The sequence below is a fragment of the Sinohyriopsis cumingii genome, chromosome 1 (genome assembly GCF_028554795.1).
Source record: "Sinohyriopsis cumingii isolate HCF-2022 chromosome 1, ASM2855479v2, whole genome shotgun sequence".
Lineage (NCBI taxonomy): Eukaryota > Metazoa > Mollusca > Bivalvia > Unionida > Unionidae > Sinohyriopsis > Sinohyriopsis cumingii.
The window spans coordinates 2,476,721-2,548,809 of NC_142961.1; the positions used below are offsets into that span (position 1 = coordinate 2,476,721).

A 72,089-nucleotide genomic window follows, 5' to 3' on the forward strand; every position below is an offset into this window, starting at 1 on the left:
TATTTACCAAGTTTCATGGCAATCCATCAAACACTGCTGGACTAGTTGCACAAACAAGACTGTCTCACAAACTGCATTAAGCTACTAGAAAAAGGGCAATAACTCTATTTTAATAGAGGCAGAGATATACAACAGTCCATTAACACTATACGTACATAAATATCCATTTTCATAAATGAACTGATTCTCAGGTATGCAGAAATGCAGATCTAAAAGAAAAAATATCAACAGACAGGTACATATGAATCCAAATGTGAATCAATTTATATATATCTCACCTTACAAAAGCATTATATCACATTAAAATGCAAAGAGCATGTAATTTTACCTGGAACTAAATATAATTTTGACAATGAACATCCTTCTATAATTTATTTCAGACAATAATTTTTTCATTAATAAACAATCACTTATACTAATTATATAAATGAAAGGGACATTTAATAAGATTAATATTTGTGTTGTTTAAAAAAAAAGCTTTAAACTTCTTCATCATTTAGATAAATAATTATCCAACAAAATTATATATCCAATATTTAACATCAAAAAGACCCCATGACCCAAAATATTCATGGCAAATGATCCGATACCCTTTATAACAACAGCATTATTACACAACCAATGCAATACCCTGGCTAAAGCAGGAATATTCTTTTCTAAGACCTTAACAATTATTTATTAACATATAAAAGAATAAAACATTATTATTGTCACTACTATATTAATTTTGGTATTAGTGAATAATATGTTAATGGGCCGTGCCAGATGCAGTATGAGGATTGTTGTCTGTTATTGACTCGATGCAGTATTTATTGACCTAGCAAGGGAAACTGAACTAAAAATATGACCTAGCAGGGGAAACAACTGAACATAAAATGATACCATATTTGGTATCAGCAAGTAACAATATATTGCACAGAATCAAGAATAAGTATTAACTGGCTATTACTGTATATACTTGCTTAAAAGTCCAGTCAAACTGCATAAAACAAAGATACTGATCTGCCATATCGTAATGATCCTGAAGATCACGATCTATATTGGTTGTTCTACTCATCACTCTCAGCACACTGCACAGACCCAGATCTGCTGGTGCATTATGTGATGGCAAATCTGGGTCAATGCAGTTTTTTCAGTTGGACTTGACTTATAAGTGAGTACATATAGTAACTAGATTTTTTGTGGCAACTTTTTCAGACCCTTATTACATCATCAACAGAGTCAAACATATAAAGCATTCATTTTCCCCCAAAACAAATATAATAATAAGGCGTACATCAGTGTTTCCCAGTTTTATCATAAAAATCTTCAATAAACAAATTAATTCTTTTCCCTTTAACCTAGTGATGCTCAATGAGATTCCCTTAATATGCATGTACATTTCTGAACAAAATATCCAGAACTGAAGTGAGTGGTGGGAGAAGAAAAATTTCATGTAAAAAGAAAATCTTTTAGATTCTCCAGCTTATATTATCTATTATTTCATACAAGAGAAAGGGGAAAATGAAGTGATATTCTGATGCAAGAGAAATAGAAAGTGAAGTGATATTGTAATGTAAGAGAAATAGAAAGTGAAGTGACACTGTAATGCAAGAGAAATAGAAAGTGAAGTGACACTGTAATGCAAGAGAAATAGAAAGTGAAGTGACACTGTAATGTAAGAGAACTAAAAAAAAAAAAAACGACATTCAGAATGGCAGTTATACAGAAATACAAGGGATGCCAAGCTACACACAGGAAAACATTTTTAACATGTTAAAAATTAGTTCACATATACATGTTTGATCTTATGTACATAATTAATCTAACAATTTCATCAGCTTACACAAGAAGTACAAACTACAATCATACATGCATCCACATATATTTTATAATAAACTAATTATCTATATTAGGCCAAGTAATTGTAGCAGTGTAATAAATCTATATCACAAAATGCCTTTTCTTTGCTTTCTCTTTGTCTACACCATTCATGATGGTGCATTACAAAAGACCCCACTTACTACAATTTGTTCCATATGACCTTAAACCGAGGCACATGTCTTGGGAAACCAAAGTTAGGAGAGAACTGGCATTCAGAGGATTTGACTCAACTAGAGGATGATGTGGAATGCTCTAAATCCATCTCCTTCAAGTACTCACCAACATAAGCAACAGCCTACATACGGACATGAAGCTAATCAGCAAGAGCAATAATTCTGTCCAAAACGGAATAGATATCAATAGCATGAAGGACACACCAAGGTCTATGAAACAATACAAACTGCATTATATTATGTTCCATGGTTCTTGTGTTGTGCTTACTACAAGTAACATACAATGTTATATTTAAAAAAATGCAGATTGACAGGGACAACAACTCTGAACAAAATGATGTAGACATGACAAATACAGTTGTAAAGACCATGTTCTTACCAAATTCATCATAACATGTGAATGGTTCCTGAGCTGGGCTGACTGCAAGCAACATTCCAAACTTCCGTGTCAAGAAAAGAATTGTTAGACAAGGGCAAAACTCTATCCGAAATGGAGGAGACAAAACAAAATCCAAAGTCTACATGACAATATTGGTTTATAGAAAATTTCATCAAATTATACTGAATGCTTTTTGCAGTATGCTAGTTACAAGCAACATCCCATGTAAAGATTACAATTTCATTATCAAGGGCCATAACTCTATCTAAAATATAGTACAACAAGAAGAAAGGACATAATAAATACATCTCAGTCAATGAGACAATATTTATACCAAATAGTATTTGAATATGTTGAACAGTTTTTGTGCTATGTCATTTATAATCAACAACCCATTTGAAGTTGTGGGCAGTAGATATATCCAAACTGGAGTTGAGACAAAACCATGAATGATACATCTATGGCTATGAGATAAAGTGTTGAGACAAAACCATAAAAGATACATCTATGGCTGTGAGATAAAGTAATTACAAAACTGGATCAGAATATGTTAAATGGTTCTTGCAGGATACAAGGATCTAGTGTAATGAAAATTTAGAAGTGATGGAAAATGGGCAATAACCCTTGTCAAAATCCATAACAGATAAAACCTTTAAAAGTCAAATCTATGTGTAGCAGGCAATTCACAAAATGCATTACATTTTGTGTAGGGGTTGCAGACATTTGGTGTTTACAAGAAGTGTAAATAGATGGGCAGACTGACAAACAGATGCACAGTTGGAACAAGTGATTATTTTATGTCGCCCTCATCTCAATACCGAACTCTTAACAAAAACCATAACATATTTATTACAACTGTAATTCCAGTTTCATTTCCATGAACCTGTAAAATATTTATACAAAAACTGATAAATCTGCTCTCAAAACACAAAGTACAAATATTTCTTTTTATAAAAAGGCATGGGATTGGCTAAAATATTTGAGTTGTTAAATAAAAAAATAAGCAGTTGTCAAGATTTTATCAAACACAGATTAAATTTTTTTTTTAAAATAACTGCAATCTATATGACCAACACAAACACTTATTTGCTTAAGAGATCAGTATCTGAACTGAAAAGATTTGAAAGTCTGGACTAAAATCTTCCTTTACACATTCAATGTAATGTCATATCTTCATTTCTGCCATTCCAATGATTAAAAACAACTTAATTTATTACAATAAACAGAATATTCCAAATGTGAAACAAATTATGATTTTCATAGCTGAATTAAGGACATTGAACATGTATGCAAGAAAACATTCAATTTGCCTTTTTAGTATAAATAAATTTATTTTCTACACCGGAATGGTAAAAAGCCAAATCACTAAGCACCATATACAACATTCCTAAATGCATTATATGCCTGCCAAATTCACAATAGTAATTTGACAAAAATTAATATGAATCTGTTGAATAATTTTGGTGAAATTTTTTATATATAAATTGTCACTGTATATTTCAACAAAATGTTATGCCTGTAAAATTATACATAGAAAACCTCTATAACACTCTTCATTATAGCTTAAATTTGGATATAACATGGTCACATTACGACTCACAATCTTAAGTTGTACACTCACTTGTGTTTCAGAAACTCCCACCTTATGAATCATGTTTAATATTCTTACACAGCTTTGATTAATTTTCACTCAGCATGGGGCTTACCTAATCCCCACTATCAGATAAATTGGCAGGTAGTAAAATCATTACTATGTGTTTGACTGGTGTTTGTTCATAACCAACACCCAATGCAAACATACTTAAAAATTCATTCATCAAAATTTTTATTATAGTGTGGTTCTATATTACACATGCATAAAATGCATCAATCATTTTCACTATAATGTAGTTCTGTACATAACACATTATTCAATCATTCTTGCTGTAACACAGTTCTGTATATAATACAGTCATCAAATTATTAATCATTCTCACTATACTGCAGTTCTGTACATAACACATTATTCAATCATTATTGCTATAACACAGTTCTGTATATAACACATTCATCAAATTATTAACCATTCTCACTATAATGCAGTTTTGTACATAACACATTCATCAAATTATCATTCTTGCTGTAACGCACATAACACATTTCGTCAAATTATCAATCATTCTCACTATAATACTTGATCAATTTACAAATCAAGCAAATGCCAATTTGCTGATTATATATATATATATATATATATATATATATATATATATATATGTTGTTTCCTTTCCATAAGAGGGAAAAATATAATAATGTAAAAAATATGGTTAATTTAACTACTGTTATCTTTTGTTCTATTAGTTATTCCAATGATGGTTTTACATTTAAAGTAGAGTAATATATATTACTACCTATATCCTTTTTTCTTCATCTCTTTTACAAACACATATACATAAAGATGCATTTGCAGACTAAGTTAGACTACGATTCAATTCAGAAAGAGAAGATGACAATAGCTTATCTAAATTAGCTAAAAATACTCAGTTTGCAAAAGTGTTACTGAAGCAAATGTGCCGGTCAGCTTAAACTAATCTAAAAGAAAACATTTTTAAAACAATCAATATAAAAATCTCTCCATCAACACTTATACTACATACGATTTAGTAGAAGAAATGTTTTAGATTGACATGCATCATATTTACCCTAAAATGCAACTTTGAAGACAATATATCTACATTATGGCAAGAATAAATAACTTGTACAAATCACAAACTACTATAAAATGTAGGCCTCAGTGACTTTCATATTAACGTCTTATGTATGCCTAAAATATAAAACATGATCCATCATGATGTCTTAACAAGTTTTAGAAAATTAAATTAGTACCATTTTGAAAATAATACATATTTTGCTTATTTTATCTTTAAGTGTTTATAAAATGAAAACATTGTGTGAGAGAGAAGGCCATGAATATGTCACACATATCCATTTAAAAAGTGCTTATAAAAGTGGAGATACATTTTAAATAGATATAAATCAAGAGGTCAGAATTAGAATTAAATATCACAGAGCCATCTTTCAGATCACATAGATGTAATAGATTGCATTAAATTCAATGAACGGTCAAAATAACATATGATAATTGGGTTTTGTCATTTTCTGTAACTAAATGCCATTCTAAACATGGGGAAGTTTTCACTGTGTGCAAATATTTGCTTGGTAAAAAAGCAATTTAAAAAAAAAAACAAATAAAATTTCAAAACAAGCATTTCAGCAATCGCAACAAAATGTAACCATTATACATTGCAATTATATAACACTATTCTCAACTAAAAATTTAACATGGCAATGTTTAAAAATATTAATGTGCCAGTTACCTCCCTTTGCCAGTTACAACTTTTGTTTCCCTTGATTTTTCATCCAGAGTTTTCCACAAGCCATTCCAGGCAAGCTGAGTGCAAGAGATGCCATATAAATCACACATCTGGAATACTTTTGATTGTGAACTTATGAGCCACTAAAGGCTATAACATTAGGCTGAAAGAAGCCTGGGTTATGTGGCTGTACCGTTAGTAGTAAAGTTACCACCACTGGAGGCAGAATAACCCTCAATGAACTTGGCAATGTAGTCATACCCGGCCTCTCTGGCAAGTTCTGCTGCTGTCTGGCCTTCCTGCAGGTAAAATACAATTAATCAGTCAATAACAGATGTATAACACAAATTCAAATATAACACAATTGTGGTGTGGCTCCCAAAATTTTATATACATGTAATTTTCTTGAACACCTCCCCCCCAAAAATTCTTTCTTCAAATTACAAAAATATCATTTAAAAGTTTATTATCATTTTGATGTAGAGATTGCATATGAATTCTAATATAAGATGATTGTGGTGTGGCGCCTGAAATTTCAAATAATGTGTAAGAAGTTTATTCCTGGATCTGGTTGTTCCTCGCTAATGTTTTAAACTAACTTTTTTCCTTATCTGCGACAAAATATACAATCTGGTTGGGGGTCCTCCAGAGCTGTCCTTTAGCAGTGACTTCAATAAAGTATGCATCATTCATCAAAGAAAGCTGACTACAATCATCAAAAAAAACAAAGAACCCTTCATCAAAGAAAGTCAACAACAAACTAAATTAAAAGCAATGAATCTGATGGATTGTTGCATTTTCCAAAGTGACTGGAACATATTTACTGTGCTGTGAATGGTTCCTTTTTGCAGGAGAAACGTTTATGCTTATGATTACTACCAATGGTGGCATAAAATGCAAATTAAATTTCCGATCTTTTGAAACCATAGATATCTGGCTGTCAAGCAAACTGAAGATGGGATATCAGGCAAAGATGTTTAACTTTTTAATTTGTTGCTGTGTTTTCATTTTCTTATGATTGGCCTCATCCCCTGAGTAGCCTTCGCAAGATGATAGCTGCCTCCAGCTGACCAAAATTTGCTTATTGTAAGCAGACTTTTCTTTGTTCAAAGAAATCTGTCATGTAAGTAAGACTTTAGAAATTCCATGTTCTATGCTGCATATATGGCATAATAACTTGTAAGAAAATTGGCCATATTATCTGATCTTTTAACTCTGAGTGTTTGAGAAAAATAATATTTATATATCTGCTTCTGAAGCAGACCTATGACAATAAGCTATAAAGTCCATTAGACATTACATGTATTCTGGTGTCTTGAACAGTTAATGCATCTGTTCTTAACTGAGGAATCAGATCAGACTTCTGACTGTGAATTAGATGAGTCACTTTTTCCTAAAAGAGAGACTGATTCCTCAGTAGGGTGTATCTGAGGACATTGTGTATCAACCAGTCATTCAAGTACTGGAGGATGGGAACCCCTAAGGACCTACAATAAGCCATACCCATCACTCTAGTGAAGACTCTGGGACCAGAACTGAAAATGGGAAGTGCTTGAAAGTTTGAAAGATCTCCTGTCCCACACAACATTATAAATTTCCTGTGGTCTCGGCATGCAAAGCTAAGCATCAAGACAATCTCTGCAGAGTTGTGTGGCCATTTGGCATTCCTGACTGAGGTAGATGTCTCCATCTTGAACAGTTCTTTAAATACTTTGTTCAATGACCATTGTAGACTGTCACCTGAATCAAACTTTTGTGATGAATTCCTGTCCACTCTGAACACTTCATCTCAGGGTCATGTACAGGACCCAGTCTGAGTTCTGAATTGGTACTTTATGACCAAGCCGTTGCAATGAGAGAGATCATGCCTTTTCTTACCCCTCACAGAGGGAAAGGGGATGACACATCAGCACAGACATAATTGTCCTGGGTAAAGTAAGTTATTTGTTCTGCATATTGGAAAATAATCCCACAACAAATGAATTTGCTTTACATCTGAGCTTATGAAGTTATAGCAGTTTCCAAATACATTTCACTTGGGCAAAACTTGTTATTATACATGCCATGGGATGGAGATCGAAGTCCACTTCTGCAACTTTTTTCTCATAGATCTTTCATCCTAAAAGGCTCAACTTGATCTGGTGGGACCTGTCGCATAGCAGGTTATCATCCTAGGTGAAAGACACTTCAACAATTGTCAATGTCAATAAATTGTCAAAATGTAATTTGCTGAATTGTCCAGCATATTAAATAACATGTAGCTTCTTGTCACTCATCCCATAATTTTTCTGTCTTCTTGAAATGTTCTGAACCCACCATTTTTCAAAATGGCTCAATCACTAAGGCATTTCTTTCCTATGCTATTTAACCGCAAACATCAAGTTGATCAGCTTATGGCTGTAAAATACACTGTATCCCCATAAAACACATGATGTGAATTTTTAAACGGGGATGGGAGGGTTGAGTAGCCTAATACTGAAAGATGTCCTTACACTCAGGAGGTTGTATGTGTGCTATGACAATGTTTGTATACGTGTCACATGGCTTGCCCAAGAGAAAAACCCAAAACTAGCTATCTAGATTAAGTTTTAGAATATTAATAACCACTGGTGATCATGCAGCATAGTGGCTGTTTTTTGGCTAAAAACCTGGAATACATTAGTGATATGTGAGCCAGAAGGAATCTGTACAAATAGAAAAGTAATTTCATTTTTTTTAAATTGATGAAGAAAGATATATGACTCCTTTGTAAATTCACCCCACCCCCCAGATAAAGTGAACTTGCATATAACGCAGCAAGGTCTTGGCTCCTATTTTATTTCTAAAAAGTGGCTACAAAAATAAAGAAGTGAACAATGAAGTAAAACCATTTAGTAACATCCGATGATACTAACATCCAACAGTCACACTTTTAAATGTTAAAATGTCCCATTATCTTTTGATATTAAAGAAAAGTAAAAGTGAAATAAAAGAAAATGTCAGCAAATAAAAATGTATGCTGACAAAACTGCATAATCTCAATCCAATGATAAGGATGTCAAGATTGCTGTGTGATCAGAGAAATAAAAAAAAAGCAGTTGTAATAACTACACTTAGCAAGGTAAGCTGGCTTTATTTTGACATCTGTTGATGAGTGAATAAATTGTTCTTTTATACAGTATAAACAGCTAATCAACCAATAAATGCATCTCCAACTATTTACATTATAGGAAAGAAGCTTATAACAGAGTAACATCAGTGTAAATTCTTATTTAAATAACATATTATACACAAGCCTTTGCTTATATGTTTTCTTTAAAAAATGCCATTGGTATATAGGATCTTACTCGAGTGCTTATTTTCAGCACAAGATAGGCTATACCTGGCGGCCAGTATAACTGGTGGAGGAAGAACCCTGGAAAACCAAGGGAAGAACCACCGACCCACGAGAAGCTACTGGCAGGCTTTCCCACGTATCCACACTAGCCGAGCCTTGGACTTGAACCCATGCAGACAGAGGTGAGATGGCAGTGATCCGGAACGGTGAGCGCTTTAGACCACTCAGCCACTCGGGGCCCCAAGTACTTATTTGAAGTGGCAATAATGGTAATAATATATACAGCGGATCTTGTACAAGTTAACGGCAGTGATATATAGAGGATCTTACATGAGTGTTCATGTCAAATGGCAATAATATATACAGAGGATCTTGTACAAGTTAACAGAAGTGATATATAGAGGATCTTACACGAGTGTTCATGTCAAATGGCAATAATATATACAGAGGATCTTGTACAAGTTAATGGCAGTGATATATAGAGGATCTTACATGAGTGTTCATGTCAAATGGCAATAATATATAAAGAGGATCTTGTACAAGTTAACGGAAGTGATATATAGAGGATCTTACATGAGTGTTCATGTTGAATGGCAATGATATACAGATATGCAGTGTGACAGTTTATAGTGATGTCTAGCACTGGGGCATCATGCCACAGACATGTAGCATGATGTCCCACCCAGTCACATTATCCTGACACCAGGCCAACCAGTCCTAACACTAACCTCTTAATGCTGACTGCCAAGCGAGACAGCTGCTAGTACCATTGTAATAATTCTTTGTTATGACTCAGATGGGGTTCGAACCCACGACCTTCCGTATCCAAGGCAGACACTCTTACCACAAGGCCACCAGAGCGGTCAAAGAACATTGACTGTAACCAAAGAGAATAACATGAGAATTATTTTACCTTATTTTTCAATTTCCCATCAGCATTTGCTGCCATCAATACTTTTGTAATTTTCATGTGACCAAACAAAGCTGCTGCATGTAGTGCCGTCTCACCATTCTGAAAAATGGGCCATGTTTTAATTATGCATATCATACAAAAGACTTTAGGAAATAACTTTTAAATGATCAGCTGTGCAAGTTTGATTTAAAATCTCATGTCTTGAAGACCAACAACAAAAATAGGAAACAGATTTTCTGGTGACATTTGATGTTGAGGACCATCCTAATAACTTACATCTAGATATCATTCATATTCAAGTTTTTGTTCTGGAAAAAAAAAATATTTTCTCAGCCTCAACATTTTGTTTCCTTTAATTTCTACAGAATTGTAATTTTTATGTACTTTACCTTTGTTTGTTATTGTGATATACCCTTTCCCATAGCTTTGTGCATAAAATTGAATGGCATATTGCCCAGGAATGGAGATTTTACAACCTTGCACCCAATTCTCACCTCTAGAGTTTAAAAAGATAACAATATTTACCAACAACTGACATGAAAATCACTTTGCAAAACTTTAAAAAAAAATATAAACAAATTGCTTATTTATAAACACAAATCTCTTCACCAACTGGAACACATGGAGTAGCTGACAATACAATGACTGATGTGAAGGACTGTTGCCAAGGCAATGGGAGTCAAGAGTTTTGTAAAGGAATATGCCATAATTATGGATCTGACCCATGTTGATATGAAGGATTGTTGCCAAGGTAATGGCAGTCAAGAGTTGTGCAAAGAAATGTGCCTAATTGCTGATCTGACCCATGCTGATATGAAGGATTGATGCCAAGACAATGGGAGTCAAAAGTTCTTCAAAGAAATATGCCACAACTGCTGATCTGACCCATGCTGAAATGAAGAATTGATGCCAGGTAATGGGAATCAAGAGTTTTGCAAAGTAATATGCCATAGTTACTCATCTGACCCATGCTGATATGAAGGATTGATGCCAAGGCAATGGGACCCAATAATCTTGCAAAGAGATATACCATAAATGCTGAACTCACCAATGCTGATCTGGACAGGATTCAAGCCCAGTATCTACTGGCTGTGAGTCTAAGTCAACAACTCAGCCACCATGTGTAGGAAAGAAAAAATGCTAAAATGTTCCCATTTAAGTGGCATCAACACACAAATATTCCTCAGTGTAGGTTTGAATTTTGATTGGTCAAGTGTAATAGGGTTAAAAATGCAGAGGATGTGGCCACAAAATACTGAAAATACAAACATCGCTCAAGAATGAACATAATTAGGTCAGTGAGATAATTCTTTGTATGGTTGCGTCCTTGATATGCAGCCATATATTAATTTTCATGAGTGTAGGTGAAATACAGTCAAATATATTGAGGGTGTAACAAACATACAAATCCAATCTGTCAAACCAAAAAATAGTCACAGTAACCTAGTTTCAGTTTGACAGTTACTTTTCATAAGATGCATTCATATGCTAATTTTCAAGTTTAGGTAAATTAAAGGCAATGTAACTGATGGCATAATGAATAAAAGAATGAAGGAACATACCAGTGAATAAATGTATGAATGAACACAAGAATAATGGGGCAAAATGAATGCAGGTGAGAAAAGGCTGTGACAATGATGTCATTATAAACGGTGATTTGAAAACAGTGTCACAAAGCATGAAAACCAATTTTTCATAGTAAAATATGTTTCTTCAATAATAATGACCCAATCATAATACCTCAGAAGAACTACTACTACCTAAGGTATGACTGGGTAATGTATTTGAAGAAGAAACCAATTTTCTTAGTAAAATTCTTCAAGAATACTTACCCAATCATAATACCTTAGGTAGTAGTAATTCTCCTAAGGTATTATGACTGGGTAACATATTTGAGGAAGAAATTGGATCACATTTACAAAGTTTCTGCATTGCTGAGTTACTATCAATAACTCATTATCCCTGCATGCTATGTTTTTTGTATCATGAGGCACAATTCTTCTTCCGAACTATATGGCATCAATATTATTCATGATACACTGCAGCATTACAGAAAAGAATATTCAGCTCTATGATGATAACAAGTAATGCTGACTTTCTACAGTAAGAAATAACAAACATTCTGAGACCAGATATTATTTAGGCTGAAAATTACCAGCTCTGGAACTAGAGTATGAGTCTGGATTTTAGACCTTCTGCCACTAGATCTAAAGTAGATGATTCTAGGATGCACATGGATAGATAAACCATTGGAAAAAGTAGGGAAAGTTTGAAAAAGGGGCCAGAACATGATAATCATTTGTCCAAAAAGAAAATATATTTTTAATAAATAAATAAAAAAACATCAAAGTTCCACCCCTCTGCTCATGTGTCAGTGAAATAATAAATAAAAAGGTCTTTATACATCTAAGCATCCAGCAAAATGAAAATATATCTGAAACAGATGTTTGGAAGTAAAAACAACATTCCTTCCTACATTTCAGGTAAAAAGAAAAGGATCTCCAGTGGAAAATGAGATAAAATACAGACAGTAAGAAGAAACTTACCATTCACCATTTAAAATAAATTAAAGGTATCAGAGTATTTGTTAAATGGCATAAATGATCCTTACCGGAAGTAAGCCAAGTTTAGGTTTGTGTTTCAAGAGTTCCTCTACAACCTCTAGATGCCCTTTGTGACAGGCTTTAAACAAGGGTGTAGCCCCATCCTGTGAAAATAACATGACACAAGTGATACAGAAGTTATCATACCACCAAGCAATTTTGCATCAGCTGATTGAACTAGTGAGGGTATGAGATTTTGCAATGACTGCTTTTTATAGGATATATTCTTCTGTAGAGTAATGCAGATTTTAACTATCCAAAAGAAACATCTTTCAGCAGGTAATAAAAATGTATGAACTTGCTTCATTCACAAGTTGAACATTGTGAGGTCCAGTCTTAAAGCAATCAAAAGTGATTAATCAATTTTCTACTCTGTCTTTTATTTGGAAATTGCTAAACACACTTTGCCTGATTATGAAGCTTTTTGTATTTTACGCATAAAAAGCATCTAACAGTTACCTCTCTAACAGCATCTACATCTGACCCAGCACTTATAAGCTCTCGCACTATATTTGCATGACCCATCTGAGCTGCAATCCATAAGGCGGTGGCATTATCCTGGATAAGAAACATAACATACTTGCAATCAAAACATTAAATTTCCTGTCATTTTTATTTAGCAACAACCTATTCAAAATTTCACTCAGTAACATGCAACAAATAATAATGTATAATTTTGCATAAAAAAACCCATAAATGACTGTTTCACTGAATGATGTGCCTCATCTGAGAACACGTTTTGCTGATGCAAGTTAGGCACCTGGAATCCTAGCATTTCATGGTACAAAAATTGGACAAACAAAAATAGGTTGCCAACTTTCAGTTTAATTATTATAGATCTGGGATGTGCAACCTGTGTCCCATTGGCCAGATCCAGCCCATGACTTAGTTTTATCTGCTTATTAACATTACTGGGTGTGGTTTAAAAAACCTGCTTATCTGACCTGGACCCTGGATGAGGCTGCACATGCCTGTTACAGATTATAGTGTTTTGGCTGTTGAATACTGTGGGTGAGACAGATGTACAATGGATTAAATCCGAAAGCCCCATGTGCTCTTGATGAAACCACAACATTTAACTGTACGAATGCTATCATTTATTTATTATATGCCCTTAAATTGTATTTTTATTGCTTTTCACATAACTGATGCTAACAGAGATATGATTTGAGGGGAAATTTTGTTCTAATTATTTTATGACTAAATCATGCATAAACAGTATGATGTGACATGGTTTTATAAACAGTTGCCATTATAGACCATCTGTGACATCATGTTACCTTGCGACAAATTTTGTAACACCTTAATTGCACCCAGTAAGTACTGATGGCATCTAGTGAGTGGAAAATTTATAGATTATCCCAAGCAATGCATTTAGCTGGGTATATAATAAAGCAACTTGTGTTAAGGTATTGATGAGGGATGACAAGGTCTGAAAAATATCGAAGTTTTTGAGGAAATCTCAACAGGCTGGGAGGAGTGGGCCACATGAAATCATTCCTTAACCATATATCAGGAGGTGGAGTATCGGAATGTCAAGAACACTGACTGGATGCCACAAGATATGTGGCAATAGAATATATATAAAACTTGTGAATCTAACAATCAATGTCACTATATTGTGACATGCAATCTGATACAGCATCATACATTTTCATTAAAAATACATCGATCATAAATCCACACATTCATCATATTTATTGATAAACAATATGTTATTCATAATTGTTTTGATAATTTCATATAGCAATCATATCTGTTGATAAATTACACACACACACAAACACATATGTTGATAGATCCATATATCTGTAATATATGTTGGTAAGTTCCATACTGACCAATCTGTTGACATGCAAGATCATTTGTGATGATTTGTTGAAATTCCAGACTTAGACTGTATCCATTTAGGAACAGTATCATTTTGTTATATCTACTGTTGAACTTTCTTCAGGATGAGTAGAGTGCCAGTCAGATTCATATATCATTAATTTGCATTATAAATAAATATCTAATTCACATGACTGTATTAAAATTTCTGCGGAGCCAATCCCACCTGATTTCATCCTGTTACAATCAAGTCCTGTTAACTAATTTCATCCAGCGTTGTGTTTAATTGTACATGTACTGTGTGTTGGCATTTGTCCATAATTATACGTTATGTAAATTTAATTTGTATTGTGTGATTGACCTTTGTCCACAGTTGAGGTAGGAGTTTAAGCCCACCTGACTATCGTCTTCTTTTATAAACAACATATTACATAGTTAATTTTCTCTATGATTGTAGATTATATATTAAGATTGCTATTATTATTATTTGAAGCTAAACATGTTTTCATGGATTTAAATTCAGGAAATTAGTTTTCTCCCTGGGAATACCTCTTCTACCTGTCGTTTGCTATGTTCTTTTCTAAAGTTTGAGTATGTTATGTGTTTAGACTTTAATAAACAGTAACAAAGAAAAAGTGAAATCAAGCTTTGAAAAATTTAAGAAATAATTTATTTCCCTGGATAAACAATGTAAAAGTGAAAAAATAAGAAGAACTGATGGTTTTAAGAAATTGCATCCAGAAATAATCCAAGACTAATACACAAATTAAATTTTAGAAGTCTTAGTAATGAAATGTTCTAATGAAACTTTAGTTCGAGTCCCAACAAAAAATCCAAAATGAAAGGCGATGACTTATACTGTAGCCTTTATATTATGGGTGTGTCTACAGTTCTTTGTTGATCCACAAACAATATTTTGGTGTTTGAATTTCCGAATAAACTTTAAATAAATGTCTTTGTCCAAGAATTCTGTAAGAGCACTTAAATATTTCCATAGAAATGAATGAATCTTTTAGAATCAAAATAGTTTAAAGAAAATTTAAAATATAACTCAACTGGTCACAACAGAAAAAAACAAAACACCTTACGTCCCAGTGTTTAGAAGCCTGACTGACTAATTTCTCTATACACAAAGGTTATACAGTCAAATAAGGTGCAAAATAGATACATGTATGAGGTCACATTCCAGAACACTTGAGAAGCTATTTACATGTCTAAGGTCACATATTGCAGTACAGCCTTGATCTCACTCTATGTAACCCACAACAAAAAATAAATAAAAAATGTTCTTTACTTGATTCTCAATCAAGGTCAGGAACTAGGTCAGCAAAAAGATATAAAGTTCTATTTTTAAGTGTTTTCAACTAAACAGTCAGGTCAAACTAATTTCTAGAAAGTATCAAATTCCACTAATCAAAATTACATTACTTAACATATAATGAAATAATAATAAAAAGATTCAATAAACTTATAAACAATTAAATTAAATCAAATATAAATTAAATCAAATTTACATAAAAAGTAACAGACCTGATCTTATTTACAACTAAGAATGTTCTGGAAATTAACTTAAGACCCTCATTATGGTTCTCATATTTTGTCTTAGGTTTATATGTAAGGGAGAAGAAAACAGAAAACCTTTGTTCATAACTAAACATCAGCGTTCTAGTTGTCTTCAGTTTAAATTTGAGAGGATTTATTTATTCAAATTATTCACTGGCATTAAAAGGTGTTCAAAAAATACTTTCAGACTAAATCACTAATTTGGGTTAACAAACAAATTCATTTTGAAACATTTTGGATTATATCACTGTGATACATCAAGACTGTTAGCACATCAACATTATTCCAAAACCTTCAAGATTGGAGTTCATTTGGAACATGACTGGAATTCATTTGGAATAATCTGTACTTTTAAACATTTTTATGACTATCTGGGATTTACCTGACAATACTTTCTAATTTTCTTTTTGTATTCAAGGGAAACAAGTTATTTGTTGAAGTTTACTAAACTTCTTGATTTTCGTTCTTTTCTGTTACTTGGTTTAAGACCAAAGAGTCGTAAGACCAGTTTTACCTTAAAATAATCAGGGATAATATTAATAAAACAGCTTATTTCGCTCTCTTTCTTTAAGAGTTTAAATTGCAATGAATCATTTGTTAGGAAATATATCTTTAAAAGGTTGTACAAAACTTAGACTAAGCTTAGGAAGTAACAAGGAGAAATATGTATGGTCTCAAACAGTGAAGGAAAAGATCTCCATGTAAGCAAATAACCCTACTATCTGGAAATTCTTAAAATACATGAAACACATAGAAACATATGAAAATGATTGAAAATCCTTGTTATTAGTTTCATTATGGCATATGGGTTACAGGAAATTTTATTATGAAACTCCACACAAAATGTTCTGCAATTACCTGTATGTCACAGAACACCCTAACTGATTAATAAATTAAACAAAACAAAAACTGATCCTGCAGAATAGCATATCTTGTCACAAAACCATATGAATGTCACAAAAACCGAAAACAAATCCCTTAATATTTTACCAGACTTTGAAACTTGTAATATACCATATTTCATGTATTTTCTGTACCCTTTAATTTTTCATACACAATCCAGGTATCAAAAAAATAATTATTTATATGTATCATAATTTTTTCGTACTTATCACTTCGTATTTTTTGAAAAAGTCCATTAAATTATTGGACATAAAATTTCTACTAAGAAGATTTACATTTGCAAAAAAAAATCGAAAATAGTATATTGCCATTTTGTTTTTACAAAAATTAATAAATAGTTTATGCATAAGCATGGGTGTCCGCAGCATAGGTCAAAGGGGTCACATCACCCACCCACCCCAAAGTCATATATATATATATATATATATATATATATATATATATATAAAAATTCTGACAAGTTTAATCATGCAAATGAAGCTGATAATATGTCGCAAGAGTCTGTTCAAAATGCTTAGTAAATATTAGCTTTAGTTTCAGACTGCTTGCTATACTAACTCTCTGGCCATGACTGACTGCCCCCCCCCCACTGCAAAATATCCTGTGGGCACCCAGTGCATAAGCTCTCTTATTGTAATTACAATATCTAATGGTGTTTTTAATATTAACAAATAGACAAGGACTTCACAGACCATACCTTTAAATATTATCGTTAATTAGTTCTCCTTATTAAGTCTGTCACCGTAACAAAACACCACATGTATTTTAAATTGAGTTCAGAAGACCTTTGATGTTTTCTTATACATCTCAGTACATGCTAAAGTGAAGACCACAGACCATTGGTCGACTAGTCTTATTGTTTCATTATAATCATACAAACATAAAATATAAAAACCTAGTCATTTATATGTAAATATGAAAGCCACGACACCATTAAATCAATTCGCATATATATAACCATATTCTATCTTTTAAGTGCTTGTTCTGTTTTGTCTTGAATATAATTAGCATTTTATTGCAAATCTATTCTACAATATACCCAACTAGTATCTTTATTGGCAAGTTCGAATAACAAGTAATGCATATGATCGCTTATCCTTATAACATATGCTCTATGGACAACGGCTTCAATAGCACATTGACAGATTTTCATTTCCCTTAAGAGTGCATTATTTCCCTACAAGCAGCCTTGCTGATTTGACCTCTTCTGTCAATTCTTGCACTAAACTTGGCTTGAACAGGAATAACCAAAGCACTAAGCATGTTTAATTACCATGTAAATAACAATGCATAGCCATGTGGTTGTTTTGACAATGTACATCGTAATTAAAACAAGAATGAATCGTTGATTTAGCAGTGTTTATTGATACTGAAATATAGTATGGTCGTAATACATGAGGATAATCACAATCGTCAGGTAACATTTTTTTTTCTCTTTGCAAAAGCTACAAATAAAAACCATCTTGAATAAAGTCTTGGAAACTGACAAAATTGTGTTTCATCTCTCTCTCTCACAAGCACAAGCATGCGCCTGCGTGCATCAACTAAAACGTAATTTCAAGTTCTTTATATTTTTTTAATGCAATTTGATAAGGAGATTATTGTTGCTGTAAAAGTACAATTTGCACTTGATTTCTTGACAATGTGATCTCATATTGTTGCATATAATTCACCAATAAATAATGCCCATAATTAATACATGTTCAAACCATCTTAATCATTTTGCGAACATTATACAACAGCTACATATGCTCTAAATGCAGACGAGCTTGCACACTGAGACATAATCCCCTCTCTCTCTCATTCACTAATAATAAAAATCTTTTTGAGTACTTTTATTTTTATTGTAATTAGATTCTTTAGGTGAGAGCAGAATGAGACAGAAAATGTTTACTTTGTGCATTTGTACCATTATGCTGTCGAGTAGCGTGTGTTCTGCAGAACTTGTTCAGGTACTATCCCTTTTCGTACACGGTCAGTACCACCAAATGATAATTATTTATTTTAGAGATAATTTTTTGTACACTGAAATTATTATTTGTTTTTTCATGTACGAAAAATAACATGAAACATAACATGAAGCATGGTATTCTAGCTGATAACACAAGTTATGATACAAATAGACTCTCTTTCAACACACACAAATGCACACATATATACCTTTCTCTTCATATCTATATCTGCCCCTTTCTCTATAAGGAACTTAAGCAGTTTCAGGTGACCATTCTGGGCAGTGATAAAGAGAGATGTCGCACCATCCACCATCTGGGAATGGATATCAGAACCAGCATCCAGGAGTTCCTTCACTACATCCAGATGGTTACACTGACAGGCTACAAACAGAGGGGTACCACCATCCTGCCATGGATAAAACATAGAAAATGACAAATCAACAACAGCAAGCTCATTGTACATTTTCAGGGATTGGCATAATGTTTTTAGCAGTACTTAAATCTGTGCATAGGAGAAAAATGGTCCTATACTTTTATCTCTTTCTTATGTGAGCTGATTAACTTCAAATATATAAAAGAGACTGAGGTAATCACAGTATGATTCTGACTAATAAAGAACTCTCTGAAAGCTATAGCACGTTCCATTAGAACACAAATTTGGATATAACACGATTGTGGCGTGACTCACAAAATTTCATACACATGTACTTTTCTCATACAGGACATATTTTTTCTTTCTTAAAAAGTATAAAAAGTAATGTGTATAAAGTTTATTATCATTTTCGGGGAAGACATTTCCTTACTGGTGGCAAATTATACCATCTGGCAATTTCTTTTATTGAAATTTTTGACTGTTTAAACTTGTATATACAACCTTGGGTTTGGATTGAAGAAATTCAGAGGCAACATGAAAGGAAGCCACAAACTTGATATACAATGCACTGGAGTTTATCTATTGCTAGATAAATTCTTTGTCGATATTGACTAATAATGTTAACAGTGAACTGTTATATCATGATCTGCTTATTCTGACTTCTGCCCTGAGTATGGTACGCTGTCAGATCTCTGCATTTTTTACTTTATAACATTTCTGGAAGTGGAAATCAATCAGACAAGGCACTATATCATAATGGATATTTCGGACGAAACAGTGTCGGATTATTGGCTGCTCACTAGTAATTAATATATTTTATCAGACTCTGTATGTGGATGGTAGTAAAATTCCTCTTCTTTTCACTCAAAGAATTAAATTCTTCAGAACACTCATATTTTCTGTACTAGTCCCTGTCAAGAGAACAGAACAGAAAACTGTGTATTCATAGTCTGTTGGACCTGTTTTAAAATAAAATTTCTGACGCATGCATGGAAGACAGCATCACTCTGTCACAAAAAAAACCCACCCCAAAAACCTGAGATCTAATTGCTGGTTTCCTTAAGCTACCAGGACTAGCTACAACAGACCAACTTCTGAAGGCAGGATAAGTAACTGCTATAATCGAACAAATGATGGCTAATTCCTTTTCTTGTATAAATGTACCCAGAACACAAATAGCTTTGCTGAAAATTCAAGGAAATTGATCACCTTTAAAGCAATGATTGTTCTGATAAATACTAACCAAATGAACAAAAATTAAATCTGGATCAATGTTCTACAATTATGTGATGTTGTCGACACAATAAGAAACAGACATCTGTTTGGTCCTCCAAAGATGTTCTTTAGCAGTAACTTTAATAACACATGCACCCTACATTAAAGGAAGCTGACTACAATCTTCAATAAAAACAAATAACCTTTCAACAAAGAAGTTGGCATCAAACTTAAATAAAAGCAATGAAAACTAATAGACTGTTGCATTTCCAAAGTGACTGCAACACATTTATTGTGCCATGAAAGTTTAATTTTTGCAGGGAAACAAATAAGCTTACTCACTACCAATGGTGGCATAAAACACAAATAAATTTCTGATCTTTTCAAACAATAGCTATATGGGTGTCAAGTTAAGCAAAGATGTTTCTTAAACGTTTTAATTTGTCCCAGTCTTCATTTCCCTATCAATAGCCTCAGCAAGATGATACTGTCTCCATGTGACCAAACTCAAGGCCAATTTAAGTACATGTACATGTAGCATGTAAACAGCTATAAGATGTGCTACTGGCAACAACTGTAGTGAATTGTTAATGACAATGTTTTAATAATAATAATGTGTTTTCAAACAGGATATGAGTCGTACATAAAGTTTATAACATGTGCTCTATACTCAAATTCATGGATTTATTAAATACAAGTACAGTATTTAATGGATTGTGGATTGCACTACACAAATCCAACTTATAAATATTCAATTGTTTTTTCTGACTAGTTTGTCTTCATTTAACCAAATGCACATATTTTTGTTCCCTCCCCCCCCCCCGACCCCCCACTCACCATATTTGAGGTAAATGCATCATTATCTTCAGTTAACTGACTTAGTTGGTTATAACATGGTTCGGTCTATAACATTGTCAGGTACTATGGACCCCAACTACCATGTTATAGCGGGGTTGCACTGTATAGATGTAGCATTTGACTTAATGAAAAGATAAATAATAAAGTGTTCATATATTCCATCTCTACTTGCATCTCCCAATATAATGTTTAGCACTTGGAACAATAACTATGTTCACTTTATTCCAAATCCAGTTAATTCATTTATTGACCATGATGCTTCAGTTTACCGTCAATGAATAGTTCTGGTTTTGTTTTACTCTGTGTGTGTGTGTGTAGTCATAATGCTATGATGTCCATAGTGTGACAGTTTATAGTGATGTCTAACCTCTTAATGCTGAGCACCAAGTGAGGCACCTGCAAGTACCATTTTTATAAGTCTTTTGCATGACTTGGCCAGGGTTTGAATCTGTGACCTCCCACATCCAAGGTAGATGCTCTAACAACTTATGCTACATGTGCGGTAATGTTTTATTGGCAGCAAGGAAATTAGGATGAACACTATGGTGTGTATGTGCTCTCATATCCATATTATAGGCCTAGGGTATATAGCGTTTCTTGCTTTGCTCTAACTTCTCCCTGTTCAGCTCTAACTTCTCCCTGTTCTGTCCAAAACAAGGTCTCTTCTCCCTAAAATTCAGGTCTAGCCTGACCCTTGGTGAACTTAAAATTCTTTAATCTACACTCAGACATCTTCTCAAAGATGACAAAAAGTTATAGTGATGCTTTTAATGCAAGGTATCAATATTTTACTAATGGAATAATAAACAAAAAACAAGTTATAGTCAAGAAATAAATATCCCTTTTTTCATCTTGTTTTGCTGTCAATCAACAAAAATGAAAAGCAGTGATTTTTGGGGTAATGTTGTTTATGATCTTTCAGAGGCCAGATGTCTTGAAAAATAAAGGTAATTTCTACAAAATAAACTTCATTAGAAAAAGATCTTGATTGACAATTTTCAACACAGTTACAAATTGAGTTTTTGGCCACTGTACACCCTATAAACATCCCACCCACCCACCTCCAGATTTTCTTAATAACCAGGAAGGATGGCAGCTCCTTTTCACTTTTTTTAGGCCACCTCAGTAACATACTCCCTCACTTATAGTTAAGTCTATATTTTGGCCCCCATTTTGCATGATTTATCAAGGCAGGCGTGTAACTGTATATATAATGGATATAAATTTATACAGTTGCATTTCAAAATGTCGGGTTAAGAAACAAATCGTATTAATGAGTTCCGTCTAAAATGTCTACTTTATTTAAGTACAGTTCATGCAGAAAGCCTGACAGCTGCAATAAACACTGAGAGGTATTTTCTTCTGCTGTCAAAATAATATCTACGTTTTTTTAATTACTATATTTGATATACTGTACTGTATACTTTATTATGATACAGTAAATCTCATCATAATAAATTTACACTGAAGATATTATAAATAGTGCCACATTCTTGTAAATGTACATTAGTAGCTCTTCCTTTTTTTTGCAGTGCATTCTCTATCTCCCAATACGGTCATTTTATTTAAAAGTACACACAAGATTCATTTTTATTTAAACCACAGAGAAAAGCGGAAATAAGATCTCAGGCATGCATTATGATAGTTCCATGAAAATCATTGTATTTCAGAGTTTACTAGCCGCTTATCTTCCTCAAGCTATAATGCAATCGTTAAATGTGTTTTATTTAAGTTCTGAACAAAATAAGGCCTGTGTGCCTACCAAGACAAGTTCAGAATTATGAATTTGGAACTCCCTTACTTGTATCAGACTAAAACTGTACATTTTTCACGCCATTTACCAAGTACTATATATCCCAGAATTCATTCAGATAATTTGATCCTTTTAATTAATTAATTACACTGATCAGGTTCACTATGGTAGTGCTAGTGTTCAAGTATTATGTGATACCCAATGAAAACAATGTTATTAATGTCAACAAGTGTATGAACAATTTATTGATCACACTCATCAATGAAAGAATAAGCATGAAAAGCTAAATTTATGTTGGAACTTTGAAGGGTTCTATGCCCAACCATGATAGATAAAGTAAAAGGAAAAATAATACTAATACTAGTCTATGCTCCATGTCAACTGGTAAAACTCCTCTGCAAAAAAGCAAATTGAGTAAGAACAGTTCTGCTTTATTTGGTTCTATCATTTGGAACTCCTCATACATGCCAACCCCTGGCAAGGAAAAAGTGTAATCCAAGTGGACAAAAAGAGTAATCCAAGCAGAAAAAAGAGTAATCCACATTTAACATGATAAAAATTCAATGACCATACGTACAAAATAAATTTTTTATCCCTCTGGACTTTTAACATCAATTAACACCAGTAGAGCACTAAATGCTGGGTTACTGAGCCTGAATCTGAATTCAGTTTTACTTTTGTTAACAATGCTGAACAACCTCTGTGAACAATCTCTCACAGTCAGCATTAGAACGGTAAAGAACCAATATTCCTTTCATAACCTGACAAAGAAGAGGAAATTTATATCTTCCAGTTATTGGGTCTTTTATCTGGCAAATAAGATGAAACAATCACTCTGTCCCCATGAAGTACATTGTCAGGTAGAGTGCCAACTTGATACTTCAGGAGTTCTCCTTCTAATTTATCAGTAGCCTTTCCTGCAGCATGGTGCATCATATGACAGAGACAACCTGATATGAACAACGATGGAGACATTTTTCAAAATATAGTATGTAACTCCTTTATGAATTCCAGTCATCACTGATGCAGCATCAGCTGAAAACCCCATACAGTTCTGCCAACTTATGTTTATTCAAAGCATTATCAAGCAAATAAAACAAATGTTTTCTCCAGTGGAATCTACTGTTAATTCTGGTAATGAAAGAAGAGCACTCTGACTTTGCCCTTTACGTTGTCAAAGTCTCTTACACAGTCTGGGCACAACTTTTTGTCATCGTAATCACTACTCTTGTCTGTTGCAATACTAAACGGCCCAATTTTCACGGCTTCTGCTATTTTAAGGGAAGTATCTTCTGCTGAACACCTAACAATGTTCAATGATTTTGTTCTTGTACATGGATATTTTCTGCAATTTTGGAATCAGGACAAAGGACCAATGTAGTCTTCTACCACTAGGGGTAGTCCGTGTTCTTTTAAGAACTTGGTATATAATGCCTCTGCATTAAACTTTGTGTCCACAATTATGTTCTGCTGTGAAAAAGAAGCTACCTTAGTACTGGAGTTAGAAAAACGAACTAACTCAATGTTTCTTTGTTTTACCACCATGACCAATATTAAAATCCTTTCCACACAGCCTACAAGGGGCGTGAAGCTGCCCAAGAATGGAACGCTGCAATATGTAGTTCATGTATTCATCTCTGAATTCTAATTCACCTGCAAAATTATTTGAAAATAATTTTTACTCCAACACATGCATCAACTAGAATATATCCGACTTGACTTTTAGCGCCAAATACCTACAGACTGGTTCTGTACCAGTTATCAATTTGAACAAAGAATCTCTGAGCAAAGATTACAAGTTAAAAACTAGTCTGTTCTCTGCTCACTAACCCATACAGCTGCTATAAATAGAAACCGAGGTCAAAAGTTTGAAAGTAGAACCAGCCTATTTCTTGGAAATAGGGCAACTGCTATAAATAGAACACATTACTATTAGGAAAGGGCATGTAAGTCTACGAACAAGCATACTCTTATGTCGAAGTTACATAGAAGTCGTCCTTTGTAGAATACAGTCTTTGGGATTAATGGGATGTTAATTAAAATGAGAAAACAAATTATTAAATTACCAAAAACATGTAATCCGAATACAATTATGCGTGGATTTAATTTAGTGAAAAAAGTGTAATACTTATGCCAAAAGTGTAATGGTTGGAATGTACGACTCCCTACCTAAAGAAGCATCATCAATAACTTCTTGTCAATACAGAGGCAGTCCAAATGAAATCAAAAACTGGACACTTTCTTGTATATATGTATGTATATCTACTGTAAAAAAGCGTGTGTGTCTGCATACATGTGTGTGAGAGAGAGAGAGAGAAAGACTGCAATCATGCATGTTTGTGTGCATAATGCCATGCATGCCAAATCAACATTCTGTTGTTGGGTTTTTTTTGGTAATCTGTAATACCATTTTCTGTTTCCCTGCTGCATTTGATATATTTGAATATACACATGTAAATAACTGAGAGCCAGAAGAGAGATTAGTTTTTGTACTAACGGTGTCACCCTTAAAGAATAAAGATTTTGTTGTTGTTCTCGGGTTTAACGCCATTTTTCAACACAGGCTATACATGGTGCCCAGTATTAATGGTGGAGGAAGAACCTGGGCAATCCCTGGAAAGAACCACTGACCCACGAGAAGCTACCGGCAAGCTTTCTCACATCTCCACATTAGCCAAATCCGAGACTCTAACCCACGCAGACAGAGGTGAGATGGCAGTGATCTGTAATGGAAAGCGCTTTAGACCACTCGACCACTTGGGGCCCCAAAGAATTACAATTATCTCATTATGATACTGAATGCTCCTTGTATGGCTGAGAATTTCATTTAAACTCTTGATACTTACGTAGCTAGGCAAATCAACTGGAGCACCATGACTGACCAAAACTTTAACAATATCCAAGAAACCACCTTGGGCAGCAAAGAAAAGAGCACAAGTGCCAGTCTGTAATTACAAAAACAGTGATAATGATGATATATCTGAAAAATATTAGAAAAATAAAAATGAGAAGACTAAATGATTACATAAACAAAAGTGATAACAACCATGTCAAAATAAACAACAGTAAATTCAATTTACTTCAATGATTAAAATCAGTATCAAGGATAATTTTCCATTTTAAAAAATATGGTGAAAAAGATGAACCAATTTTTATGGATCAAAAGTCATAGCAATTGTACTTGTGTCATAAAATTTAAATTTATCAGCAATAAAGTTGAATCAGCTGTATGGAGTGTATCAGATTTTTAAAAGGAAACAAAAACTTGAGTACAAAGTTCTAAGATTACAATAACTATTACAGAATTGTATGTAATATCTATTCAATGTACTATATAGTGTGACCCCGCTATAACACGGTAGTTGGGAGCCATAGAACCCAAGCACGTTATAGACCAAACCATGTTATAAGCAACCAGGTCAGTTAGCTGAAGGAAATTATGCATGTACCCCAAAACAAACTGAGGGGAGGGGGTGTAGGTAATAAATGTGGGCTGTAAAATGCGTGCTTCATCGGCACAGTTACCATCTTAGATCGATGCATATTAAATGAGAAATATACCTGCAGTGAAAACAGAGAAGACATATGTAATAGTTTACTTTATTTATAGAACCACGAATTGGTACATAGATGTGAATAAAGTTCATATATACATGTCTAATGTATATCATGAATAGTATCAACACCGTGTACTCACCCGCAAACCTCATCATATACTTTGAATCGACAATACAAGTGATTCCATCGAAAATATGCACACACACAGCTTTAAAATATTCACTAATTTTGTCACAGGTCATATTGGTCTGAATTCAGTGGAAAAATATAGCACAATCACGTAACGAATGACAAAGCATATTTACTTTTCAATATGTCCCAAGTCGGTAAAAGTTAGTTTGCGTTTTAAGCAGCCGTTGGTAGCGTTCGTAAGCATAAACTTTTTCCCTACAAAAAGAAAACTTTCACGGCATAGTTAACGTGTTCCAGTCCCGTTGGAAAATGCAAAAATCCATCAGATTCCATCACTTTTATTAAAGTTTGGTATTGACTTCCTTTGATGAAAAGTTCTTTGTTTTTATTGAAAGATTGTAGTAGGCTTTCTTTGGTTAAAGGTGCATGCACTATTGAAGTCACTGCTAAAGATTCAGCTTTGGAGAACCAAACAAATGCCCATTTCCTATTGTGCCAGCAACATCAAATAATTGTATTGCATGATTGAGACTGATTTTTTCCCCCCATTTGCTGAGTACGTTTTCATAACAATCGGTGCTTCAAAGGTAATCTGTTTCCTTTGAAATTTCAGAAAACTATTTTATCTGGGTACACTTTTAAAAAGGAATTGGCTGTTGTTTGGACTATTCTAGTTACTGTCCATCCATGCTTATTGAATAAACCAATAAGTAAGAAGTAGTTTTATTTTTTTTATTGTTTAATAATTTTTTATTAATTTGTGGTAGCAGCATGATGCTGCCTTCCACGAATGCGTCTGAAAATTAACAATGGGTCAACGGACGATAGAGGTGCAGGTGTTCCGGTTTGACGACAAAAAATTACAGAAAATGTGAGTGTTCTGAATGATTTAATTCTGAGTGAAAAGAAGAGGAATTTTACTTACCATCCACATACAAATGTCAGTCTTTGTAAATATATTAATTACTAGCGAGCGGCCGAAATACCGATGAAAGATAGATTACGAGACAATGCCTCATCCGGTTAATCTCCGTTACCAGAAATGTCAACAACAAAAAAGCAGATATTTCACAACATATAGAACTCATGCTAGATGTCAAGATAAGCAGATTATAATATAACAATACACTGTTTAGATGGTTTGTCAATATGGACAAAGAATTTGTTTTTTGTAACAATATATAAATTTCAGTGCATTTTATATCCAGTTTAAGGTTTCCTTTCATGGGGCCGGCCTCTGTATTTCTGCACTCCAAACCAATGGTTGTATATAAAAGTTTAAACAGCCAACAACGTCGCCAACAAAAAATATCGCCACATGGTATGTTTTGTCGCCAATAAGGAAAAACAATCCAAATTTGCAACATTGGTAAAGACCTACGCGATCCCAGAATCAACTTTATATGCTTTATTTTTCATACTTTTAAGAAGAAAAAACTACTTTTTCGTGTACAAGAAAAATACATACAAAATTTCAGGAGCCACGCCATGATCGTCTTGTATTATTCATACATGATCTCTTCCCCAAAATTTATAATAATGTGTTTACAGTTTTTTTTGTAATTTTAATAAAGAATTTTTTTGTGTGCATGAAAAATACACTTATATGAAATTTTGGGAGCCACACCATGACCGCGCTATAGCGGGGTCACACTGTACCAGGTATATCTCACTTATTAATTCTGACCAGTACAATTATAAATTCTGACAAGTACAATTATGTCATGAAACTTCTCAAGGGGAGAACCAGTAAAAATGGACTCCAGGGTAAATTTCAGCTGCATGATGTATAACTTCATGCTTAGTAGTGTATATATTGTCTTATGATGGAGGTCACAACATTAGTAGTGTATATATTGCCTTATGATGGAGGTCACAACATTAGTAGTGTATATATTGTCTTATGATGGAGGTCACAACATTAGTAGTGAACATATTGTCTTATGATAGAGGTAACAACATTAGTAGTGTATATATTGTCTTATGATGGAGGTCACAACATTAATAGTGTATATATTGTCTTATGATGGAGGTCACAACATTAGTAGTGTATATATTGTCTTATGATGGAGGTCACAACATTAGTAGTGTATATATTGCCTTATGATGGAGGTCACAACATTAGTAGTGTATATATTGTCTTATGATGGAGGTCACAACATTAATAGTGTATATATTGTCTTATGATGGAGGTCACAACATTAGTAGTGTATATATTGTCTTATGATGGAGGTCACAGTAGTTTCTGTTATGACTTAGAGGGCTAAAACCATACACCCACCTGTGCATGACTGAGATATCTCAATCACCCCCCCACACACCTGTGACATGCTACAAACCTAGGCCTGTGATTGTATACACACACACACATTCTCAGACATTCCAATATCATAATTTTAAAGTTATTTCAAGCAATAATCTCTCACAAAACTGTACACACTAAGTCTATTGCATCCTGCATTCTACTTACCAGTCTCCTGGCACCTGGGTTAGCTCCTTGTTTCAGAAGTTCCTTCACACATTCCAGATGATTATTGGCTGCAGCAAGGATTAGTGGAGTTGTCCCCTCCTAGCAATGACAGAAGAAATGGGAAAATAAGAAAACAAGAAAAAAATGCCATTTTCGCATGTGAAACTCCTAAATGCAGTCAATACTCTATCATGCATATACATGCACATCTAGTTTTTTTAATCAAACTTTCTGTTTATATCACTGTGATTTTATAGGATGGAAGTAATGAACATCAATTAGACCTTATCCTTTCATCCAGCTTCTGGATTTATCTAACATTTTCAATGGACAGTTTTTGGTTGATCAAGGAGAGCTGACTGTGATTAGTTTCTTTCTTTGTAATTAAAATATGTTTATTGTCATCTGCTGACAGAGTGAAGGGACACAGAAATGACCTCTGTCTGTTTAGATCTGTTCATCCATATTTTATTAGATCTAAACCAAATTTGCTCTGAGGGTTTATCTCAAAAGCAAACCTGTTAAGTTCAATGATGAACACATTTTGCACATAATCTTCAAGTTATGGGCCCTGGTTGTCCAAATAGTGGGTGTTGCAAATGCTAACACTTGTATACCTTTAGCTCTCTCATTTATGATTAGATCGGAACCAACTATGCCTTGCTAAGGCTCACATGATTTGGATGACCATCAACAACTATTTCTTTGATTTATGGCTTTTGATCATCTGAGCAAAGGCACTGCTAAATGTTGTAAACACTCTAGCATACATTATTTTTTAATTTAAAATAAGCCTGCAGCAAAAATCCATCTCAACAAGAGCTATCACACTAGAATTGGATGATGAACATAGTTATTCCCCTTGATGGACTAAGTATACCCCAATGACATATACATACTCAGTTTCAATTTGATTTCAATTATGTTGACAATGAAAATATATCTTAACATTTTAAGTGAGTTCAAAGATCGCATTTTTAAAAAGTTATCATCCTTGATTGATTCAGAATAGGCCTTCCACTGACTTTTGAATAGCCTAGCATCCACATTTTGGACAATCTTATTTGGACTGTATCTTATTAAGTTGTTGCCCTTGACTGGTTTAAAGATTTTTAAAAAAATTGAAAAGCATATATTTTTGTTTTCAATCATACTAGCTATGCTTCATATTTAGCAAGATTACATTGAGTTGAACCTAAAATAATTTACCATAGTTTACTGAGTGATTGAACCAGTACAACACCCAGTTCTCAGTCAACAAATCTTTCATCGAAGACTGCGGGGAGTTATGTCCATGTTACATGCTAATCACAACCGCTTGTGGTTGTAAACTTGTCAAATGGAGTCTTTTTCTCCCTCAGACATTACCCGTCAAATATCAGATTAAAAAATAAATAATTTTTAAAGTAAAAATTCATCATACCTTAATAATCAGAATAGTATAAAAACTAAAACAAAATGAAGGGTCACATCCAACAAAACAAAGCTAAGGCTGGACATACACAAATTTTGATATTTTCAGAAAATGAAACACTGGATCATGATAGCATATTGTTGCCATGGACCATGAAGTTGTCATGGATACCATTTTCTCATATATTACATGCCCCAATACAAACTGTGTCAACCTGGATCTGTAATCATATGGTAAACCAGCAAAGTAGGATCTACGCTGTTTTTCTACTAGTCACTTCAATGAAACATCATGAACCTAAGTGAAATGACCTTGACCTTTTTCCTACTGCAGTCATGACAGAAATGTTTATTTTAGGCAAGTGATAATTTGTAGTATTGGACAAATGGGTTATTTCAGAGATTTTTTCCCTCAACCCATATAACATGTCATCACCGATGGCACCATAAGCAAATGTTTTTCCATCAAAAATTGGCCAGAAGATTAAAAGTGAAAGTGTGTGTATTTCACTACATCTGAAACATTAATGTTTCTTTTTAATGCCCATTATTTCTGGGGTGGGAGGGTCTATTTTCTGCTGATCATTCTGGAAACTTTCCATAAACACTTACCAATTAGGTAAATATCAGTACTATTACCTCAGAATCTTTACAGAGCTAAAGTTTTCCAAGTTGGACCAGAAAGATATGTGGATGTTCTAGTTGATTATGAGACCTACTCTGCCAGTGCATAATGCGATGGTAGATCGACCGTATATACTTGCATATATGCCAAATAATTTAGGAAAACTAAAAGCCTGGAAGAAGTGGGGTCAGCTTATCCGCAGGCATAGGTCTATACTTGAAAATGTTTAAGTATTTTGTGGACTACCATAATGGCTGTAAATCTTTGGACATGAATAAATTATTATTTTCTTCCATATCCCACAACTTATATGCATATTAAAACAAAATTCAATTTCAATTATGATTTCTCTAACATGTTATTAAGACTTCATAATTCACAGTCTACTTTTAGTTTACCCAGGAGACCCAGCTGTTCTATAATGTACAATACTTACACAGTTCAAATCTTGCTTAGGTTCACTTAAATCCTTGTTTATTCCAAAAAATATTTTATAAAGATTTTGTTTCATTCATTGTTTTCACCAAATTGCATTCTTCCAGATCACATTCAGCTAGATGTTTATAGCTGTTTCATTTACGTTGATCCATATACTCAGGAGTTTCTCATTTTCAATGATATAAGCAATCCTACAAATTGAGGTAATCTTTTCATAAGGTACACACATTTAATTGTGCAAGGCATATAACCAGCATCTATTCACATAACAGTTACATGTTTATGAAAGATTCGTAATAATAAATTATAAAATTCCAAATATAGATCTGCTAAGTTCATCATCAATATATTTTAGTTTTGTGTTCTGGCTGAACAAAATCATAATTTACACGCATTAGAATGCTGTTTTTTTTAGTGTCTCCTTTGTTTATCATTGGTGGATTTATATTGTGTTCCTACAGCAATCCAGGTCAATTAATAATTAAAATCCTGAAACTGGCAAGGGAATTTTGTTGGGCTGCTATATCAGTACTTTGATGTGTGATTGCCATTCATTCCACAATATTAGCATGAATACCGTAGAAGGTGTAATTTTTATGGTATTACAATAATTTCTGAAGCATTTTAAGTTTTGTGCAGTGTTGTCTATGACTCGAATCCAATGGATGTACTTCATTCAGTGCAAGTTCAAACCTTCAATGTACATGTATATGCAGTGGTGCCATTATATAGGGATAACAGGCCAAATTTAAAATTTCATCTCAGGTTCATAAATATGGTATTTTTGTGAAAGGCAAAGCATCAGAAATCACAAATTGGCAAGCAAAATATAATCTTTTTCATGTTTTTTGCTCATAATAAATGCAAACAACTTATTTTCTGCCAGCAAAAAATATAATTTTCTTTTTTCCAGATAGTGAGCATTTTTTGCACAGTGTATATAATATATTTTTGTTGTTGTTGTTATAGGGTTTAACACCATTTTTCAGCACAAGATAGGCTATACATGGCAATCAGTATTAATGGTAGAGGATGAACCCGGGAAAACCCCGGAAAGAACCACTGACCCACGAGAAGCTACCGGCAAGCTTTCTCACCTTTCTCACATATCAACATTGGCCAAGCCCAAGACTCGAACCCACGCAGACAGAGGTGAGATGGCTGTGATCCATGTTGGAGAGCGCTTTAGACCACTCGGCCACTCGGGGCCAGTATATAATATATACAAATCAGGTAATGTTTTTTTTTCTTCAAGCAGTCACTAGTGCATATAACCAGACTGTTCTGGAGGCATAATTTACAAATGTATGTGGTCTTGAGTAATATTTTTAGAAATATGCCTCGGTCAATCTATTATTTTCAGTTTTAATTATACAGCTTTTGCAATTATGAGTGCATGTCCAATCTAAAAGCCAAATTATGTGAAATGCATGTCTTTATTAATGTTTTGGTCATGTGAAAGTGAAAAACAAAAGGGACAGGTAACATCGACTTCCTTACCTTTCAAATTCATCTAAAAAGACAATGTAACAAGACAATCCATACATTTGTTTCTTATAAATGCCGATCTGTACAAGAAATATTTTTCAGACTAATTCATAAAAACATATTGTTTTTATGATTGCAGGTTTACAATAAGTATCTATTTTTCTCTACTATTTCCTATGAAAAGTTCAATACAGTATTGTATATACTTTTCATTTTTTTATTTTTTCTGTTTTATTGCATAGTTGTACCGTGCTGTCATTTTTGTCTGGCAAACAATATTAACTTTTTTTTTAAACAGGGTAAAATAAAGCTATAATCACATAAAAATGAAGATGATTGTGCAGGGGGATGAATGATACAACAATATGTGCTGTAAGTAGCCGAAACAAAACAAAAAAATACCTTAAACAACACACAAAATAACAGATGGGGGCGTAATCTTCTAACAGAAACCAATCACAACTCATCTGCAGAAGATACACGTAAAATATTTTATTCCTCTTTTTACTACTACATTAATTTCATACAAAAATGTATGCAGCAAGTTTGATACTCTATTTTAGCAATAAAAACATACTGATCTGGCAGCAACAATCTTTATATTCAATGAGACTTTTATAATTGCTACCACAGGAGTCTGGCATTTTATCAATAAAGTACCTTACAATAAAGCACCTTATCTGCAAATAAATATATGTACATTTATAGTACAGATAAGGTGATATCATGTTGTCACAAACAGTCAATCTCCACCACCCCTCAAAATCACAAAAAATGTCATGTGCCAAGGAAATTAAAATAATTTTCACCAACTACATACAGTGTGTTACTGTACAACTAAATAAAACTGAATAAATAGACTTAATGCTAGACAGAGATATCTGGGACTTTCAGATCTGAATGTCTTGAACATCATATAATTTATGCAAAAACAAGAAAATGCAAGCAAGCAAACTATAACTGTTGGTGTAAAATGTTCATCCTTTGTTGGAAAAAAAAATCTGAAAATCTTTGATTGCAAACTAACTATCACTGACAGGAAGGGAGGTGCTACTCTTGGAATCATGTCAATATCCCCATATTAAATTTTTTAATATTTTTTAATGGTGTTGACAACATAGCTGCCAATCCCAGAGTACAAAATTACTGTCAGACTGCTTCTGGCAAAAATACTCGTTTTCAGGAACAAATACTGATTTTTGAAACTTTATTGCACATGTAACTATTTACAATGTCTACAACAATCAGTAGAGTAGTACAATAACTTAGTTATTTAATGTGTTGCATTCTTGCACCTTCTGAACAGACACCATGTTCCATTCAGAATATGCAAGAATGCAACACACTCACACTCAGACACAAGCTGTTTATAGAAGCCTTTCCCTCACCTTGTTTTTTTTCAGTCATTATTGATTCCAATGTACCATCTTTCACTGGTGATCTGAATACTGTGTGATTTTTTTACTGTTTTCATTCTAGCAAATGAGTAATCCTTTATGATTTTACTGTTTGGAAAAAATAAATCACCAGCAACACTAACAACTGGAAGATGAAAGTTCATTTCTAAAAGAAATTAAGTAAAACAAACATCCAATCAAATTACATCAAGGTTTTCTCTGGTATTTATAAACACTGTAAGTTCAAGCTGTGCTGTTGTTGATGAAGCAGCAAGCTGATGTTTATTAGCTTTTTATGCTGTTTTATGTCATGCCGAATAGCAAAATCACAATTACACAATTTGCAAAGAGTTTTCTCCTTTACTAGATGGTTTCACAAATCTAAATATGTTGGTATAATTGTCCTTCCAGTTCTGTTTTCTTTTCTTAGCTGGAGAAAATTCTTAATCTTCTGCTTTCCTTTTTAACAGGACTAGAAGGTGAATATTATGAAGATGAGATACAATGAATGCGGCAAGGGCTTTGAGCAATCCAATATAGTGGTTAAAGACTGGTATGGTGGCCTTGATTTCAAATGAAACAATCATATAAAAGAACTCTAAATCCCAGTATATACGTGATACATTTACTCTCAGAATGGAACCATGTGCCTGTTCTAAACAGAAAATTGCAAGGAAATTTTTTTAAAAATATTTTTATTTAAAAAACCAATTTTTAACAAGAAAAACATACAACTGTAACGAGGTCCAAAATACAGGACAAAGACGGGAAAAACGGGACACTTGGCAGCTATGTAACAATAGCTACTGCTTTGATTTCTGTAGAACATCCACTGAAGTCAAGTCTATCTTAGGGACAGGCCCATTAGGTTTCGTAAAATTGGGAAAGAGGGATTAGGATCCTTTTCAAAAAGCTTAAAAAATATCTTACTCTGATTTGTTGGAGGGAAAAAGCCTTTACCCATACTTTCCTTTACTAAAACCTTTCTTTATCTGAAATGAAAAAAATACCCCTATCTGAAAGAAATCCCACTCTTTGTTCTCTGTCCCAAATTAATTGGCCAATACTGTATATATGCAGTAAGCCTTATTGTATCAAACCTAGCTAAAGGTTGTATAAAACATGCTGATGCTGACAGTGTGTACAATCATTACTGATTGTGTACAGTCATTGCTGCTTGTGTAGTAGTCATTACTGCTTGAGTACAGTCATTATTGCTTGTGTACAGTTATTACTGCCTAACTACTGGTTCATATTTCAGAGTAAATTCAAAGTTTCTATTGTGTTCCCCACCACAAAGCTTTATTGCAAAGCAAGCTTTGAGGGAATTTGGTGGCCCACTGTGACATGCAGAGAAGTAAAAAATTGTGAGACCTTTACGTCTTGCAGCTGTAATAAATATGGTGGTTTGTGCAATAAATATGGTATATCTTAAATAAACTTTTGAAGTAAATATGTTATATCTTACCCAGCTTTTCTGTTGTAAATATGGTAGATCTTTTACGCAGCAGATATGATATATTTGACCTGTGTATTACCTAAATAAAGTAATGTCTTAGCTTTAAGTCAACATGGTACATCTTGCCTGCTTTTACGTAAATATAGTATATCTTACCTGCTTTTGCAGTAAAAATACCGTATAACTTGCATGTATTGAAGTAAATAGTGTTTAACTTACCTACTTTTTCAGTTAATACTGTATATCTGACCTTCTTTTGGCAAATGAAATAAACAACTGAACTCCAGTGATACTTTGTCACGATAAATGAAATAAACAACTGAACTCCAGTGATACTTTGTCACGATAAATGAAATAAACAACTGAACTCCAGTGATACTTTGTCATGATAGATATTAATTACAGTCTGACTCTACATCCCCGTTTGTTTATACCCCCCTACCGATTTCAAAAACGAGAACGTTTAATGAGATAAAAAGTGCACAGAACTAAGTCAACTGAATCATTGATTTATAATTTCTAACCTGCCTGTGACCAGAATGGCACAAATGCTGGCATCCTTTGCACCATTTCATGCTTAACGGACTTTCCATACCAACATGGCACCATATTACGTACACTATAGGCTAGTTTATTCCATCAGACAACATAATGATGTAGTTCATCCTGTTCGGCAAATGCTGAATAATTGCGTAAATTACATAACATTGAGAGTTTAGAATTATATCCCTTTGCATACATGAACATAGAAATTAAACCGCTTGTTAAATCCACATTAAAAGCGTAGCTGTCATTTTCTTTGCTTGATTCAACAGTGTAAATATCGGAAGCAGACGACTTATGTACATCTGTAGTCGTGATACACCCCTTTGCTGAAGATGGACTTGTCCAGAAACTGGAAATGGATCCGAGCATGTCCGTCTATTGCACTGAAAACTTCCGTTAAGCATGAAATGCGCATAAGATGACAGTGTTAGGGCCACTCTGCTCAGAATCAGGTTAGAAACTACAAATCAATGAATGAATTGACTAAGTTCCTTGCACTTTTATCACATTAAAGGTTTCCATTATTTAAATCGGTAGAGGGGTACAAACAAATGGGTTTGTATTATCAGACTATAGAATTATTTAATGCAATCCCATATTTATTAAATATATTAAAGGTTCCATAAATTTGTCTGATACCATTTTATACCTTATCTTTACAGTCTACATGAACTTTGCCAGAGTCTATGACTTTCTTCAACTGTTCTAGATTCCCCTGCAGTGCTGCAAGGTGGAGCTGCTGATCAGATGGTGTCTCTTTCTGCAAAAACAAAAACAAACTGCAAAGTTGTGCTATATGTATTAGCGTTTAATATGTTTTAATGATAATTTAGAGAGAGAGCCAGATTTTTAAAAAAATAATTCAAAATGGTAAACTCTTGTGGAATTATTCCATAAATGCCATATCATGTTCCCCTGACACTTATGACACAGCATCTGCAAAGCCGCATAATAAACTACACTGGCCAAGGTCAAGCACTTTCTGTATAATCACTTTAACAAGTTTCACAAAACAGTGCAAGCACATAAAAGTTCCAAACCTTATAAACTTTAAAACCTAATAAACAATGGAACCTTTCTTTTCAGTGTGATGAAAATCAAATCAAATCATCTACATATGCATTTAAACATGCCTACCAAATTTAATTTACCTATAATTAATATAATTAATGAGTTGCTCAAGTGAGACAAATAAAGATGTCCAGGACAACCAGAATGGCTGCATTAAAATCTGTCTTTAATGTTTTAGAGAAGTCTGATCAATTAAACTGCATCAATAATTTATAGTGGTGAAAAACAAATATGACAAAGGTTAACTCCTGTCAAACTTGTCTTGGAAGACCAGTCTTTCCACTGTTACAAGTCTATACTCTTAAAATAAGTAACAAAATGCAGTGAAAAGCAACAAGCTTTTGTAAAATTCAATAAATAATTTATTTCCCAAGAATACAGATTCGTGAAAAGGAAAAAAAGAACTTATGGTATTGTAAATTAACTCCCAAAATAATCATAGAAGAGATGCAAGTCCAAAAAATTTAAAGTTCTTAATAAATTTTTGTAGAAATCCAAATGAAGTCCAATGCTGTAGGTGGTGATGTGCCTTTGGTGGACTGTACTGTGTTGTTGTACCAACAGTCTTTTGTTGAGACACAGTAATATATTTCGAGGTTTAAATTCATTATAAAATTCAAGTCTCTATTTGCAAGAATGTTATCAGAGCACTTTTGTATTTCCGCAAAAATAATCACTGAATTAAATAATTTGGAGAAATAAATTCCAGCCCAAATGAACTGCTGGGCACAACAATAATACAAATTGATTCTGCTAGATCTTAAGCACAAATGAATAATCTTTCCAGTGACAAGATTATATAGTCCTCTACTTGACTTCAGGTATCAATCAACATTTTCTAAATAGAAAACATTACTTAATGGAAAATAACCTTCTACAAAGTTCTTAATGTTCACAAATTAAAATGCTAGTTATTATTATAAAGTCTGTTATTAAAATTATAATATATAACCTGGACACTATCAGGTCCACCAGGTAAATTATAGGGAAATTCCAATAATCTAGACCCAGACCCAAATAAACATATTTTACTTCTATTAATAATAATCCTGATATTAAACCCATTCATATAGAGATTATTTTAGTTATGTAGTAGTTATTTGTATAATTTTTTTTTAAATCAATAATTCAGGTCAAGTAGAAAATAAACTTGATTTTGGACAAGGTTAAGTCCAATATACAATGTTACATTACAATAGCATATAATGAAATTTTAAAAATTACCAAAAAAACTAACAAATAATGCTAATTAAATATACATAACACAACCAATAAAATATGGTCTCACACAAAATGTCTCTGGATGATGATCAATGAGATAATATAACCAATAATAATCTGATCCCAGTTTTCACTACAATTCTCAATAATTTTCCCGTCATTTAGATGTTACATTATCTTATGATATCACTGACAATACCAGAATTTTTGTGAGCACTAGATACAATAAAAAGTATTAACAAGAACTCTTTAATTTAAAAAGTATTCACCTGGGTATCAATTTACTCTTGAACAACTGAGTTGATTAATTTTTTTCACAAATAAAGGAAGACAAATTTCAGGCATATACAGGATACTATGACTGTATATTAGTTCTTAAAGCCTGTCTAATGTTCAGAGAAAAACTCATAAGTTTGAACCAAGCATTACGAAATATATTAAAAACTTCATTTTGAGGAAGTTTAACCTGTTAAGCGCAAGCAGGTCTTAGGTCTCAACAGACAGGTGGTCTCCCAAGAGTGACCTTTCAAATTGTGATGCTGACCAATTATACACGTAAAAAAATAAATGATTTAAAGCAGGATAAAAAATCACAAGCAAGTCAAATCTGAGAATAATGTGTTTCTTCAAGCATGAATCAACTTGCCTTCTGCAAATTGACCATGGTGCTGATCCAGGAATGAAAATGGTTGTCATCAGAAGGCATTAGAACTTGCCTACACATATTCAATAATACGTAAAAGATGTGTATTTTCTAAGAGCAAGTATGTATATATGCATGTCTTTATTACTTAAAGCACCTCAGCACAATAATGACTATGTGGTGGCAATAAAAAGTAAAGTTTTAATAATTAACAATGAAGAATTGCACATAAACTTAAAAAATAGAAACCCTTCCAAAATAAATGTAAACATGAGGTACAATAATGGGTAAAAGATATAAAAGTCCATAACATAGAGGGTCAAGGTCTGGTATTTAAACCATATTCCCTTTAAAAGTCCATAACATATAGGGTCAAAATCTGGTATATAAACCATATTCCCTTTAAAAGTCCATAACATATAGGGTCAAAATCTGGTATATAAACCATATTCCCTTTAAAAGTCCAAGAGGTTCTCTGGGTATATCATCATAAAGTTCTCACATTATAAAAGACGCTTCTGTCTCATGGAGTGGAAATCGAAACAGCATTCTACTGTCAATATACACTGACTGGGAATGTACTATCGTGAAGGTTCATGTCAATATACACTGACTGGGAATGTACTATTGTGAAGGTTCATGTCAATATACACTGACTGGGAATGTACTATCGTGAAGGTTCATCCCACAAGAGACATGTATGAGCCTGGCACACCTGCCCCACAGCCAGTGCCAACTCACTGATGCTAGACATGATAGCTGGGGTATAGCATAGTATAGCTCTGCACAACATTATATAACCTGCAACTTGCCATCAATAAAATTCATCTTGCATCTACTCAATGGTCTGCTTGCATCTGGTCAGCTTATGTCTGATTAAGCAGGATTAAGAGGTGATCCTACTTACTACTGACAAAGTCACACAAATGGTGTCCAGCATTTTTTTTTTGGCATTCACAAACTACTCAAAAATTGCAATAATATTTTTAAAAAACTTTAGATCTGGACTAAACGTATGGAGGATAATACTTAAAGAAATGCTTAGGGGTCAAATGTTGCTCATAGTGACTTAATTTTGCACTGCAATATAGATGTTCTCAAAATGCATCTATACACAACTTTTGTATGATCATAGACTGTCTAGTGTAAAATGTATAGATCTGACGGATAAGATGATGAGGGAAAAAAAACCAGGTTACAGTAACATAGTTTAGTATTAGACTTGAATGGGATACCAGATAATATAAGAGGATGGGGGTAACACAAAATGTATTGAAATAAGTTTTCTCTGCCTATACCTATCAACTTCCCTACGTATATATAACTGGTATTCAACAAGAAAATTTTATTGCTAAAATGCAGCTTTCATATGAATTTTATGATCAGCTGTTGGTTTGTTTGTTTTTATCACATAGATCATTTTTGTTTCCTTTATGCACCTCTTGTCGTTTTCAATACTGCATCATATACTGTATCAAGATAAAATGCTCACATGATCATACTAGTGTCTCTTCCAAATCATCGACATTGTAATTTGTACATGTATGTAGCACAGTGCTGTGACTATTTGAATAGGACTATTCTGCTTCATAATTTGTACATGTACATAGCATAGTGTTGTAACTATTTGAATAGGACTATTCTACCTCATAATTTGTACATGTAGCACAGTGTTGTGACTATTTGAATAGGACTATTCTACATCATAATTTGTACATGTACGTAGCACAGTGTTGTGACTATTTGAATAGGACTATTCTACATCATAATTTGTATGTGTATGTAGCACAGTGTTGTGACTATTTGAATAGGACTATTCTACATAATAATTTCTAAATGTATGCAGCACAGTGTTGTGACTATTTGAATAGGACTATTCTACATCATAATTTGTACATGTATGTAGCACAGTGCTGTGACTATTTGAATAGGACTATTCTACATCGTTTTGTCACACATACTGGACCATTTTGAAGGCAGGATGGGAAGTGAAAACATTATCTACAGCTAAAGTTAAATGGAAATTACATATGTATCTAAAGAAGATGTAAATTTGATTCCTTCTTGATAACTGAAGAAAAACTGACATTATTTCATTATTTTTATACCATTATTTCATTATTATACCAATATTTCATTATTATTATGCCATTTTTGAAAGAAAACTGAACTGAAAGTGCAACACTAGTCCAAGCTAAATTTACCCAGAAATATTACCTTATAAATATTACATCATGAATATTTTCTGTATTGTGTAAACGACTTTTGTGGATTTATACCTGCACAATATTGCAGAATATAACTGAATAGAGACAATTTTTCAGGATTTCATTCCTTGTGTTTATTCTAGTTTTTTTTAAATTGTTTTCATTCACTATTCAATTGCAGGACTGCATGATAAATGTAATCAATTTGCAATGTGCATAAGTTAATTTTATGCAATGAATAGCTTTCAAAACCCTATTCTCTCTATTTTGATTATTGTTTTTGCTTATTCATGTTTTTTCTCTCATTTTGGTTCATTCTTTTGTCTTTTCACAATTTTGAGTGTCTACTGTTTCATTTTATTTTGCAGAGTTACTAATTTTTTGAAAATTTACTCTCTCATTGTGATATAGATCTAATCAACAGCCAATAGCATCTGAAGTAATTTATCATACTGTACTTGGTCTTATGTCACGTGTTTAGGCTCAAATAAACAGTAACACAAGAAAGAGTAAAAACAACAAGCTTTTAAAAATTTAACAAATTATTTGTTTCCTTGCAAAAATACTGCAAAAATGGGGAAAATACTAACTTACGGTTTTTAGAATCAAATAAAAAAATAATCCTGGAATGATCCACGATTAATTTTAGAAGTCCTAGTAATAAAATGTTCTTATGATTTCAAGTTTTGAGTCCTGACGAAGAATCTAAGACGGAAGGTGATGACATATGCTGTATCCTGTTCAATGCTGTTGTCTACAGTTCCTTGTAGAAACACAAGAAATAATCCAGTGTTTGAAATAATGAAATTTCTTTGTCCAAGAATTTTGTATAAGCATATATATATTTCCAGGAAAAAAGAATTAATCATTTAGAATCCAAATAATTCAAATAAACAGTAAAATGTAATTCCCAAAATGACACAACAAAAGAGACACCTTTACGTCCTAGTGTTTAGAAGCCCAACTGAGATTATTTCTCTAAAACTATGGTTTAAAACCTGAATACTGCACAAAACAGATGCCTGGATGAGGGTCACATGTCATGCTTACATCACGTACTCAAAACATGGCCCTGATGAAAACCAATCAATTTATTCTAAGAATAAGGTCTAAGGTCAGCTTTATGTGTTTACGATTGAATCAGTCAATGTCAAATTATTTTCTGAAAAATTTCCAAATCATGTAAACAAGATTATATTATAATAGCATGTAAAATAAAAATAAATTTTTCAAGCTGATAAACAAGCAATCAAATTTAAAACAATATGAATTAAATCAGATATACGTAACATTGGTAACACTTATCTGTGGGATAAAAGTTATATTTAACACATGACCTAGCCATGGGTTACTAGAATTTAGATAAATGGAAAGATCCAATACGAATGCCACTGTCATACAATAAGGTCTTGTAAATAGAAACCAAATTCCTAAACAGACTGATCAAGTCTAGTAAGAAAGTCTTCTTTTATTCACTGAATTAAGTCATACACTGATATATTAGTCTTAATATTTCTTTCAGTATTTCCAGAAATGTGTTCAAATAAAATATCCTGCATCCAGAATTAAGTGTGAAGTACATCTATCGTGAGATCAGTCAGTCATCCCTCAATGGGACTGATGAGATCAGTCGAAGAAGAGTCACTCAAAGGGACTGATGAGATCAGTCAAAGAAGAGTTGCTCAAAGGGACTGATGAAATCAGTCAAAGAAGAGTCGCTCAAAGGGACTAATGAAATCAGTCAAAGAAGAGTCGCTCAAATGGACTGACGAGATCAGTCAAAGAAGAGTTGCTCAAAGGGACTAATGAAATCAGTCAAAGAAGAGTCGCTCAAATGGACTGATGAGATCAGTCAAAGAAGAGTCGCTCAAAGGGACTGATGAGATCAGTCAAAGAAGAGTCACTCAAATGGACTGATGAGATCAGTCAAAGAAGAGTCGCTCAAAGGGACTGATGAGATGAGTCAAAGAAGAGTTGCTCAAAGGGACTGATGAAATCAGTCAAAGAAGAGTCACTCAAAGGGACTAATGAGATTAGTCAAAGAAGAGTCGCTCAAATGGACTGATGAGATCAGTCAAAGAAGAGTCGCTCAAAGGGACTGATAAGATCAGTCAAAGAAGAGTCGCTCAAAGGGACTAATGAGATTAGTCAAAGAAGAGTCGCTCAAAGGGACTGATGAGATCAGTCAAAGAAGAGTCACTCAAAGGGACTGATACTCTAATAGGTGTAAAGAATATCTAAGAATTAAGATAACACCATTTCATCCTCTTAACTGCTGGACATTGAAACCATCTCTAATATTCTTCAGCAATAACAAGATTTCATACTAGCTGAAGTGGTGGACATATTGGATGTCAGATTGGCTCCATTTCATTTAGGACAAAGTAGACATCATCAGAAGTTCTTGGCAAAAAGCTCATGTCACAAGGAGCTTCCATTCTGGGGAGTAGTGACATCATGATTTCAAGACAGCCCAGCCATTATGGCAGCCACATTTTAATTAGGACCCACTAGGTATCAAAAGTCTATTCATAAAAATCCCATGCTCATATAGCCTGCCATTTGTGTGAAATAGAGATAATTATACTTTCAAGATAGCCACCATGGTGGCCATATTGAGGGCTAGTCCTTATAATTTAAAACCAACCAGATGCCAGCAGAATTTTTTTCAAGATGGCTGCTCTTTGGTTGCCATAATAGATGTCAGATCAGCAATATTTTCATTCAAGACCAACTGGACATCACAAGAAGTCTTTTAGTGAAAACCTCATATAAATATGTCTTTCTTTTCAGAAGGAATTGTGATCAAATTTTTTAATTGGCTGCCATTACAGCAATATTGGATGTATGAATATAATGTAAAATTTATATCCTGAACTGAGCCTTTTCTGTAAGAATAAAAGGTAACCCAAGACTACCTACTTTAATTTGCATTACTTGGGCTATATTTGTATTTGTTTTTTATAACACAACAACTCTAATAGGTTACTGAGTGTTGAGGTACCTTGCCTAGGACAGCATCATGATTGGCGACCTGACAAATCTGATGGTACCCTTCTGGCTGTACACATAGAACCTTTGATCATGTGGCACTTATAAGAGTAAAGAACATGTATGAAGAGTCTGACTTGTAGACATGGACTGACACATGTCCCAATGATTTCTCTAATGTCCTAACATGTGTGAGAATTTTGAAACATACAATCAAATTTATAACAGGAAACATGCAAAGTTAAGCCATCATTCTTCCGATATTTGCAGGCAAAAGTATAAAGAGCTGAAGCCTTCTTTCAAATCCACTGATATTTTTACACACATACCCACCCCAACCTCCCATTAGCCATCGCCATATTATATAAAAGCAGTAAGAAAATAAGCAATGGTGGAGGACCTATACAAATTCAATTAAAAAAAGATTTCAATATACCAACAGCAGATAGCTCAAGTATGAATAACATTTACTTGCAAAAAAATCTGTCTATTCTGATTCAGAAGTTTTTGAGATCTCCATAACAACATATAGTTTCATATTACATGTTTTTGTGTTAATACAATAATAATACAGTCCATTCTACACTTTAGCTAATTGACAGTTAATAGAGTCTAATCATACTACTGTGATAAAACCACAATGAAAGTGGTATGGTCAGACACACAATTCCTTTGGGCATTTTCATAGTGTCAAGTTAAATCAGCTATGTCAATATATATCATAAAACCCTGTGAGAGACAGATGCACCACATTCAGAACATAACAGATGAAAGTAAAGATTATACTTTTAGAATGTACATTTACTCGTCTTATTTAAAGCTCTGCATAGCTTTAGGTATATTTGCAAAAATCGCAAACGAAACACAACTAGGTTGATAACTTCAATAAAATGGCCACACTGATAAAATATTTTTGTTCTTTAAGTTAGCAATTAAACAATGTTCTTTTAAGCTGTCTGCCATTGGGTTGAATCAAACCTAAATATATGTATGTTAGCCCTGTCCTATTAAGATATGGCTTACATATTATAATCAATGAATAGCACCTACCTGGAGTTCCAGTTCCTCTAAAATCTTCCCGATATACTAAGAAAAGTAAAAATACCTGTTTTTTTTTATCTAATGTATAACATTTCACATCATTATGTTATACACTGACAGACAGCAGTACCTCTGCTTAAAAGTGCACATAATATGTGTACATGTCTTTTCTTTGTTGAACTGTTAAGATCTCTACAGTTAGCTGTTCAAGAGAGATAATGTTATAAACATGCCATAATTTCTTTCCATTTTTTTTAATAGCCTGATTCTGGCAGACTGGGACAGCCATAAAGAATTCTGGGTAGTCTGACAGATTCAGACATCCTTAAGGGATTCAGGGTAGTTTGGCAAAAGATGGAGCAGCATCTGAAAAGCAACTCACCTTCCTTTCCATGTCCAAATTTTTGTTTTCCTACTAAGAACTTTAAACCATGCATCGACCAATAACACTAATCAGTAAAAGATACTCTTTTTAACACCCGAGACAGAAGGAGTACAGCATCTTATTAACTGAACACTGTGTTACCTGATGCATACCATCTTCCATTCTAACAATAACCAACATTTTCTAAGGGATACATAATCCTCTAAGCCAAATTATAGGAAAGAACAAAACAAAGTAAAATAATCTTACCAAAATGATTTGAAACATTACAAAAATACGCTGGAACAAAACCAAACTGAACTGTTACAAAACACATAAAAACACAACTGAAACAAAATTTATTTTGGGAAATGTTCTATTTAAAATTAAGGCAATATATGTTGCTTAAAGATAAAATTTACGTGAAAAATCAACATTATCTCTGCATTTAAAAGTACTATAATTATTTTCAAAATCCATAAACATGCACTGTCAGGACATGGTTCAGAAAGAAACTTATCAAAAATCTCTTTTACTTACATCCGTACCTAAACATTGATAATATATAAAAGTAACTGATATTAAGCTCTGTTCTGTATCTTTTACAGAAAGGTTTATTAGATGTTTATTTTTTTATACACCTAGCTGATAGCTTCTTGTATATTTAACTATTACATACTTATCTTACTTACACTAAAACCAGGTATCAGCAATTTTATTTTGCACACCCTTTTAAAATATTACTTGATCTTTCCAATAATGTGTTTTCATTATTTGTATCATAATGAATTCAGAATATCACTTAATTCAGTATTTTTTAAAAACATTTTGGTTTGTTCTGGTGTGTTTGGGTTCTTTAATGGCCCACTCCACTCTCCAAATGTGAAAAATTCTTTCTTGCAGCCTTTTCCAAAATCTCACATCTGCAATGTTAACCTTCATCATTCTTATTTGATGGAAAGCACAACTGAATCTTTCTGAATAATTTGTTCATTGAGTAAGTTTCAGAACACAAGTTCTTACCATTAAGAATTGGATAGTACTGGAAGAAGACTTTCTCCCTCTCTCTTCCAGTGTACATACCGTAAGTGATCAATGCAATCCACATAAATGAAACAGGATTGCTAACTCTGTAAAGTATGTAATTAATATACATCCAAACCTCAGTGATGATGAGCTGATTTGTGTACCCAGGCACCTTGCTTTCTCTCAGGTATACGAGGTCTGACAATTTCTATTATCGTCAAGCACTCCTCCGGTGACCTAGTGGTTAGAGCATCCATATCGGATGCAGAAAGTCGTGAGTTCGAACCTCTGCAGAGTCATACCAAATAGTTACAAAAATGGTCCTAATAGCTACCTCGCTTGACGCTTAGCATTAAGAGGTTAGTGCTAGGACTGGTCGGACTGGTGTCAGGATAATGTGACTGGATGGGACATTATGCTACATGTCTGCAGCATGATGCCTCTAGTGCTAGACATCACTATAAACTGTCACACTGCAGACATCGTATCGATATGACTGAAAAATTGTTAAATCTACGTTAAAAATCTAAGTCACACACACACACACACACACACACATATTGTTGTCAAACATTCCTTCCGACTTATCAAGTTCAATAAAGATTATTAATTTTAAAGATAAAGATTAAGATCCATGGTGACCTGGACCTCTGATATCCGGTTTATTATAGGACCTTTTTGTAAACAAACATGGGCTCCTCCCTCACCTTTATGTAGTAAAATTATGCCGTGGAATGCGCAGTGAATACCACACTACCTACATCCACCTCCCACCCCCAGCAGAAAACTCCAGCACATATGCATTAAACAAAATTCTGTCCAATAAAATATTTTTTCTAAATATCCTACCTTTAAAGACATATTGCCAGAGAAGTTGTGCCTATGCTTAGCTATCTATCTACAGTGCTTCAAAGGTGCACACACAAAACTAACGGAAACCTCCTTATCTCGACTGACAGATCATCATGATGTACTTTCCGGATGTGGAATTAACTCTCGTCCAAGTCCAATAGCGATAAGTCTGATTAGGGCTACCTCCCTTCGACTAACGCGTTGTCTCTTTAGAGAACCAATCAATCGATCAAACTAGACATTAGACAATAGATACATTTTTATTTTTACTCATGCATGTTTAAAAAAAGAATAAAAACAAGGACAAATCCATGTGCATATATACTAACTGAATTATGTAATTTATTGATGCAAATCTTTTGATATACTAAATATATTTGATATACCAAAAAATGCCAAACATCCTTTCTGCAAGTAAACCTGTCATCCAGGCCAAAACTCACCAAGGCTTGCAGATACAAGACGCTCGTACGCCCACCAGTCCACAACTTAAATACGCTTCGACAGTATGGGACCCACACTCCAAAACCAATGCAGCCAAACTATAAAGTGTCCAGAAGTGGGAAGCAAGATTTTGTCACGGTGACTATCGACGAACCAGTAACGTCATAACCATGTTGAAATACCTAGTATTATGGAGAGCCACAAGTACCCGGCGTAGATCAATTTTTTTTCCTGTATTTTTATATGGGCAACAATTAGTGGCTCCGATAACAATTAGCTGTTTCTAAAATGACGGTGATTACAATATTTCCCTATATTTTGATATCGATGTCAACTAGTCTCCTAATACAATTAGAGGCAGCGGCTTTGCTTAAAAAAAAAAAAAGTGTTTTAGGAGCCACTAATTGCATTAGGAGACAATAATTGCTGTAGGAGCCGCTAGTTGTAGTTGTTCTTGCGGCTTTTCATAATTATGGAACTTTCTTGACCTTATTGAATAATTGCAATAGGTGGGCGTCAACAACTATTTTCAACTAAACCACAATGTTCGTTTCACGAAAAATTAACAGGATTATATATCCGTAAATTGTACTTGCAACGAAATTGTGGCGATCGCATTGTAGAAGTTCATATTGCCAGAAATGTTTTAAATATTACATTAGTTAAACATGCATATGTTTGGTTTTTAAGTATATGATAGGATGGGTAATCAAAGTTGGTTTTTAAGTATTTGATAGGATGGGTAATCAAAGTTGGTTTTTAAGTATTTGATAGGATGGGTAATCAAAGTTGCTCCATAATCACATACTTTACAATTCTATAACTAAAATATTAGCGTATAAGAGTTGCAAAGTATGTGGCTATCATAGCAACTAATAAACGCAAAATGACAAGACATTGCTGTTCCATTTGATTTCCACACGTTTTGTTTGGAAGGGCAGGTGGTGTCTAAAGGAGCTGCAGCTCTCAAACGCATTTTCGTATTTTAAAACAAGGTTTAAAAATGTGCCATTTGTTTTAAAATCTGGTGATTGTCAATTTTTGCCCCTGCGAGTTTTCTTCTATGGAAAGACACAATCTTATGTCTAATTGATTGTACCTGTGACACCGAAATTGCGCTATTGAATTATTAACAATTGTGGCTAATTAGAAACGAAATACCCGCACCCACCTCCTCCTCACCTGGACTATTTCAGCTATCAGACGAAATAATCAGCAGCGCTGTAATTAGAACAACAGTTTCAAGTACAAGCTTCATCACTGATACCCCTACAGCCTGGCTTAAATGGTTAGAGCGACCGCCTCAGGTGCGGGAGGTCTCGGGTTCGAAACCCGCCCGAGTCGTACCAAAGACTTAATAAAAATGGTACGAGCAGCTTCTTCACTTGGCGCTCAGCATTAAATGGTTAGTGTTAAGACTGGTCGGCCTGGTGTTAGGATAATGTGACTAGGTGGGCATGATGCTACATGTCTGAGTCTAAACATCACTATAACCTGCCACAATGCAGACATCGTAGCGATTTGACTGAAAACTTTTAAAATATAAAGCCTTAACAGGCGAGGGCGTATAATGTTATGATGATATCCATCTGTCCATCAACATATATGACGTTTTCACAAAATATGAAGTTTAGAAAAGTAAAAATTATATGGAATCAAAAAATAACATATTTCCTTTAAATATTCAGTGGTAACTATAACCATTTCCCCTAATTTTACAATACACATTATTAAACTTGGTAATTTACCTTAAAGCGGTTGAATTTTCCTTCAAAAAAGTATATAAAACATAGAGCACATCAGCACAAAGGTACCCCATTAGCAGCAGAGATGATTAAAAGACCTTTTGCTGAAACATCATTTTTGAAAAAATAAAGCTTCCTACAAAAATGAAAATATAAGATCAATAACACCAAACCGAAGCCTCTAACTTACAGAGAGTTACCCTAATTGGGTTAGTGTTTTTTGTGACTTTATCGTTGTCGTTCGCGTTTTTTTCTAAATTTGTATGTGAGTTCGTTTACCTGACGGGCGTTTCATTGAGGTCGCACCCTCTCTGCTGCTATACATATATGAGTAATTAAATCATTATTATATCAATAATGGAATCTCACACAACTTTGATTAGCTCGAGAAAGATTAGAACCAGTTAGAAGATATATGCCTGTTCGTGATAGTCTCAAACTAAAACTGCAAGAACGACAAGAAGCACGAGTTGAATATACAAAATGTACAGAAAAATTACTTAAACCTGTTACAAAAGTTACTGAAAGAATTGCAGTAGCTACTGAACGTCTTCTTCCAACGTTAAAGCAAACTGCTGAGCAAACGGAAAAGATAGCATAAAGAACTAAACAAACAAAAAAGATTTTAAAAGATATTTCAGATGAAGTAGATACTACTCAGCCTATTAACGTAGATGATACTAGCCTGTTAACATAGATAAAGAAGTACTTGAAGATATTGAACAAGCTCGTATTAAAAAGGGTGATGTATTGAAACAAGAAATAGTTTATGCAATGATAAATTTAGCGATGATAGTATTCTCTGCATAAGTAATATTAAAGAGGTATATTTACCTATATTTGTTATGGATAGTTATAATGATAGAAAAGCATTTTCAAAACCTGAGTATTCTAATACATATGGTAAAAGCAAATCTTGGCACGATTGGGTTTATGAAGTACACAGTAAAACTGATAGGATCGATAGAAAAAAAGATGCAAGATATAATAATTTTATTGATGGAGTAGTTAACTATATTAGAAAGTTACAACTATAAGAATCACAACAACTATTAGCATTACAAGACAAACCATATCTTACAATAAGTGATGAAAAGCTGAACAAAAAGAGAACAGAAAAAAGAAGCTAAATGAGAGAGAGCAAGAAAAAGAAAAAGACCCAGAATTTAAGAGAATTAGACAAGTGTGGGAATTACGTTCTTCGCCAGATAAGAAAGATGTAGAAGAAACAACTAGAAGTAGTTTTGTTACTCAAGAAACTTGTCCTGACAGTCTTCTTGCCGATGTTGACCGACTAGAAATTCTAATTGGAGGAAAACGTGCAGGAAATAATTCTCCAGAAATTATTAATGAAATATCTGATATTTGCCCACGATCATTTACAGGCGGTGTTATGGACCGTACTATTTAACATTTTCTCATTAATGAAATTGTTGATGATTATTACAGTGACTACAATGAATTAATTAATCGGCATGTAATTTAAAAATGATGTTACACAATGCTCAACGTGGGCCTGTAATAGTTAGAATAATAAACTCACGATTACCAGCGTACAAAGAGATTTACGGAGATGGACCTGGTGATGTTGTTCAAGGTTTGTTTAAGAGAATAGCTCCAAAAGCAATACCGATTGCAAAACAATTAGGAATGAAAGCTAATAACGCTATTCGCGATAAAGGTATCGGTGCTGTTGGTAATCTTGCTGGTAAAGCATTTTCATCAATCAAAGAAAGATTAGCTCGATTAGTACGAAGAAAACCACAGCCAGTACAATTACTGAGCACTGGCGTTATGTCAGCAAATGTTAGTAAAATAATAAATCAAGCTGCAAATACAAAATTAGCAGAATTGGCTGGTGTTCCATTATCAGAGAAAGAAAAGGAAAACATATAACTGTTAGTTTGATAGCAGGAAGTGGTCTTCGTCTTAGACGATAATTATTATAACAAAATGTTCAAACGTGTATCCAATCCAGCGTTTGATATAGACTCACCGGTTCATAAAAATGAATATATACACGATTATCAGTATTATTCTTATGACACACGTGTACCAGATCAGCGTGGTCGAATCGAATTACAAGTTCAAGATACAAGGAGATATTTTTGTACCTGCTGAAGCATTTATCAAAGTAGAAGGTAGACTTTTTAAAGCAGTTGATACAGCATACGGACTTTTAGATCGGCCTAGTTTTGTTTGCAGTGGTGTTTGATATTATTTAACAGTGCTATATACATGATTGACGGAAAAAATATTGAATCGTGTCTCGGAAATATTGATATTGCTACGACGATATTGTGTCTGGCAAGATACAGCGATGATTACTCGAGGTCAGCTGGTCCGTCAATGATGTTTGCAAAAGATATCACTGATCAGCCCGAAGGTAACAATGGGAGACTAAATGCAACTAGGGACGCAGTTGCATCGATGAATGACAATTTCAACTTAGGATTGTCCACACGTACATCAATGTTAAATGATGAAGAAAATTTTTCATGTTTGATTCCATTATAACATATTTTTGGATTTTGTAGAAATGTTAGGAAAGTTATATGTGGAGCTAAACACACCGTGGTACTTGCAAGAAAAGCCACTGACAATGATGCAATCTGGCGATCCAACACAGTTGATGCTGGTAAAGTAATACTAACAAAAACTGTCACTGTGGATGCCGGTAATGACTCCATCACTTGCTGAAGAAGAAAAACTACTTGATTTTATGAATTCATGTGGTAAATAACTTTTATCATGGTTGACAATGACTACAGATAGCGTTCAAAGTAATCTGGAAGGATTATTCACATGGCAGATAGCATCACAGCAAAGAGTTTCTACACCAAGACATATATTTCTTGCTTTTCAGGAAAATGCTAGAATAGATTCACAAGACCGAAATCCAATGGTATTTGACACATTTGGAGTTTCTGAAGTTGCTTTGAGGATAAAAGGACATCAAGAACCTTCTGAAGAAGTTTTGTTAAATTTTGATCACAATCATGCTGCACGTGCTTATCATCGGTTGATGACATTTATGGGGCGTGATCAAAATGTTGACACTTGTTTGCAGATATCTCATGGGGATTTCACAACATTATATCCAATTTATTACTTTTCGTTGGAACATTAAGATTTATTCAGGCAATCTGTCGTTGATATACATTTTCGAGCCCGTGTGGCTCGACTGCCTGCTGGTGGTTACAGAGCAATCGCTGTTATACTCTCAGACAAAGCAATGCTACTTGAATTTATTGGTGGACGAATGAGAGATTTTGATGCTCCAGTAGAAAACATGTAATAAATCACTCACGATATATATAATGTCATATCATCATGTTAGTGTCAGTCTGACTCCTGGTCAGATTAAAAACCTTCAGTCAAGTTCAGCAAAGAACTGCGGAATAAAAATATCATTAAAAAAGATCAAATCACAGGTAGTCAAAATAAACTATCATTGTCAAAACGTCAACTCAGACATTCAAGAGCGCCAAACAATCAAAAGCAGGCGTTAAAATCAATTTGTTTGCTGGCGTGGTTAAAAACTCAGTCAAAACAGGTGGTATAGTTCCACTTCTTGCAACTGTACCAACGATAACAGCCGTTGCAGCCCCAGCTGTTGCAAAAGTAGCTACACTTGGTGCCGTTTGAGCTGCTGATAGAATAGCATTAAAGAAAGCAACAGGACAATGGTTTAAAAAAGGGGAAGGGGTCTAAGATTACCAGGAACCCCTTATCGATAAGGAAAAGGTTTGAGACTTCCAGGAACACGTCATTAACTCTTCCAATGTCAAATTTTGATTTACTTGATGATGATAAAAAATTAAATATAAAAATTTGAGAGGTCTTTTTATGCGTGATCAATTACCAAAGCAACCAGTTAATATTGAAACGGGTATCATTAATCTTAATAATAGTTATAGTCCTTGTACTCATTGGGTTGCATACGCAGTTGATGCAAGCGGAATTGTTTATTTTGATTTGCATGGGTTGGCTCCACCAAAAGAATCGATAAGTTACGTGAAATCAATAAAACTTGAAGCTGGTAATCAACATTACCAACACAAACAATAACCGATCCGCCTATATGAGGCCGTGAAGCAATAGCTGTACTCGACGCTATATCTTCATCCACATTACCAACTCATAAAGCCGCGCACGAGTATACATGTAGCCGTTATTTTAAACAGATCTTAAAGTATAATGGTTGATATTTACGGAAGATCTTCCTCTAAACAAAAACAAAAAACTGACGAAATAACAGTAGTGAAAGGGGCCACCCCAGGGACAAAGGGAATTAGCATTACAGACCCCCCCCCCCGGGCAACTCTAGGGACAATGGAAATTTAACATGGAGAATATTGGTGGGCCACTCTAGGGACAATGGGAATTGAACATGGGGAATAGAGTTTGGGCTTGTCTAGGGACAAGGGGAATTCAACATGGGGAATAGAGTTTGGGAATGTTTAGGGACAAGGGGAATTTAACATGGGATTTTTTTTTAAAAAAAATAATAAAAAAGGGTAGGCAATGGAAAGTCATTCTCTTTTCGAGACCTATGAGTGGCCCTGAAAAGGGCTTTGGGTTTCTTCTGCTTCTGATTTCTTCTATTTCTCCACCAACTTCTTATTTTCTCTCCTACACTCTTTCTCTTCTTTTCTTTCTTTCCTTCCTTTTTTCTCTTCTTTCTTCTTCTTCTCCTCCTCTTCTTTCTTCCTCTTCTCATATTCTTCTTCTTTTTCAATTTTTTCATTCCATGCTCTTATCCTTATCCTTTCCTCTTCATCCTCCTTCTCCTCCTTTATTTCTTTCATCACAGCACTTACCATTTCCTTTACTTTTCTTAAGCTGTTAATCTCCATCTTCACTCGATGGGGGCTATAAGAATAGTGATCTTCATTTAGCCTCACTAGCATTTGTTCCATCATGCCCAAATTGTCCAGTACGTCTTGCAATGTTTGCATTTTATCGAGGTGGTTTGAAGCCATCTTCTCTGTAGAATGGTTTGAACGACGAATACTGTGGGTTCTTATAGTGAAAGCGCGGACGTGATGGAAAACATGCCCCTAAGACATAAAATTGATATTACCTAAATCATAACCAAACAACGCGCGGACGTGAAGGAAAACTTTCCCCTACTTTCTTATTTCATATAATCTACTATCCACATAAGTGAAGCAACATTTAACAAACCCCAAATCTACTATTTACACACTCAAATCATTAAAACAAAATCCATAATTTACTATCCACACAATCGTACGTGATCTGTTACAAAACCCAAACTATACTCTCCACATACGCTAAGAAACAATAAACTAACCCATAATCTACTATTCACACAAACGTACGTGAGCTCTTACAAACACAAACACACAAACACATACCCTCACACTATAAAAAAGAGTCAGTGTTTATATTCACACTACTCTACATACACACATTGGCAAATCGATTGTTATTTCTTTTCTAAAGGTTTGTGTAGCCCTGAAAAGGGCTGTTTGTTTTTGAACTCCAGATGCACCTATCTAATGCTGGCACCTTCCTGGCCTGGCACCACACACACATCTTCTACTCCAATCTTTCCAGTTGACTCGTTTGACTGGGAGCGCGGAGGGAGGATGATTAGCTTCATCACCCCAATCCTCTGTCTCTGGTATCTTATAAGCCATCCTCTCTCCTATTTTCTTTTCCTCCTCTTCCTTTTGTCTTCTCTCCTCCTCTTCTTTCTTTATCCTTGCCTCTTCTACTATGGCCTCCGCGGCCAGTTCATTTACTATGCGCCTGGCATATTCCAGGTGCATCTGGAGTTCTAGCAGTTTCACAATTCTGGTGTTCATTCTGGTGTTGATCAATCAACAAGGGTAGCTAGACTGCCGAGTGATTTTTAATTTATAGTGAAAGCGCGAACGTGATGGAAAACATCCCCCTAAAAACATAAAATTGATCTTACCTAGATCATGGCCTAACAAACGCGCGGACCTAAAAGAAACACTCACTCACTTTTTTATACTACCCATCACTATTCTAAAATATTTTCATTAATCACTTCAATATGCTATCCACATACGCAAAGCAATCCAATCAAACCCCAAATCTACTCTTCCCACACCTCTAACAGCAAAAAAAGACATGATCTTAATCTACTATCCACACCAACGTACGTGAGCACTTACAAACACACAAACACATACCCTCTCACTATAAAAAAGAGTTAGTGTTTATATTCACACTACTCTACCTACACACATTGGCAAATCGATTGTTATTTCTTTTCTAGAGTATTGGGTAGCCCTGAAAACGGCTGTTTTTTTGTTTGCTATGGCAATCTTTTAGTTTCTAAGAATGCGACGTCCTCTGAGGATAGACTTTCTGACGATAGGTCTGCTTCTTCGGAAAGAGAAGAAGAACTCTTTGGTGTTGATACGACATTCGACAAAGCCTCTGTCAGGTTCAGGTTCCTGCTGCTGCTGCTGTTGTTGTTGTTGCTGTTGCTGCTGTCTCTGAAGTCTGTACTTCTCTGTCCATTCTTCTTTCTCCCTGTTCACTTCTTCTCTGAAGAGCTCTTCTATCAGGTCTTCAGTGACTTTTAGCATTCTCATATTCTCTATCTCTTCTGGCTTCGGTATCAGACTGTGTCTGACTCTATGCAAATTCACGTAGGCTTCGTTTAGCTTAGCTAGTTTGGAGCACATCTTCGTAGGAGGATGAGTCGACAGTGGATGGTTAGACTGGAAACTATCCCGTTTTTATTGTCAAAGCGCGGACGTGAAGGAAAACATCCCTCTACGGTTTTTGAGCCGGAACGTTCAATGAGTGTCATGAGAGGGATAGTAAGAAGTCAAAGAGCATGAATCAACATTCCTATAGCCAAACAAAAGACAAAGGCAATTTTTTTCAAAACACAACATTTTTATTCAAAATCACTTAACACTAACCAACAACTCTAACATTTTTAACAATAATCCAACCATATAACATCAAACAATTTTTTTCAAATCTCAAACAATTTTTTCAAATCTCAAACAATTTTTTTTTTCAAATCACAAACATTTTTTCAATTTACACATTATTTGGACAGGGTTGACAACGTTGTGAATGAAATTGTGATTTCCACTGTTGGAAGTCATTAGGCCATTGATGGACACTACGTTTCCTAGCTTGAGACAAAAGATAAGCATAATGGTCACAAAACCATCGATCTACTTTCACATCGTTTCTAGAAGAAGAACGAGGATCAAAATGAGTCACTAAATGTTCTAAGGAATAGCCCAGGCTGCGATGATGCAGAAAATACACACAGTACTGTCCACACACCAAGGAATCTGTGCCTTGTAATTTCACATTATTGAATCGGGTGGTCTGAGCATTTCTTCTCATAAAGTCAATGATATCGTCTTCCAAAGGAGGCAATCCATAGGAATCAAAATATTCCACACATCCTTCTTGAGGAAAGTAAACGGCTACCCAGTGGGTTCCTGGGAGATGACTGTCGTCCGTGTTGATGACATAAGCTAGATGGTCTTGAGGTTTGCGATGAGGGAGTTCATCTTTAGCACAGACGACGGGATTCCAAGAAGCCGTGTACGAACTGTGGTTCAAAAGGTAATAAAGTTCCCAGGTATCCATTGATTTGTGTGGTTTTTTTCTTCTTCACAGGTAATGATAAGTCATCAATTCGATCCTGACTTTTTGCTTGAAAATGTCTGACAAGTAAAAGGCGTTTGGCTCCGACTTCTTATTCTGGTCCAAGAGAGATTCGATGCGACGGCGCTCCAGAGACGTTAATGGAGGAGAAGAATGTTTATCCAAGCCTTTATACTACTCGTTCAACACGAATTCTATCTCGATGACACCCCAAGCTTTGTCCAGATATTCGTCCAATTTTTCTTCTTGGCTCAACATCAGACATTTGTCGTGTTGAATTTGACTGGGATAATCGTTGTGACATCCATAGCACTCTTCCTTGATCAATTTTTTCATTACATTTGTCAGGAATGTAGCAAAACAGGAGACTAACTGGGCTTCTTGTTCTGGCCATCTTGACTTCATCATGATCACTTCTTCGTCTTGGGATTCTTCTTCTTCTTCTTCCACGGTCTCCTCACATTCCATGTCTAAAGTTTCTCCACTAGGTAAAGAGGGATAACAGTCTTCCCTGGCTTCTAATAATCTTGAATAACTTCTCTCAAACTGTCGATTTCTATGGTATTATCGAATTCTGCATACAGGAGGACGTTCACCGTTACATCAGGGTCTTGGTTTGCAAAGTGAAGTTCCACACGAATCTGGCCCGATTTTATAGGGTGGAAATGTCCCTCGTCGCTGCCTTGGTCTGGAGTGAAATCAAAACCCCACAAAGCATAGCCTCCTGCATAATCTTCGTACGTAATGCCATGATTGGTGTTGGTTCCTAACTGTCCCGTGGCTTCGTACAAGGACAGGTACGATCTCAAGTAATTGTTCTGGGTAAAGTTAGGTTCAAAGGGTCGGGTACACAAGGCCTTGCCGTCGCGACTGACTTCGATCTTGGACACGCCAAAGTGTCGAAACTCAAAAGGATTTTCGTTGTGAAGTCCATTGAAGGCTGAATTCCTGACGATACCAACCATCAAACGTTTGGGTAACTGGCCTTGGAACAGATGATCTTCGATCATGGATCGCTGTCCAGCAGGAATGGTGAACGTTTTCACTTCCACTCTTCGTATCGGATACTTGGCGGTGGTTCTGCTCAAAGTGTGACTGATGTCATTTCCCACTTTAGGTAACACTTCCACGCGTTGCACGTAGAGTCTGGCTTCTTGGATGATAGTTTTGTATTCATTGGCATCGGCCATCAAATGGAAAGCGGCACTGCTACAATTCAGTCTCAGGCGGACATCCACTGCGTTCAGCAAATACTTTTCTTGCAGCCACATGTCTAAATGCAAGCGATCCATCAGTTCTAAACTTCGCCCTTGCAGAAATTTATTTCTACGTGTGTTAAACCCCACATTGTGAGGATCGTAATCTGCTGTCAGGGCTGTGTCGCTAAACGTGTTTGCACCGGACGTGTCAGGTTTCCATACTACGCAAGCATCCAGATGAGTATTCTTGGCTTCTTTTCCGTACGTCAAGAGATTTTCCAGGTAGGCACGATAAGAGTAAGTATCCATACTGCTGCTGGCCAGTTTGTTATTCAAGTACAAGTCCACTTCGCTGAACAAGGAATGCATGAAATTGTTGACAGGAGCTACTCTATCATTGGCTCCAGGTTTGGTGTTGTCCGTTTTGATCACTTTGACTTTCAAGTACAGGTAACTGCTATTCAGATCGATGTAATCTTCGGGTTGTCCTTTGATTTCAAACTCGATGGGAGCGGAATCCGTCAAAGAGGAGACCGGGTGAAATTGAACCCATTGGAATTCTTGCATGGTCATCATGCTGGGGGGCATGGCAAACAGATCCAGTTCCGACTTGGAACAAGCGCAAGACTCTCGGTGCATCATTTTTTTGTTCTTTCTCAATAATCGAAAACGTCTAAGTCTCGAACGGTTCTTCTTTTCTTTGCCTTTCTCGCTCTAGAAGTGTGAAGTCTGGTGAAAGGGTGTTTTCTTCGTCGTCTCTTTCTGCCTTGTCCTTGCTGAATGCCTGACTCGGTAGCGTGCAGGGCATTTATAGGTGTTTCTCGGTGGCCCAAAAGGTCTTTGCCCGTTTGCAGCAAGACATTTTTGCCTGCCCTCATGAAGGCTTCTTTAGGGTTTTGTTTGTCGATGATGACATTTTGGAGAAATTCTTTGCCTTGTGTCAGTTCCGCATCTTTCAAGGCGTGCAATCCGCGTGTCACCATCGGTTTCAACACCGGGGCCACCGAACGAAAGGCCGATTTTAACATATCTCCTAAACCGTGTCCTCGCTGTCGAGCAACCCCTCGGTACACTGGATACATGACTTAACGAATCGTGAGAGAACCGTTTTCGAAAATGGAGTTTCACCGTGACTTTTCCTTTGGTGAATGCAATATTTTGTCCCAGATCTCCTTTTATAGCAATGTTGACCGTGTCCAAATACGACTTGCTGACAGGCAAATAGTGAGGATGTACAAATTCGCGGTAGACGTGATAAGTGTTTCCACCTTCCTCGTCAGCGTTCGTGGCAGAATCCACTTTGAAAGGAATGACACGCAGTAACGGCACAGAGGTGTGTACCACCACGTTATACTCCACCACATCGGAATACACGAACATCAAATTCAGTCCTTGGTTCAGTTCTACCGGGGCATGAAATAACTTGCTAAAAGACTCGTTGTCGTAAATGATTGGTAATTCCTTTTTCTTGAGTATGACCGTTCTCATGTTTATGTCTCCGCCCAACATGTCAAACAATTCAGGACAAAATAAAATGGACAGGATTTTACTCCCGTCAAATTTCATCGAGAAGCGACGAGCTGCTTTGTGGTATTCCATGGTGACAGTTTTTCGGACACTTTCCAAAGCTTTAAGAAACACGCCATTAAACCTGGTGGCTATGGTGCTGACCAAATGTTGACCACTAAAATAATAGCCTGGAGGAATGAACAAGTGGTAGGTCCACTTTTGAGTTTTGTCATCATAGGTTTTCTTGTCATATTTGCCATAGGTATCCAAGTACTTTTGCAATGGTTCGTCATGAACTTCCACATCAAAAATATTTTGATTGGGAAGGACATTGAGGACTTGGGTCGGGTGAATGATTTCTACTAAAGCCACTTCCCAATGGGCTTCGTGATCTAATGGGATGGCCTGAGGTAATTTGGCCGTGTAACAGCACAACGTGTGTTGGGAAACACCTCCATGGAACTGTCACTGGGTAAGGTTAAGTAAAATTGGTTTTGGTGACTCATAATTCCAGAGTTCTGTGGCTCTCCGAGGAGTTACTGGACGTCAGAGGCGTGTCTCCGCCTAAAATGGGATCGTTGTTGTTGTTATTGGAGTGGTGACTGGCACTGGCACTGGACACAAGGTTCCCGTGGTTCCCGTTCGAGAAGAATTTCAGGGAGGGATTGGGAAGCAGGTAACCGATGAAACTGCTCAATAAAATGGTCCACAATTGTTTGTCTCCTTGTTGCAAACTCAAATTGGCGATGGCTGCCCCGATGACACAATACACCACGAAGATTTGGCAGAAAAAGACGATTTGCGTTTTAGGCACACGTTCTCCGCACCACACCCACAAGGGTTGTTTTTGTAAATCTTGCACAGAAGACCTGGGTGAAGGAGTGGTCGATGTAGCTGCGTCTGTGTGAAAGGGCATGATGGTCACTTCTTTTTATAGTCGATGACTTGCGAAGCGTCGATCCAAGAATCAAAACTGGGTGGATATCCTTTCCAACGTACTTTGAATTCTTTGACACGTCGTTTGCCTACTTTACTAGTTCTGCGTTCGAGAATGCTTTCGATGTCGTACATGTCGTCTTCTTTTTTGGTGACACGTTGTAACTCGGGCAAATAAAACGTTTCTTTGAGCACTTCTCCGTTCATGTCTTCCAATTTATAGACGGCAGGATGACGGCCATGCACTCGTCCAGTGACACGAAACAATTCGGTCGTCCAGTTAGGTAAGTAACCTTTGTCGAAAGTGCGTTTGGTTTTGCCAATGCGCACCCAATCTCCTACGGTCAACTCTCCACTTTTCTTGGGGACAGCCCTCGTCGGGGACGTACCAAACAGGCGCTCAAACACCAACACTTCGTTCTCGGGAATCACTTCTTGTGGGGCACGTCCGATGCTTCGATGGTAAGAGTGGTTGTACGCTTGCACCAGGTGCGGTAAGATGTCGATGTACTTCAGAGTGTGGTGATGCGTAAAATATTTCCACATGCGTTCTTTCAAAGTGCGTTGAAAACGTTCCACGATGCTGGCTTTGGTTTCGGGATTCTCGGTGGTAAAAAAATGAATGTCACGTTTCTTTAATTCTTTTTGGAAAGCTTGGTTCAGAAATTCGGTGCCTTTGTCCGTTTGCCATCGAAGAGGGTGACGACCGCTTTGTTTCAACACTCCTTGCAGGGCTCGCACTAACTCGCTGCTGGATTTGGAAGTCAAGGGCACGACCCAGGCAAATTTGGAAAAGACGTCGATGACACAAAACAAATATTTGTAGCCACGATTGTAGCTGGCCAAATGAGAGACATCGGCTAAATTGGCTTGCCATTGATGATCGATGCCTTCCACTCGGGTGCGACTTCTGGCAAACTTGCGTCGAATGGGTTTGTGTAAAGTGTAGGTAGCTTGTTCTTGTAACCATCGTTGCACTTGAGGTAAACGGAGACTTTTCAGTCGCATTTTGGCAGCACGATACAATTTTTGAACTCCTGCGTAACCTGCAGGATGCGAGGGATCGTAGTAAATGCTGGCTAAGACTTTTTCCATTTTTTGTGTCTGTTTGTTTGTGTGTTAATAAGTCACCCACACTTCGGTGATGCTACTTTGGGTGGGACGAAATGGTGGTTTAGAAACGGATTTACGTGTCCGACGGGCTACGGGAGTAGAAGTCGAAGGTAATAGTGGTGGAGGTGGCAATGGAATGGCTTTGGTCTTCTTTTCTTTTTTCACTTCTGGTTTCCCTTCTTTCTTTTTCACTTGTGTCGAAGGAGGAGTGGACATCATCTTTTTAACCCAAGCTTTCATTTCTTCCCGTTTGGGTGTGGGGGACGGGGTCAACAAGGATGCTGCAATCTTACTCGAAATGGGTGCTGCTGACGGTGTTTGAAACACTTCTCGCATCTCTTCTTCCTCAGGTCTTCGTGGGGTAGCATCTCTGGTGACCCCTGGGGATGGTAGTAGTGATGGTGGTGGTTATGGTGGTGGTAGTGATGATGGTGCTGAACTTTTCATCAAGGTCTTAAAATCTTTCAGAGTGGGTAGAGCTGTTTCGTCTAAAGCTTTCTGGTGAAAGAGTTGCAGTCGTTGCAAGAGTTGACCGTACTTTTGCGATTTTTCTGTTTCGGACAAATCTTGGCGATCCATCAAGGACTGCAGTTCGTGTTGTAACTGGGACATCTCGCTCAAATTGGGATTGGGAGGTAAATGCGGGGTGCGTTGTTCTTGCCACCGATGGTATTCCATCCATCGTTTGTAAGGCACTAAAGCTAGTTTTCGTCCTTCCATGGGGTTGTCAGGGGTCGATTCTGAGATCTTGGGACTTCCGAAGGCCTTTTTATCTTGCTCCCACTAGTCCTCCCAACATGGTTCCCAAGACTCCTTTCAGTTAGGGGCCTAACAAGAGGGGTAAAATGCCTCCACGTTGGACCAACATCTTCTTCTTTTGACGAATGGGAATTTTCTTTTGAACCATTTGGCGAAGAACGTGACGATGTTTGCCTAAGCATTGTTTCTGGTGTTTGGACAAAGGGATCGTGCCTTTCAAGACGTTCAAACAACATTCGCACACGGTATCGATGACCTCTTTGGAGGCTGATTGAATGAGTTTTTTTCGTAGAGGTGGAGAAGCTTTGGACAGGACAGATAACATGTCCCCATGTTTGACTAAACGAGGAGGCAGTCCTTTCCTTTTCTTTCCTTGGGGTTGTTTAGAAGAGGGATGTTTTCTGGAGGGTGACATCTTCAGGAGCACCAAAACACTGATGCCCCCGACTTGGTCACAGGCCTTTTTTATACTGGAACGCGTCGCCACTGATTGTCTTTACGTCGTATCAACTTCAGGACAGGCATGACACGTCGTGCAGGGGTACGCACCGGACTAAATCGAGCCAGTTCTTGCTTGGACAAATCCAGTAAACTTTGTAACATGCCCGATCTTTCATGGACTTTGATTTTGGGAGAAGGTACTTTGTGATCAGCAGCCACTGCCACTAAATTGGAGGGTCCTGCCACTGGAGAAGTTCTTTTTGGGGTCATCAACGGAGAAGTTCTTGGTGTGTTCAACGTCTCCAAGTACTCTTCAGTTCTTGGTGTCATCAACGGAGAAGTGGATGAACGTGAGGCTGCCGGAGACGCAGTCACCGCCGTGGCAGGTCATGGTTTGCGAGTGTAAGGTTGCGTCCTGGCCGAAGTGCCTCTCTTGCGACTAGTTTTCTTCTGTGGGCTTTTCTTTTCTGGGAATTTTTCTCTGTTCCTTTTTCTGGGGGCTTCTTTTCTTTTTCCGGGGTGGTGTCTGGTTAGAGGAGGGTCCCGCCACTGGAGAAGTTCTCCTTGGGGACCTGGTCTTTTTCTTCTTGGGGCTTCGTTTGACTTTTTTCTTGGGTATAACTTTGGGGGCATTAGGATCCCATCTTAAGAGAGAGCGAATGATGACCCCTCCTAGAGTACCGCTCCCTCCAGGTTTCAAAATGATTTGTTTTTTGGTTTGAGTGTCGATGCGGGGATCGGCCAGTTGGGTCAAAGCGACTTTGTTTCGATCAAAAAAGTGTTTGGTTTGATGAGGAATCTGAATGATTCCTTGGAGTAATTGACGTGCCGTCACCGTGAACCATCGTAAGACTTCTTTGAGACTAGCTTCTAAGACACGAGCTCGTATTTGTGGATTTTTTTCTCGACTGATGCCATACAAGGCACGAATCAATTTTACGGAAAGATGCGACTGAAGGGACGTCATGTTGACGTTCTGTGAGAAAGACGAAAAGGGTCTGAGATTTTTATAGATTTTTTTGTGGAGTGAAATTAAGTCGAGGACGGAGACGTGTACAGGACAGGCCCTCCGTCTTGGCCCCAGTGGAGAAACAAGTGGGTACGAAATCGCAAATCATCGGGGGTCGTCGGTTTCAAATCGACGAGTAAATAGGCGTGTGGAGTTTGAGTGGCATCGTCGTTGGCCTGAGTCAGCCAAGGCGTTCCTAACTGTTTGGCTAAGACTTGCACTTGCGATTTATCTCGAGGGCTTTTAAACAAGACCACGTAATGCGCATTGAGACTGATGGTGCGATGGGCTTTACTTTGTTGAAACAAATTTTGGGTGATGTAAACGACACTGGCATTACGGTGATGCCCTTTCCGTGTGAACCACATTTTAATTTCTTCTTCGTCTTCTCCTAACATGTCGTCGAAAATGACCAAATGGGTTTGACGGGAGTCAGAGACGATGCTGTCGTCTTCTTTAGGAATGCCTTCCACAAACACGATGGAATCGCCTTGACTTTCTCGCAAGAGGCTGTACGCCGATTGCCACTCTTTGTAACACCACACGATCCGCTGAGGTGGCCGATAGATCAAATGATGTTTATGTTCGATCAAACGTTTGACGAATTCGGTTTTGCCTGAACCGCTAGGTCCAGCAATGAGCATGTTAAAGGGATGGCGAAGATACATAGCCTCCCAACTGGCACGATCTAAGTGTTCGTCGATGACTTTGACAGTGGAGGAAGAGGGAGCAGAGACAGCAGAGGTAACCATAGTGTTAGGAATGTCACTTGTGACACGAAAACAAACAAGACAAGAGTTTATATACTTTTTTCAGAACACGTTTATTGAATGTTTTAAACATGAATACGAAAGACAAAAATACATAAAAGCCAAAGGCTTAAGTACAAGGATAAAAGGCACATGATAACCATCAACGTGGAATAACCACAAGTGTCTGTACAACATGTTTTGGGTAATGTTCTGATCAGTTCTATAGAGGGTAAGGTCACACAAGTGTCCTCCCGAAAGGGTCTTTCAGGCCTGTCCACCACAGTCCTGTCCTGGGTGACGGGTTCTTCTGGCACCGTCACTAACACAGGTTGAAAAGTAACTTTTTTCTTTGGACATTCAAAGGAAGGATCACAACTCTCGAGCATACTGGTCCACTTCTTGGGTCCAAGCCTCAAAATCCCATTTTTTTCCAGGCACGTACATCTGTCCAATGGGGGTGCAAGTCACAAGCTACACACACATCGTCATACACGTCTTGGGTAGCTAAAAGTTGACGAATCTTTTTTTCCCGTAGAGGTCGAGAAGTATCCAGATGAAAACGTAAGGCTTTGAGCAAAAGGAGTCTCTCGTGAACATTTAAAGGCACCACTTTCATGTTGAATGGGGTGATAAATACTGTTCGTAAAGAGTCCACAAGGAATCGGCTGGTAAACGAAATTCCAGAAAACAAGTCACTAAGACACACACCACTTGTCGACCCAAATTGAATGGATACAGTTCTTGTAATAATCGATGGTAATGATCCACGGTTTGAATATGGTCAATGAGTTCCTTCCACGGAATCTGTTGGATTACATACGACATATGTCGCGGCATATCAGCCTGTTTGTATAGTCTCTTTATTTCGGACACAATACACGTACTTTCTAGCCAGAGATCTTCGTTCTCCAGTGGGGAATTGAAATGTTGCATACTGTAACCGAAACGTCAGACTTTGTTTAGAAGTTTCCTCTTCCGCTAAGTAGATTCCACGTAAAATATGTCGGTAATCCTTTACCTTGTCTTCCTCAATGCGTTGCACTAGGTGAATCTCGAAGTAACCAAAATGATCAACACGTGGATCATCAGGGCTCTGGAAGTATTGAACAAGGTCTGACCACTGAAACAATTTCTGACGAATCAGTTCTCTTATACCATTCAGGTACCAGTGGTTAAAGATCTGGTGACGTAACGGATGCAACTGTTCTTTACGTTTGACTTGTATTTTGACCAGCTCTCGGTAAATGTGTTCCTCAACTCCACAGGCAAAGCACGAATGTTCTCTTGTAAAGTATCCATGAATAAGTCAGTCCGTACAATTCACAATCTTCTTCTTCTAGAGCAAAAGTAATCCACATAGTGAGTAACTTCTGGCCACTGCCATTCAGGGTAACGTCCAAGAATTTCACTGAACTCTTTTGATGTAAACGGTCTAGAGTAATACAATAGGACGAATGCACACTTGACCCAAAGAAATCTAACACACTGGTTGACTTTTTTCACTTTCCTCTTGTGAATTTCTCGGCACAAAAGTTCTACAGTCACCCATTGAGATTTCACTCTGGCAAGTTCCTGCCAAACTTCCTTGTAAATCTTCTCTTGCAGTGCTTTAGGTAATGATTCAATATCCTTTTTGAAATGAAGTTTAAATACTGGTCTCGGTGATGTCCAACATTTGACTCCTAGCCAAACTGGTTTCTTCTTCGTCAACGACATGGTAAGTTACTTTAATGTCTCGGTCCCACTAAGGGTAAGTAATGACAATTCGGTGATCATCGAGCATGTTCTACGTAGGCCGAATCTTGCGGTTCCCAGTGGTGAAGTGACACACCGCAACTGAAGCACATGACTTTATCTCCTTCGCCAAAGTAGAAAAATCCGGCTCTGGCTAATTCTTCGGGGGTCGGTCCTCACAGATACTTAGGCCATTTTCATTTGAACGATTGAAGACGATTTTCCAAGTCGCAGTATTCCGACAAACGCACAGGAAACGAATATTCGTCTTTCACAGGTTCGTTTCGATGAGGGTTGGGTGACATGGACAGGAGTTTGCTCAGAGCTGGATGACATCCGTAGGGGGGTAAACGTGAAGGTGAACATCCCCCTTTAAAACGAAACCCAGTAAAATGTCCAAGAGGACGAGCGGCATCGCTTTCGCATCCCTCAGGTTTGACACGCACAGCATCACTTTCCATGATAGGGGTAGTGACACTAAAGTTCCCATGATGCTTTACGGCATCGCTAAGGTCACAACGTACAGCATCGTACCCATCGCAAGGCTCACAATCGCATTCCACGTCAGAAGCCCCACACTTGAATTGTGCCTTTCTAAACTTGTTTTGTGTTTCTCTGAAAGTATTCATCTTGTTCCCTCGGTCTTGGTAGTCCCAATGGACTATCGATCTTGACCATAGTCCCTTTTTATCCTAGTCGCAATGCAGTCTCCAGCTTGTACATCTTTCCTTTTTTATGTTTTTTATGTCTTGTTTTGGAAGGTACCGTCTCTAAGGTACCGTCATCATTGTACAGTGGTGTCATGGGTGGAAAGGCCATAGAAAGGTAAGGGCAGTGCGGAGACCATCGAGTATGTTCCAGAATAGCTGAATCTTTATAGATACATAGATCCATTCGTAACTTCAGGCCACAAGCGAAACACTGTACTTCGTATCCCAATCCTGACTCAGGTCCCAAGTAGAAAAATCCTGTTCTAGCTAAAACATACGAAGAAGGTAGTCCTTCCCTATCCGTAGGCCATTTCTGAAACGTGTCCAATCGACGTGCACAATCACAATAGTCAGGTAAGAAGACTGAAAAAGGGCAGGGTTTGAACTTGGAGTTCTCATCGGGTTTCTCACTCGATTCTTGCTGTGGCGAAGTCATCCTTCTAGTGGGTGACTATCCTCTTACAACCAATGTTTTATACCAACGTGTCCATACGGCAAAGTAAATTGGTTGGGTAGTCGCACTCGCTTCTGGTACACGATTTGATAGACTTATTCCAAGGGTCGACTGACGATGTGGTGAGTGGGTAAACGTACAATCTTGTTCGGTTGATAGGTGGTCACTTTAAAGTGTTGATCTTTTCCAGACTGCAAGGCTTCTTTCAGTACCCCAAAGTTGACCACTCGACTGGTATGATAATTCAGAGTCAATCCTTTCACTTCACACTTCGTGTGCACTTCTCCTTGTGGGTCCCGCTATTCGAAGCCGTAATTTTTTGGACCGCCACTGACGAAACTTAGAATCTTGTCGTCGGGATGCTCGTCTGTCCAGGCTCCTAAACGGTCTCCTTCGATGTCAGGGTGCTGTTGACTCGGGTGATCGATGTAGATGCAACTATCCGTGTCAAAGTACAGGACGCTTTCCCCTAACAGTTCTAAAGCTTCGTACAATTTTAAGCGAGCATGAGCTGTCACGTAAGCCGCAATGATGATATTTCCAAAAGGGTCGTCTTGTACAAAGTCCAGATCTTCTTCGTAATTGACCAAGATCAAATTCTCGCGAACGACGTCCACGTGTTTCATGTATTTGGTTTTGTCGTGAATCATCTGGAAGTAGCGGGAAGGTTCTGTCAAATATTCCGTCTTGGGTAAACACGGTCGTTGTGCCATTTTTCCCCACAAGCAATTTAACACCACTTTGGCAAACGATCGCCTGCCTTCGTTTTTCTCTATGTGGTCTAAAGTGATGCCTTCTTGTTCCCGGTATTTCTCTTTGAATTGTATTTGGTCTTCGGGAGTGTGACACCAGGAAGGATAGCCGCTGGCTTCTTGCTTCAGTTTCAAAAAGGCATCCACGTAGTCAGCGAAAATGCCTTTCTGACTGGGGTCACCCTTGTAGCATTGTTGTGTCTTGGGAAAGTGACAAATTTCGTACACTTCTAACAGTTGGTATCCCATGTCCATAGCTTTGAACAATTCCACGCTGACCCACGTCCCCGTCAAAGCCCGTTCTTCCTGGGTGTGATGGCAAGGCTGGTCTTGGTTGCACGTTTCGGCACAAGTACGGCACAAAGGAAAGATCAGTTTGCCTTGGCAATGGTGAGGTAACACGGGATGGTACAAGTCCGTGGGCGGCAAAACTTTACACTTGATCAGACCTTCGTATTGTCGAATGTTTTTCAGGTCAGTGTGTTCCGTCAGCAATTGTGGGTGCCCTACAGGAAAGCGACAATATTTGCACACGTAGGGATACAGCGAACACACGTCCAAGTATTTGATTTCTTCTCCTTTCCCTTCGTCGGCTTGGTACAGCAAACAGGTGGCATTGGTCCTTCCTCCGTACAAACTATCCCTCGGGTTCAGGGGGTCCATCAACTTGTAACTTTAAACTCGGGATCGGTTTTCAAACGGTGATCGTACTCGTGTTCCCACATTTCCACCACTTGGTATCCTTCCTGTTCTAACTTTAGGCGTCGCTGACAACTGTCCTGGTACAGGTCTTCCATGGTCCGTTGTAGAAACTGACTTTTAGTGCTACGATCAGGGTAACAGACGGGACATCCGAGAAATAAGCAACCGTTAAACTCGTACACGATCTTGGGGTTTTCAGAGTCCCAGCCATCTACCGAATACGTTCCGATGGTCTTTTCACCCCCTCCGTTGCGGGCATGCTGAATCCATTTGTCTTCCTTGTCGCACAAGTAATGTAACCAACGTAGGGCTTTGACCGAGTATTGACGTTTGACATAGTTGGTCGATTGAGGGCTGATGACAGCCACGGTGTTTTCAGGCATGAATCGTTGTCTGTACACTAAGGAACACGCTTTGGCAATGGTGCAAGCTTTTTTCAAAGGATCGACCCCTCCGTGTTCCATGAACAGTTCTCGAAATTTTCCACAGCAACGTCGTAAAATGTCCACGTCGGAACGACAATACTTTAGCATTTTTTCTTGAAAGTCGAAAGGGTCTGAGGCGTGAGCCTGGTACCAAGCGTAGAAAGATTCTCGTTGTTCGGTACGCATGTTGTCGGGGTCGTAATAGTGAGCCTCAGGTAAATGGGGTAGAACGGCATGTTGATTGGCTTCCGTATTGAAAAAGTGAGGAAAGTACCCTTTAGCCATTTGTGTCATTACAAACGTTTTAGGCATTCGGCTCAAAGGCATGGCCAAGTAACTCATCGAATCTTTAAACTGTACTTGTCCTACTTGCATGAAAATGATTTTGGCTCCGTTCAAAGTCATTTTAGGACGCTCGGTGCCTTGTTCCGTATAGTATCTCAAAAGAAACTGTCCATCGTATCCGGAGAAATTGTGAGCCATCACCGTGGCATGACGATGACAATCTCTGTAACGTTCGATGTCCTCTTGGCTCCACGTCTTGTCGATGGGGTCCAAGACCCATTGGGCAAAATCGGCTAACGTGTTCGGTCCTCGAAAGATTTTTTCACGCCCTCCAGGAATCTTACTGCAGTGAGGGCAATGACTGAAGATAGGTTCCTGAATGCCCTTCTCGCACGCTCGATGAGCCACGCAGAAATTAGGAATGTGAATGCCGGTCTCTTGCATGCATTCGAAATCAAAAAAGATGAAATTGCCTTTCTTCTTGTGACCATCCTCTTTCTCTGGTTGGGGTTGGTATTGTTGTACGTAGCATTGGTGTTCCAAGTCCACGATGTGGTGACAAATGTGACATTTTTTCTTTCCTGAACATACGTGTGCCTTGGCATTATTGGTACGTATGCCTTGTCCACACGTAGGGCACAATCTCAGCAGTTGACAAGCACATTTCTGCTGTGAACCTTGCGTCTTCAAATGTTGTTGGTAACAGGTAGGACTGACAAACGTGCGCAGACAAGTTGAACAAGGCACTGGTCCTTCGCTCAGACAGGGTTGAGAGGCCAAACATCCTGAGCATTTCAATCCACAATGCTTGTGTTGCTTTCGATTGTTATAACCATGGTCACATTTCTCACAGTAATATCTGTATCCCAGGAATCCGGTGATACTGGTAATGGTATCGAACTGGTCATCGTGATAATAGACATGAATGTATTTTCCATCCTTAAAGTCTTTCACTGGAAACAACAGAGGCCCGCGCATTTCTTGAGGGTACACTTTCAAGGTGTAGCGTGGAGCTAGGACATCTTGCAATTTTTGCATCTCAGGAATGCCACAGGGTGTGTCTTTGGACAGTCCGGCTTGTTGTAACAGGAGTTCTGCTCCACTTCGTTGTTTGGCTCGGTCCGATTTTCGAATAATTTCCCAGGCTCTTTTCCATTCTACCGTGTCGTCCTTGTTGGCATAGGTTCGTCCCACCACAATAGCCCTGGCTAAACACATCTGGTCTTGAGGGGTGTTAATTCGGACGAGACTTGTTTTGGTGTTGCGAAGCTCGTTCACCAATAACATCTTTTTGCGTCCAGTCCCTTGAGGAGGAGAGACGTGGGTCATGTCCAGTGTGGCTTTTCCATCGGTGATGTCAAACTGGTCATTAGATTGTTGCACGTGTTGAATTTTGTCCATGACTTTGGAAGTGGTCAATTCTGCAGGGGTGCTAAACTCGATCCAAACAGGGGATTTCAAACCGTCGTGTTGTATGGAAAGTCTCA

The 72,089-nt window shown here is 36.3% G+C and overlaps 1 protein-coding gene across 1 annotated transcript; it reads right to left on the bottom strand.

Moving 5' to 3' along the window:
- Positions 1-4,716: 4,716 nt before the first annotated feature.
- On the bottom strand, positions 4,717-48,101 carry LOC149806320 (uncharacterized). Its single transcript, XM_089972211.1, has 9 exons — positions 47,987-48,101; positions 37,223-37,333; positions 29,208-29,306; positions 25,894-25,992; positions 19,057-19,254; positions 13,060-13,158; positions 12,609-12,704; positions 9,998-10,096; positions 4,717-6,067 (listed from the first exon to the last, which is right to left on the bottom strand). The coding sequence occupies exons 1-9, from the start codon at positions 47,996-47,998 to the stop codon at positions 5,948-5,950; spliced, it is 933 nt and encodes a 310-aa protein (XP_089828337.1). The 5' UTR covers positions 47,999-48,101; the 3' UTR covers positions 4,717-5,947.
- Between the last annotated feature and the right edge of the window lie 23,988 nt (positions 48,102-72,089).

What these genes read in the sequence shown, in the direction of transcription:
- LOC149806320 (XM_089972211.1), bottom strand. An exon ending in ATATAGATATGAAGAGAAAG is followed by an intron (nt 13,159 to 19,056) that starts GTATATATGTGT and finishes TTTCTTATCCAG; the next exon opens with GATAATGCCACCGCCTTATG. An exon ending in ATGTAGATGCTGTTAGAGAG is followed by an intron (nt 12,705 to 13,059) that starts GTAACTGTTAGA and finishes TTATTTTCACAG; the next exon opens with GATGGGGCTACACCCTTGTT.